Source organism: Aquarana catesbeiana, linkage group LG02, assembly GCF_042186555.1.
Source record: "Aquarana catesbeiana isolate 2022-GZ linkage group LG02, ASM4218655v1, whole genome shotgun sequence".
NCBI classification, from domain to species: domain Eukaryota; kingdom Metazoa; phylum Chordata; class Amphibia; order Anura; family Ranidae; genus Aquarana; species Aquarana catesbeiana.
This window is the reverse complement of record NC_133325.1, coordinates 262,121,607-262,193,695: the sequence shown is the minus strand read 5'-3', so window position 1 is coordinate 262,193,695 and position 72,089 is coordinate 262,121,607.

The window sequence follows — 72,089 nt, the reverse complement described above, 5'->3', positions numbered from 1 at the left end:
ATTTTGCAAATTAGTAATTTTTCTTCATATATTTTGGCCAAAATTTATACCGCTACATATCTTTGGTAAAATTAACCCAAATCGGTGGATATTATTTGGTCTTTGTGAAAGTTATAGAGTCCAAAAGCTATGGTGCGAATATCTGAAAATTGATCACACCTGAAGTACTGACGGCCTATCTAAATTCTTGAGACCCAACATTCCAGAAAAGTACAAATACCCCCCAAATGACCCCTTTTTGGAAAGAAGACATTCCAAGGTATTTAGAAAGATGCATGGTGAGTTTTTTGAAGTTGTCATTTTTTCCCACAATTCTTTGCAAAATCAAGGGTTTTTTTTTTTACTTTTTTTTTTTCCCACAAAATTGTCATATTAGCAGGTTATTTCTCACACACAGCATATGCATACCACAAATTACACCCCAAAACACATTCTGCTATTACTCCCGAGTAAGGCGATACCACATACAGAGGCCCAACATGCAGGGGAGCACCTTCAGGCGTTCTGGAGCACCCAGGCCAATTCTGACATTTCTCTCCTCCTGTAAAAATCATCATTTATTAGCTAGAAAATTACATAGAACCCCAAAACATTATATATATTTTTTTAGCAAAGACCCTAGAGAATACAATGGCGGTCGTTGCAACTTTTTATCTTGCACGGTATTTGCGCAGCAATTTTTTTAACGCTTTTTTTTGGAAAAAAAACTGTTTTGTGCTTTACAAAAACCAAAACAGTAAAGTTAGCCTAATGTTTTTGCATAATGTGAAAGATGAAGTTACGCCGAGTAAATAGATACCCAACATGTCACCTTTCAAAATTGCACGCGCTTGTGGAATGGCGCCAAACTTTGCTACTCAAAAATCCCCATAGGCGATGCTTTAAAATTTTTTACTGGTTACATGTTTTGAGTTACAGAGGAGGTCTAGGGCCAAAATTATTGCTCTCGCTCTACCGATCGCAGCGATACCTCACATGTGTGGTTTGAACACTGTTTTCATATGTGGGCGGGACTTACGTATGCATTCGCTTCTGCATGCGAGCACACAGGGACAGGGGCGCTTTAAATTTTTTTTTTTTTAATTTATTGTTCATTTTACTTTATTTATTTTAGTTTGATGCTTTTTTCCAAAAAAAAAAATTTTAGACCACTTTTATTCCTATTACAAGGAATATAAACATCCTTGTAATAGGAATATGGCATGACAGGTCCTCTTTACAGTGAGATATGGGGTCAATAAGACCCCACATCTCACCTCTAGGCTGGGAAGCGTGAAATAAAAAAAATAAAAAAACGATCTTGGCTTCGATCGTAGCGGTGAGTCGGTAGAAGCGCGGGAGGGGGGACATCCCCTCTCGCCTCCCGTAAGAACTATCAAGCAGTGGAACAGCTGCTATGATCATTCTCATGGTGTAGGGAATCGCCGGCTGAAAAAGCTGATATCTGAATGATGCCTGTAGCTGCAACCATCATTCAGATATCACTGCACAGGACATTGTATGACGGCCGGCGGGCGGGAAGTGGTTAAAACGCTTTTTTTTTTTTAACACAAAGTTGTCCATTTATACAATATTTCTACCACAAAACATGTACATACCAAAAATGACACCCCAAAATAGATTCTCCTGCTCCTCCTGAGTACGGCGATACCACATGTGTGAGACTTCCACAGCCTGGCCACATACAGAGGCCGAGTACAGCCGAGCATGGCTCAGCATGGCAGGGTATGGCGGGGTATTGCGGAGTATGGCGGGGTATTGCAGAGTATGATGGGGTATGGCGGGGTATTGCAGAGTATGGCGGGGTATGGCGGAGTATGGCGGAGTATGGCGGGGTATGGTGGAGTATGGCGGAGTATGGCGGGGTATTGCGGAGTATGGCGGGGGCATGGCAGAGTATGGCAGGGGCATGGCAGAGTATGGCGGGGGCATGGCAGAGTATGGCGGGGGCATTGCAGAGTATGGCGGGGGCATTGCAGAGTATTGTGGGGGCATTGCAGAGTATTGTGGGGGCATTGCAGAGTATTGCACAGCATTGCAGAGTATTGTGGGGGCATTGCAGAGTATTGTGGGGGAATTGCAGAGTATTGTGGGGGCATTGCAGAGTATTGCACAGCATTGCAGAGTATTGCACAGCATTGCAGAGTATTGTGGGGGCATTGCAGAGTATTGCACAGCATTGCAGAGTATTGTGGGGGTATTGCAGAGTATTGCACAGCATTGCAGAGTATTGTGGGGGCATTGCAGAGTATTGCACAGCATTGCAGAGTATTGTGGGGGCATTGCAGAGTATTGCACAGCATTGCAGAGTACTGTGGGGGCATTGCAGAGTATTGCACAGCATTGCAGAGTATTGTGGGGGTATGTGTTCGGGTGCGCTCCCCAGGGGAGAGGGGAATTCTGGGAGGACGTCATAGTACGTCCTCCCAGAGTTATCCAACCGCCCTGCAGCCGTCATTCGGCTATGGGCCGGTTGGTAAGTGGTTAATATTAGGGCACTTACCTGTCCAGGAATCCAGCAATGTCAGCACCCCAGCAGATGTTTCGGCTCTCGGGTGCTGCCGCCACCATTGCCTGTAAGGGAAACTGGCAGGGAAGCCTTACAGCAGCAGAGGGGGGTGGGTGGAGGAGGCAGACAAGAAGAGCTTCCCCTTTAGAGTAGAACTCCACTTTAAGAGAGGGGCAGTAAAAGCACAGCTCATCTACCCCTTAACTGCAGAAGTAAACAAAGGGTATACAGGTGTGCAGCTGAAGTGGTTCAGCAATATTAGTGGCTAGAAATATTTGAGGCTTGACTGACTTGCTCTGCTTTTATACCATATAACCTTTCCCTGATTTAATCAATTAGTTGGCGCACAACTGTAATGAATAAGCACCATCTTGCGCTTTCTGAAATATACCAGATGTTTTGTGTTGTCATTGTAATCACTGGTTTTAGAGTATTAGGTACACTAAAGGTACATGCACTCTGGGCATAAAAAATGCTGCTTGTAGGCGTTTTACGTTGTTCCTTTTTCAGCATGTAGAAGCAGCTCTATGTTAGCATACTGTATGTGTCCATTCATATTAACCACTTCAATACAGGGCACTTTCACCCCCTTTCTGCCCAGGCCAATTTTCAGCTTTTAGCGCCGTCACATTTGAATGACAATTACTCAGGCATGCAACACTGTACCTAAATGAAATTGTTATCATTTGTTTCACACAAATAGAGCTTTCTTTTGCTGGTATTTAATTCCCACTTGTTGTTTTTATTTTTTGCTAAATAAACGAAAAATGAACAAAAATTAAAAAAAAAAATGTTATCAGATTTTTTAAATAAATAATCTTTCTTCATAAATTTAGGCCAAATTGTATTCTGCTACACTTCTTTGGTGAAAATAACCCAAATCAGTGTATATTATTTAGTCTGTAGGAAAGCTATAGAGTCCACAAACTATAGTATATATATTATTATTATTATTATTATAATACGCAATTTATATAGTGCCAACAGTTTAGGCAGCGCTTTACAATGTATAGGGGGACAACACAATTACAGTACAGTTCAATAGAAAAGGTACAGGAGGGCCCTGCTCATAGAGCTTATATTCTAAAGGTAATAGCTGCAGAGAATGATTTGATGGGGGTGGCTCGGGGATAGTTGTTATGTGGGTGTGGGATAGGCTTCCCTGAATAAATTAGTTTTCAGGGATCTCCTAAAGGTGGACAGGGTAGGGGCTGATCGCACATACTGGGGCAGGAAGTTCCAGAGGATGGGAGAGGCTCTGGAGAAGTCCTGAAGGCGAGCATGGGAGGAGGTAACAAGGGAACTAGAGAGCAGGAGGTCCTGGGAGAAGCGAAGGGGACGATTTGGGCAATATCTGCAGATGAGGTTGGTGATGTAGATGGGGACGATGTTGGGAATGGCCTTGTATGTTATGGTTAGCATTTTGAATTTTACACGGTGGGGTAGGGGAAGCCAGTGAAGAGATTGGCAGAGAGGGGCAACAGTCACGGATTGATTAGTGAGGTGTATTAGTCTAGCAGCAGCATTCATAATAGACTGAAGGGGGGATAGCCTGCTTAAGGGTAGGCCATTAAGGAGAGAGTTGCAGTGGTCAAGGTGGGAAATAATTAAGGAGTGAATAAGCTGCTTTGTGGTGTCATTAGTCAGGAAGGGTCAAATTCTGGAGATGTTGCGGAGGGTAAGGCGGCAGGATTTAGCCAGTGATTGGATATAGGGGCTGAAGGAGAGGTCAGAGTCAAGGATTACACCCAGGACCCTGGCATGTGTGGAGGGACCACTGGTTGTGTTGTTGATATTACTGGTGAAGTCACAGGGGGGGGCAGTGAAGAAGGAAATATAACAAGCTCAGTTTTAGAAAGATTAAGTTTGAGGAAGTGGTGTGACATCCATACCAATATGTCATTCAGTAAGTTTGAGATCCGTGAGGAGATCGAGGGGGTGAGTTGAGGAGTGGAGAGATAGATCTGGGTGTCATCAGCATAGTGGTTTTATTGGAAGCCATGGGAGGTTATCAACTGGCCCAGGGAAGAGGTATAGAGTGAGAATAGGAGAGGCCCAAGGACGGAGCCTTGGGGTACCCCAGCAGAAAGAGGAAGGGGAGCAGAGGAGATGGAGTTGTAAGTGACATTGAAAGTGCGCTGAGATAGGTAGGAGGAGGACCAGGATAATGCAGAATCACGGAGGCCAAGGGAGTGTAATTTGCTGAGGAGGAGCAGGTGGTCAACTGTATCAAAGGCAGCAGAGAGGTCTAAATGTATGAGTATGGCATAGTGGCCATTGGTTTTAGCAGTTAGTAGGTCATTGGTGAGTTTTAGTAGGGCAGTTTCAGTAGAATGTTGTGGGCGGAAGCCAGACTGTAGGGGGTCGAGAAGATTGTTGTCCATGAGGTAGCGACTCATTTGGTCATGAACAAGGCTTTCGATGAGCTTGGAGGCAAATGGGAGCAGGGAGATGGCTCTTAAGTTATTCAAACAGGTGGGGTCTAGTGAGGGTTTTTTGAGTATGGGGGTAACCAGTGCATGATTGAGCGGGGAAGGAAAGGTGCCGGAGGCAAGGGAGAGGTTGAAGATGTGGGTTAGGGAGTTGAGGATAGAGTGGGAAGGTGGTCGCAGTAATCGAGAGGGGACAGGGTCCAGGGAACAGGTAGTGAGGTGGGCCATGGAGAGGAGTTTATCAATTTCATCTGTGGTAACTGGGCAAAGGAGAGTATTGAGTGTGGTGTTGGACCTGATATGTTGGGTGGGGAGGAATTTGAATGCTGAATATCTCCTTGCGAATTGTGTCGATTTTGTTCTTGAAGTGGTTGGCAATCTGTTGAGCAGTAAGCAAGTTGGTGGGTGGGGGCAGTGGGGGGGTGAAGTAAGGAATTAAGGGTAGAAAAGAGTTGACAAGGTTTGGATGAGAGGGTTTTGATGAGAGTGTTGTAATAAGTTTGTTTAGTAGTGTGGAGGCAGGAGTTGTATTTGAGAAGGGCAGATTTGTAGAGGGTAAAGTCTTTAGATTTACGCCATGCTCACTCAAGAGCACGACTGTGTCTCTTGAGACTTCTGGTGTCGTCTGTTTGCCAGGGTTGTGGCAGATGGGGCCTGGTTCTGCGTGTAGAAAGTGGAGCAAGTACGTCTAGGGAGGATGACAACGTGGTGTTGTAGATGGAAGTGGTTAGGTCTGGGCAGGACAGGGGTGCGATTTTGTCATAAAGGCCATCAGTAGCAGAGTGAAGAAGGGAAGGGTCGGCCTCCTGGATCCTGCGGGTAGTGTTTTGTGGGTTGGCAGCATGGGATGTAGGAGACAAGGAGAGTGTGAAGTGGATAAGGTTGTGATCAGAGAGAGGAAAGGGTATGTTAAAGAGATTGCAGGGAGTGCAGCGATGGGAGAATACGAGGTCGAGAGTGTTGCCGTTGGATTGAGTGGTGGTTTGTGTCCATTGTGTTAGGTTAAAAGAGGAGGTTAGGTTGAGTAGTTTAGAAGTGGTAGCAGTATTAACTTTGATTAGAATGTTAAAGTCACCTAGGATGATGGCAGGCACTTCGGATGAGAGAAAATAGGGTAGCCATGCAGAGAAGTCATCCAGAAAGCGTGACACTGATCCAGGAGGCCGAAAAATGACTGCGACCCTCAGACAAGCTGGAGAGAAAAGACGAATGCAGTGCATTTCAAAAGAGCAGGGGAAAAGAGAGGGAGGTGTGGGAAGTACCTGGAAGGTGCATTGTGGGGAGAGGAGAAGTCCGACACCACCTCCTTTACGTCCACTGGGTCTGGTGGAGTGAGTCCCAGAGGAGGCCACTGTGGGACAGGGCAGCTGGAGAGGTACTGTTGAATTCCTGGAGCCAGGTTTTGGTTATAGCAAATAGATCAAGGGATTTGGAGAGGAAAAGGTCATTGACAGAAACTAGTTTGTTGAAGACTGAGCAGGCATTCCAGAGGGCACATGAAAGAGGGGGGCTGACTTGTGGAATCAGGGGAATTGGGATGAGAAGGTTGAAGTTACGACTACTGTTGGAGGAGGTAGATGGCCAATCTTGGCATTGCAAATTGGGTGTGGGAGGGCCGGGGTTTGGTGCGATGTCCCTAGACATTAGGAGTAGTAGGAGGGTGAGGGTGGTAAGGCGCAAGTGGGATTTATAGGAGGGCAGATGCTGTGGTGAAATGGACGTGGTGATACTGTGTGGGCTTAGAATGAGCAGGAGGTGGTAAGTGGAGTAATATTGAGTGGGAAGAAGCGAGGGAGATATGTAAAGGTTGGGGGCTGGAGAGGGGGGATAAAGAAATTAGAGTTTGAGGAGAGAGGACGTTATAACAAAGATTAGTGTGAGCATGTTGGAGGGTGGGGACAGGCTAAGAAGGAAGGCTGAGGAAAGTTAGAAAATGAAGAGGAACTTCCTGCAAAATTGCTGTGGAACAATAATGTCTGTACTTACTTTTTTTTAGCAGTACCTTAGTCAAAGTGCGCGTGTACAAGTGCCAAACACTTGTTGCCGGCGTGACACTTTGTGCAGGGAGTGACCAGCCTAAACCCTCGCCAGCCATCCCAAGAAATCAACTACATTTATAGCGGGAAGGTGTGGGGTGAAGATTCAAAATTATTCAATTAGAAGCTGATAAAACCAGGCTTGTGGGGGGTGGGGTTTTACAACTGGCCTGGACAGATTGCAGTGCAAGAGTGGGCACCAGAATAAGGTTAAATGTTTGATCTTGTTCAGGGCAGCATAATTCAAAATAAGTGACACTTTCAAAAACAAACAAGTATAGACAGTAGTTTCAAATTCTTAGTAAGGCAGAATTAAAGCTCAGTTAGATATATATATATATATATATATATATATATATATATATATATCAGTTCAGTTTTATATATATATATATATGAAAATTGATCAGTCCTGATGTACTAATGGCCTTTCTCATTTCTTGAAAATGCCAGAACAGTACAAATATCCCCCAAATGACCTCTTTTTTTGGATGGTGTTAACCCCGTCATTGAGGCGCGCTGGACATCCTCAGCTCAGCTCGGCTCCCCTGGTCTCCCCATTGGCTTCCTCTCTATCAGCAAAGCTCCATCTGGTGGATTCCCTGGGCCCCAAGCTTGGCCTAGGTGGGCCCCATGTCCTCCGGCAACCCACGGCACCACCATCTCCTGGACATGGCCTGTCCTTGCCTTCAGCCAGCAGCCATCAAGTGCTTCACCTCCAGACCGGGTTCCCATCCCTCCAGCATGGATATTGGCGCCCTTCCATGCTCCACCAATGAGCCCTCCTGGATGGTGTTAACCCCTCCATGCCTGTAGACTTCCAGTGGTATCATTGGCCTTTATTCTTTTACCTTTTAATTGTTCTTCTATGACTTTGCATTTTCAATTGTTTATTCATGACTCTGCTATTGGTGCAATAAACTATTGTTTTTTATGGTCCCACTGACTGCTTATATAAATTTTTTGGATCCAGTCCATAGAGCGCTGCCTATCAGTTTCCTTTGTTCATGTTACATTTTTCCAATGTGTTTTCAGCTGCACTGGTTCTGGTCCACTATATTTCTTGGATTGCCAAATTACATCTCAGTTATTGTAGCGCTAAAGGACCTATGTGTTTTTCTTTATAGTGAAAAATGAGCAGAAGGAAATGTTTTGGGAAAAAACGCTTGTAAAAGCAAATGTCCATAAAAATGCTCATAAACTATTGTGCAATATGAGCCACTATAAGCATATTTGTGCAGCTTTTTCTGCCAGAGGCTCTGGCATTTTTTTTGCCCCTAGTGTGCATTGTCCCTTAAACATGAAGTAAACATGACCAAATTAATTGAACAATTAAAAAGCACATAAAACTTTGTGACCTCATTTAGAAAGGACCAAAACACAGCATCACCTGCCAGTAACAGTGATGTGATGGTTAATCTACAATGCATAGGCCTCTTTTCTCCCCAAAATTGTATTTCCTTTGTTTGATTACATTTTAAAATGTGCAATGTGAGCTTAAATTATTTTTTACAATATGAAATCTTCATTGCATTTTTATTGACTTTCCATTATGATACAAATACAAATAATAGACTTTATTGGCTTTTTCAATTGTTTCTGTATTCCTCCTGCTTTCAGTAAGTCTATTATTTTTCATAGATTTATGAGACTGCTTCTTGTGTAATAGAAAATATATGTCAATGTAAATGTGTATGTGTATTTGGCGGCGCAAATAAAACCATGTCTAGGATAAAAGATGCCATGGTTGTAATGTATTGTTTGTTTGCATGAGTGAAATGTGAACAGATGGTATCATTACTACATTTTTAACAAGATATTCATCATATTGTTCAGCTAAAAACAAGGCACTTTTTAGATCTTGCAGTCCTCTGCAGTAATTAGAGAACAGCATATGCAATATTTGCAGCTACAAATATACAACTAAAGCAAACATAATTAAATATTACTTCAATTTGTCATCAGGATAGTCAATTCTTACGTTTGTAACCTCAAGCAGAAAAATTAGCACTTGTCAGCGCACATTTTAACAAAATTACCTCCTAACCAGCAGAGGCCTAAATGCTTTGCTTGTACTTCCGACATGCATGTACATAGCCTCACTATAGCTCTGCTTGCTGCTGCCTTCACTTAAAAGTCTACACATAACACGGTGCATATTTCAACTGTAGGTTATAGAATAATGGCATTCTGCAAAAGATGACAAAAATCCAACATCTAACTGCAGAACTTAATAAAGTACTCCCACATGCTTATTGAAGGAAATTTAAGCAGAGATAGGCGGAAGGTACCTTAAAGGGGTTGTAAAGGCAGAAGATTTTTTATCTTAATGCATTCTATGTATTAGGATAAAAAGCCTGTGCCGCAGCCCCCTCAGCCCCCCTAACACTTACCTGTGGTCTCTGTCTGTCCTGCAATGTCCACCAGTGTCTCAGCCATCCAGATTCTCCTTCCTGATTGGCTGAGACACAGCAGCTGCACCATTGGCTCCCACTGATGTCAGTCAAAGTCAGCTAGCCAATCAGGGGAAAGAGGGGGTGGGGGCGGGTCGGGGCTCCGTGTCTGAATGGACACAGGGAGCTGTGACTCGGCTCGGGTGCCCCCATAGCAAGCTGCTTGCTGTGGAGACACTGAACAGGAGGGAGGACCCAGGAGAGCCGAAGAGAGACAAGAGAACAGGAAGATCTGGGCTGCTCTATGCAAACCCACTGCAACAGAGCAGGTAAGTATAACATGTTTGTTATTTTTATAGGAAAAAAAAACAAGACTTTACATCACTTTACCAGTAACAAAGGATTTCCCAGAATGGGATCTGCACATTTTTGTTCCTGGCTATCTACCATATTCCTAAAAATGACAGAGTGTACCATAATCGATTCTTAAAAATAATCTGTAATCATGAAAAGGCACTTGCCTGCTGAGTCTTTACAAAGTAAAATTACAATGTAATGCAGGAGTCTTATTTCTGTAATGCCCAATATTAAATAATTATCTGCAATACCCAGAGCTCTACAGTGGCAAATATGAAATTTACTGCTACATCATCCACAGTTTAATGCCTAACTGAAGTCAATGAAATAAATAGTCAGATAAACATTGTATTGACAACCCCCCATTTTTATAATCTTACCTCCAATTTTTGTACAGCAGTTGCATGTGGCTACCTATGACCGTGCAATCCAAAAGACACTAGACTTTTACTTAGTGCACTTGGTAATCTAACAGACCCGGCTAGGATCACTGGGGAGATTTACTAAAACTGGAGAGTGCAAAATCGTGTCAGCTCTGCATAGAAACTAGGGATGAGCTTGATGTTCGGGTCGAATATGAGTTTGACTCGAACATCGGGTGTTCGCCCGTTCTCCAAAGAACAAACATTATGGGGCGTTCGCGGGAAATTCGAGTACCCGCGGAACGCCCCATAATGCACTGCGAGGTCGCAGTGCATTGCTGTATGATGATTCACCAAAGCATGCACCTGACCTGCATGCTTTGGCCAATCCCAGCGCCCTCTGCTAAGAGAGCCATAATTGGCCAAAGGCAGGGTGCCTTTGGCCAATCATGGCTCAGGGGGACTAAGTCTACGCCCCACATTATATAAGGCTGCCTACAGGGCGGCCCTCTGTAGTGTTGTTGGCATGGACGGAGAGATAGCGTGGTTTAGATTAAGCAGACAGGTTATTCAGTTAGTGGTAGTGTAATATATATAGATATATATATATATCTATATATATCTATATATAGATATAGATATGTATAGATATATATATATATCTATATCTATATATAGATATATGTATACTCTGCATCCAGTGTACCCTATATCTACAGTTCTTTCCGTGGTGTACTATTTCTAATATACTTCAGGCGGTGTATTAATATATATATATATATATATATATATATATATATACACACACACACACACACACACACAGAGTCTAATATATATATATATATATAGATATATAGATATAGATAAAGATATCTATATCTATATATATTCTGCATCCAGTGTAGCCTATGTCTACAGTGCATTCCGTGGTGTACTGTTTCTACTACACTTCTGGTGGTGTACACAATACAGTGCAGCCGTATTGCAGTTGCTACTACACTTCTGATGGTGTACACAGTACAAAATACAGTGCAGCTGTAGTGCAGTTGCTACTACTTTTCTGGTGGTGTACACAGTACACAATACAGTGTAGTGTTGCAAAGCAGAATATACATCATGTCCGTAAGGCCACCAAGGAGAGGCAGATGCTCACAGGCCACTAAAAGAGGGCAAGCAGCCTCTGTGTCTACAGTCAACAGTACTGGTCGTGGACATGGTGGATCCTCTGCAGGTGGCCATGGGGCACGCTTGACCTTTTTTTCTGCTGCTGGGGCAGGGGCAGAAAAATTGGGCCTTTGGTGGTGGTGCCACAACACTGTAACCCCTCACAGATACTCTTGTTGGGCACAGGAATGGGCCCTGCTGTGAAATATTAGATCAAAAATTGTAATTACATGCCCCTGTTACACAGGGACAGAAAAATTGGGCCTTAGGCAGTGGTGGTGGTGGCCTAAACCAAAAATATTGTTGGAAGCTAGCATTATCAAGATTGGGGATGTAGCAATAACTCTCGTTGGAGCTACTGGTTTAAAGCGGGCTGTTACCTTCACTCTCTCCACCTCTGTTTCACCGCCACCGGGTCTATGGGTTCCGTTGAGTTTACCTCTGGATGATGTAGGCACCAAACACTTGAGTATGTTTTCCAGTGCTTTAATGAACAAGTAATAAAGGAAGTAGCAGGAAAGAGGCAGAAGGAAAGTCGCAGGGAAGCTCAAATACCTTTCTTTAGTATTCTTTAGAACATTATTAGGAATTGAACACTTGTAGTTAAATGCACTCCCCTTGTGGGATTCAAATTTTGCCCGCCTAGATAGGCCTCTCTCACTTGCCTAGCAGCCAGTACATAGCACAAACAAAAGTCTCTACCACAGACTTGTTTGGAACAAAACCTGTACGATCCTCTGCCACAGGATGTAATGGTTTACGATGAGTATCAGACACAGCACTTGAACCTTTAAGCCAACCCGGCAGTACTATGCAGCAAGATTACTTCAGGATACGTCCTCCAACTGAGTCACCAGGCCCCTCTCCAGACCAGCACTCTGCATGATCCTTCCATGACGGGTCCTCCCCTGGGATCTCCTCAGTTGTCCAGCTTCTTCACTCAGGATAGACAGCCCAGGACCATTCCTCTGCCGCTGTGGTAGGCCCCAGACAGGCTTCTGGGCCCACCCACACGCCGCAGCGACATGGGCCTCCGGAACGGAGGACCACAAGGTGGTATTCCTAATGCATACCTGTCAGCCAGGAGGGCCAGCAGGTGGCTGAAAACGAACCCCTAAACATGGCGTCTGTCCCATAAATACCCTCTCCCAGAATGCAACTCAGAGGACCACCTCCACCGAGTTGTCTCCGGGACAGAGGAGCACTCATACGCTTCGACACGTTGCCTTTCCAACACCGGCCCATGGTGACAACGACACCCACCGGCACAGTGTGGAATCACATGCAACTCAGCCAAGCTGGAACAGAGGCAAACTTAACTTCACCTAACAAGTAACCCACTAGATTTACCTATCAGCAGTAGATTAAAAATCTACCAGCGCTACATACTCCCCCCACTATAATAGACGTTGTCCTCAACGTCTGTCGAAAAAAAATAACTCCAAAGCCTGAGAGCAGGTATTTGAGCTTAAAACTTGGATTAAAGTAAAGAAAAAAGGAAGACAGTAGAGAGACATTACAATTTCAACATTTTTTTTCAATATGTTCACATCCGTAAACAAAACCACATTAAGACTGTTGCAACCTCACTATATATCTAGCTGAAAAGCCTAACAGCTTGATAGGAGGTCCACTTGCTCCTAAAAAGAAACAAAGTTAAACACACACACGAGATATATACAGTTTAGGAGCAAAGTTTCATTCCGAAAGGAAGAATGAAACTCTCTTCCCATAATCTTTCTTATGTTCCCACTAAGGAACCAACTAAAATAACTTGAGGAGTCCATCCCTATATATATTTAGGTATGTCATATCTTTTAAACGAAGGAAATCCGGCTAGCAAAAAAACACCCGGGCCTTGGATTTAGAAACACAGAGCTGAACACCAAATCTTGACCACAAAGATCTCTGAACACTGACACTATCTATCTACACACCCCACAGTTCTTTATCCATAATCACCAGTAAAACCGAGGATCTGGCAATGTCAGTGTCTTTCCCAGTTTATCCACTGTAGTAATAAAGTACACCACGTCATCTTTTCCTGGTCTTCAAATGACCACTTTGTCAGCATGAATGTGCCGACCATAGTTCCAGTGTAGAAAACATCCACTGAAGCGTTCATTCATAGCGACAGAATATCCAGTTTTCCGGAAAGGCTTAGGCACAGACAAATAGTCCCAAACAGCTTCACTGTACCAAAGCTCCTGGTTGGCTTCAATCTCCTGCATAATGTCCTGGGTAACATATGGGAACTCCAAACCATATTCCGTGGCCACTGACTTGTTAAGCATTCTCTGTAAATGTGCAAGTTTAGGCAACAATCTATTTTTCCCCAAACCAGGGGGCACACAAGAGTTCAATGACTTGCTCACCATAGACCCGACGGGTGTCGGCAACAAAGTAGTAACTTTAGGCAATGTCTCCTTGACAGTACTGTGTGGCTCCACGCAAGGTGACGTTCTCCCAGAATCCAGGGCTGTCCATTCTGAGAAAGTTAAGGCAGAAGCAACGTCTTCACCCTGAGCCCATAACAGTTCCTGTGACACTGTCTCTAATAAATCATCATCACCGGAGAGATCCGACATGGAATCTATCTCCAAATCTCTCAACTCTTCTGCCGGCAAATATTTACACAAAGTCCCAGATACATTCCCCTCTGATCTCTCACCCGTTCCTGATGTGGACTTCTCCGGTTGGGGCAATCTCTGGGGTAGGCCTCGACCACGGCCGCGGGAAGCCTTTACATATCCCACCTTCCTCTGGACAGGTACAACGGGGATAGGCGTAGTGGATGCGGAAATCAAAGTAATGTCCGCTGATGAGTTAGTTACCGCAGTATCTCTCTCAGGAACACTTTTGGTGACAACAGGCGAAATCACGGCCTGCCGTTCTTTTTCAGCAGTAGTAGCAGCTTCTACTGTGGCAATACCTGTAGCCCAGTCCATAAGATAAGCACGGAGCGACATGGTAGGTTGCTCCACCACAAACAAATATTCTCCACATTGCGGGCAGCGGACAAATGAACGGAGATGTATGACCAGTCCTTCACGCCTGTAGCAAAGCATGCCCAGTCCTTCAATATCTCCGACTGTATAAAGAACAAACCTCCCCTGCGGTTTCAGATGAATGCCGGTATCTGTAAGCAAGGTTCTGGTCAGCATAGCACCCGCAGTGGTGCTGGTAGGGAACATCTTAGGTCCCACAGTTGGCTGCATCACCGAAAAAGACATGGCCACACTCTGATCTTCTCAGCATGATCACAAGGCCTCTCTTCTTCTCTGGCGCCAACACACACACACGCGTCCCACGTGGTATCAAGTAGGCTAGGCTCCTCCCACTTGTTCCTCTGATCACGTAGCTCTCGGGCCTTCACTGGCGCCCGTCACCTACACAGTCAGAAATAAAGTCCTGCAACTTAATTAACTTAACCTCTTCTTCTCCTGAGAAATTGACAAAGTCCAGCTTTCACCGTAAACTCCCGGTGAAACACTTCTCTAGGATGCGGGAAGTTGATGGCCAACAAATCCCGGACGACGCCCCCACATGTAGCAATAAATCTCGGTGGAGCTGCTGGTTTAAAGCAGGCTGTTACCTTCACTCTCGCCACCTCTGTTTCACCGGCACCAGGTCTAGGGTCCCATTGAGTTTTTACCTCTGGATGATGTAGGTACCAAACACTTGAGTATGTTTTCCAATGCTTTAATGAACAAGTAATAAAGGAAGTAGCAGGAAATAGGCAGAAGGAAAGTTGCAGGGAAGCTCAAATACCTTTCTTTAGTATTCTTTAGAACATTATTAGGAATTGAACACTTGTAGTTGAATGCACTTCCCTTGTGGGATTCAATCTTTGCCCGCCTGGATAGGCCTCTCTCACTTGCCTAGCAGCCAGTACGTAGCATGAACAAAAGTCTCTGCCACAGACTTGTTTGGAACAAAACCCATATGATCCTCTGCCACAGGATGTAATGGTTTACGATGAGTATCGGACACAGCACTTGAACCTTTAAGCCAACCTGGCAGTACTATGCAGTAAGATTACTTCAGGATATGTCCTCCAACTGAGTCACCAGGCCCCTCTCCAGACCAGCACTCTGCATGATCCTTCCATGATGGGTCCTCCCCTGGGATCTCCTCAGTTGTCCAGCTTCTTCACTCAGGATAGACAGCCCAGGACCATTCCTCTGCCGCTGTGGTAGGCCCCAGACAGGCCTCTGGGCCCACCCACACGCCGCAGCGACGTGGGCCTCCGGAACGGAAGACCACGAGGTGGTATTCCTAATGCATACCTGTCGGCCAGGAGGGCCAGCAGGTGGCTGAAAACAAACCCCTAAACATGGCGTCTGTCCCATAAATACCATCTCCCAGAATGCAACTCGGAGGACCACCTCCACCGAGTTGTCTCCGGGATAGAGGAGCACTCATACGCTTCGACACGTTGCCTTTCCAACACCGGCCCATGGTGACAACGACACCCACCGGCGCAGTGTGGAATCACACACAACTCAGCCAAGCTGGAACAGAGGCAAACATAACTTCACCTAACAAGTAACCCACTAGATTTACCTATCAGCAGTAGATTAAAAATCTACCAGCGCTACAGGGAGGAATAGGATAGTCACTCAGCATAGGCAGTCTTCAAGGGATCCCACATCCATAGAAAAATCAATCAGTTACAGCAGCATCATGTGCTTGACAGCTGCTGATCCAAGACTGATTCATTTTTATGAATGTGAGCCTATCAATGGAGTCTGTGGGCAGACGCACTCTATGATCCATTACAAACCCTCCAGCAGCACTGAATGTGCGTTCAGAAAGAACGCTGGATGCAGGACAGGCCAGTAGCTCAATTGCATATTGAGCAAGTTCAGGCCAGTGGTCCATCCTCAAGACCCAGTAACCCAGTGGATGGTCTGTTGGAAAGGTCTCCAAGTCTGCTCTTGCCCCTAGATATTCCTGCATCATGTAATGCAGATGCTGGCGATGGTTGTTTGTACTGATCAGACCTTCGCACTGAGGACTGAAAAAATGTCTAAAGGCATCGGTCAGCCGGCCACCTTCTTCACCACTCTTCCTCTGACTGAATGAAGCCTCAGCAACACGTTGTCCAGCACCATCCTCCCAGGGTCTGGAAATGCGTTGCACAAACCTTTCTTCAAGGCCTCCTGAAGAGGTTTCATTCTCTGCTCCCTCTGGGAAGGCAGGATGAGTTCTGCAACCTTACCCTTGTAACGTGGCTCAAGAAGGGTTGAGAACCAGTGATGGTCCCTCTCCTTGATACCACAAATTCTAGGGTCCTTTCACAGGCTTCGCAGAATCAGGGAGGCCATGCAGCGTAAGTTTGCAGAGGTATTAGATTCTGAGTCCTCTGGGTCACTGAGGATCACATGATCCATAATAACCTCCTCCCAGCCACGTACAACTCCTTGGGTTTCTGGGGACTGAAAATCATCCCTTGAAGACTGCTGCTGAGTGTTATCCTCCACGTCCATGCTGATACAATCCTCCTCCTCCTCTTCTTCCTGTGTGTTTGGCGGGCCCGCAGGAATACTATCTGGATAAAGGGGGGACTTGAGAGGTAAGGAAGTCCTCTTCCTCCCGCTGTTCTGCCTCAAGTGCCCTGTCTTTGATTCCATGAAGCGTGTGCTCCAACAGGAAGACTAGAGGGACAGTGTCACTGATGCATGCATTGTCGATGCTCACCATCCTTGTGGCCTCCTCAAATGGTGACAGGACAGTGCACGCATCCTTGATCAGTAGCCACTGGCATGGGTACAAGAAGACAAGCTCCCCTGACCCTGTCCTGGTGCCATATTCACACAGGTACTCATTGAAGGCCTTTGCTGCATGTGCAGCTGCTGCAACTTTGCCAACGTTGATTTCCACCTGGTGGACATGTCACAAATGAGGTGGTTGGTGGGCAGGTTGCATTCCCTTTGAATGTCAGCCAGCCGAGCACTGGCATTGTATGACTGGCGGAAATGACCACAGACTTTTCTGGCCTGCTTCAGGAGATCCTGTAAGCCTGGGTACCTGCTCAAGAACCACTGCACCACCAAATTCAGGATGTGTGCCAAACATGGGACATGGGTCAAGTGTCCCTGTCGGAGGGCGGAGAGAAGGTTGGTGCCATTGTCACATACAACCATTCCTGGCTTACTCTGGTGTGGCATCAACCACCTCTGAGCCTGCCCCTGCAGAGCTGACAGAATCTTGCGTAGGCCCTTGAACGCTTACGGAGCACTGCTGGTTCAGAGGACAAATCTGCAGAAGAGGCCATAGAGGAAGAAGAAGAGGAGGGGGGTGGAGGAGAGAGCTGTGGCAGAATCACCACTAGCATTTTGGAGGCATGGTGGCAGAACAAGCTCCAACGATACTGAACCCTATGCTGCATCCTTCCCAGCTGCCAGCAGAGTTACCCAGTGCGACTTGAAGGAAAGGTATCGTCCCTGCTCATGCCTGCTAGACCATGAGTCACCGGTAATATGCACCATACTGCTGACTGCGCCTGTCCAACGAGGCCAAAACATTGCCTTCCACATGCTGGTAGAGAGCCGGAATGGCCTTCCGTGAATAGAAATGCCATTTTGGAACCTGCCACTGAGGTACAGCACATTCCACAAATTCACGAAAGGGGGCAGAGTCTACCAGCTGAAAAGGCAGCAGTTGCAGTGCTTGCAATTTGGCCAAGCTAGCATTCAGACGCTGAGCATGTGGATGGCTGGGACTGAATTTCTTTTTATGGTTTAGCAACTGGGGTAGGGAAATTTGCCTGCTAAAATCAGATGGTGGTGTACTGATAGCAGACTGGCTGCAAGTATTTGGGGCACTTATTGCTATATCTTCATTCCTCTCAGTGCAGGTTTTTGAGAGGACTGGAGGTATAGTGGGATTGGAGATCCCAGACGAGGAGCAAGGAGAAGTCTGCCTTTTTCTTTGATGTGGGTCTTTTAAGTGCTGTTGCCAACGGACTGCATGGCAGGTCGTCATATGTCTGGTCAAGCATGTGATGCTGAAACGGCTGATGTTCTGGCCATGCTTGATCTGCTTCAGCCATAGGTTGCAAACAGCAACGGGGGGATTTGCTGCACACGTGTCAAAAAAGGCCCACACCAGGGAACTTTTCAAAATCAGCGGGGAGTCAGCAGTGCCCTGCACCTGCGGAGCTCTGCAGTGTGATGCAGTAGGGTGGCTGCCCTTAAGTTGCACCATAGAGGACATCCTGCCTCAATGGTGTTGTGCCCCCTCCTCCACCTCTTAGGCACCCAAGTACAGTCTGTGACCTCATCATCCCCTCCCTCCTTGTCACTGGAACAAACTTTGCAGTATGCTGCAGCTGGGGGAACATGACTCCAGCCTTCTTGGGCAACCCTCTATCTAGGCTCATGTTACTCCCTTCCTCAATCTGGTAACAAACATCAGAGCCTTCAAATTGCTGCGCATCCTCCAGCAGCATGTACCCGTCACTGTGGAAGGAGTGACTGTGGACAAGGAGCCAGTGAAATAGGCCGCTTTGGCAGCTGCGTTGGAAGGCAAACTACTCTGAGTCTGGGGGACAGAGGATGAGGAGGATGAGGATGGCTTTGTTATCCACTAAACCAACTCTTCTGCATGTTCTGGCTCAATAACACGGCCAGCAGCAGAAAAAAGGACAAGCGCGCCCCACGGCCACCTGCAGAGGTTACACCATGTCCGTGATCAGCACTGTTGACTGTAGACACAGAGGCTGCTTGCCCTCTTTTAGTGGCCTCAGCCTGTGAGCGTCTGCCTCTCCTTGGTGGCCTTCCGGATATGGTGTATATTTTGTTGTGAAACACCACACTTCACTGTATTGTGTTTGTGTGCTGTGTACACCACCAGAAGTGTAGTAGCAACTGCACTATGGCTGCACTGTATTGTAATTACAATTTTTGATCAAATATTTTACAGCAGGGCCCGTTTCTGCACCCACCAAGAGTAACTGTGAGGGCTTACAGTGTTGTGCCACCACCACCACCACAGGCCAAATTTTTCTGCCCCTGTTTAACAGGGGCATGTAATTACAATTTTTTAAATAATATTTAACAGCTGGGCCTGTTCCTGCACCCAACAAGAGTAACTGTGAGGGGTTACAGTGTTCTGGCACCACCAACACCTAAGGCCCAATTTTCTGAAGAGTATATAGGACAGGCCGTATATATACTTCTGTTCAGAGTATATAGTGCCTGGGGGCCCCCCACGCATTTTTTTTTTAAATTTGGGTGCAGGGTTCCCCTTTATATCCATACCAGACCCAAAAAGCCTGGTAAAGGGCTGGGGGGGAACCCATGCCGTTTTTCTCAATGATTTTCATCTATATTGCCGGGACCTGACAATACATTACAACCACAAGCAGTGTTAAATGGCTTTTTTTCCTTTAGAAATGTCATTTTGCTGTGGTATTGTTCTAAACATGGGAAAACTGCGCCACTTTACAGGCATACTATAGACACCCCCCCCCCAAGCATGATATTTAAAGGAATATTTCATTTTAAGTGTTTCACTTTAACCATTCTTAAAATCACTGCTCCCGAAAAAACGCCTGTTTTTAAAACTCTATTTTGCCTTGATACATGCCCCCTGGGGCAGGACCCAGTCCCCAAACACTTTTTATGGCAATAACTTGCATATAAGCCTTTAAAATTAGCACTTTTGATTTTTCACATTCGTATCCCATAGACTTTATGCACTTTAAACTTTTTGCATGTTCGCATGTTCTGCTGCAAACCGAACCTGGGGGGTGTTCGGCTCATCCCTAACAGAAACCAATCAGCATCCAGGTGTTATTGCCAAAGCTTAATTGAACCAGTTGAAGTTAGAAGCTGATTTGGCTACCATAGAAGAGCTGCACCAGATTCGGAGTGTTCTAGTTTTAGTAAATCAACCACACTCTCTCAGTAAGCTGTAAACTGCAAGTGCTGGGGTAAGAATTGTAACCAATAGTTTACTTTATTTATTTTTTTTATTTATTTCAGGTACTTGTATAGCGCCGTCAATTTACGCAGCACTTTACATATACATTGTACATTCACATCAGTCCCTACCCTCAAGGAGCTTACAATCTAAGGTCCCTAACTCACATTCATACATACTAGGGACAATTTAGACAGGATCCAATTAACCTACCAGCATGTCTTTGGAGTTTAGAATGTTTATTGTATGCAACAGGGGAGATTTACTACATAGTTACATAGTAGGCGAGGTTGAAAAAAGACACAAGTCCATCAAGTCCAACCTATGTGTGATTATGTGTCAGTATTACATTGTATATCCCTGTATGTTGCGTTCATTTAGGTGCTTATCTAATAGTTTCTTGAAACTATCGATGCTCCCCGCTGACACCACCGCCTGTGGAAAGGAATTCCCCATCCTTGCCGCTTTTATGCCCCATACACACGGTCGGACATTGATCGGACATTCCGACAACAAAATCCTAGGATTTTTTCCGACGGATGTTGGCTGAAACTTGTCTTGCATACACACGGTCACACAAAGTTGTCGGAAAATCCGATCGTTCTGAACATGGTGACGTAAAACACGTACGTCCGGACTATAAACGGGGCAGTAGCCAATAGCTTTCATCTCTTTATTTATTCTGAGCATGCGTGGCACTTTGTGCGTCGGATTTGTGTACACACGATCGGAAATTCCGACAACGGACTTTGTTGTCGGAAAATTTTATAGCAAGTTCTCAAACTTTGTGTGTCGGAAAATCCGATGGAAAATGTGTGATGGAGCCTACACACGGTCGGAATTTCTGACAACAAGGTCCTATCACACATTTTCCGTTGGAAAATCCGACCGTGTGTAAGGGGCATTACAGTAAAGAACCCTCTACGTAGTTTAAGGTTAAACCTCTTTTCTTCTAATTTTAATGAGTGGCCATGAGTCTTGTTGAACTCTCTTCTGCGAAAAAGTTTTATTTCTATTGTAGGGTCACCAGTACGGTATTTGTATATTGAAATCATATCCCCTCTCAAGCGTCTCTTCTCCAGAGAGAATAAGTTCAGTGCTCGCAACCTTTCCTCAGAACTAAGATCCTCCAGACCCTTTATTAGCTTTGTTGCCCTTCTTTGTACTCGCTCCATTTCCAGTACATCCTTCCTGAGGACTGGTGCCCAGAACTGGACAGCATACTCTAGGTGCGGCCGGACCAGAGTCTTGTAGAGTGGGAGAATTATCATTTTATCTCTGAAGTTGATCCCCTTTTTAATGTATGCCAATATTCTGTTTGCTTTGTTAGCAGCAGCTTGGGATTGCATGCCATTGCTGAGCCTATCATCTACTAGGACCCCCAGGTCCTTTTCCATCCTAGATTCCCCCAGAGGTTCTCCGCTCAGTGTATAAATTGCATTCATATTTTTGCCACCCAAATGCATTATTTTACATTTTTCTACATTGAACCTCACCTGCCATGTAGTTGCCCACCCCATTAATTTGTTCCGATCTTTTTGCAAGGTTTCCACATCCTGCGGAGAAGTTATTGCCCTGCTTAGCTTAGTATCATCTGCAAATACAGAGATTGAACTGTTTATCCCATCCTCCAGAACGTTTAAGAACAAATTGAACAGGATTGGTCCCAGCACAAAACTCTGGGGAACCCCACTACCCACCCCTGACCATTCCGAGTACTCCCCATTTATCACTACCCTCTGAACTCGCCCTTGTAGCCAGTTTTCAATCCATGTACTCACCCTATGGTCCATGCCAACAGACCTTATTTTGTACAGTAAACGTTTATGGGGAACTGTGTCAAATGCTTTTGCAAAATCCAGATACACCACGTCTACGGGTCTTCCTTTATCTAGATGGCAACTCACCTCCTCATAGAAGGTTAGTAGATTGGTTTGGCAAGATCGATTCTTCGTGAATCCATGCTGATTACTGCTAATGATGCCGTTCTCATTACTAAAATCTTGTATATAGTCCCTTATCATCCCCTCCAAGAGTTTACATACTATTGATGTTAGGCTAACTGGTCTGTAATTCCCAGGGATGTATTTTGGGCCCTTTTTAAATATTGGTGCTACATTGGCTTTTTTCCAATCAGCAGGTACCATTCCAGTCAGTAGACTGTCTGTAAAAATTAGGAACAACGGTCTGGCAATCACTTGACTGAGTTCCCTAAGTACCCTCGGATGCAAGCCATCAGGTCCCGGTGATTTATTAATGTTAAGTTTCTCAAGTCTAATTTTAATTCTGTCCTCTGTTAACCATGGAGGTGCTTCCTGTGTTGTGTCATGAGGATAAACACTGCAGTTTTGGTTACTGAAGCCCCCCGATTCACTCGTGAAGACTGAGGAGAAGAATAAATTCAATACCTTCACCATCTCCCCAACCTTTGTAACCAGATGTCCTTCCTCATTCTTCATGGGGCCAATATGGTCAGTCCTCTCTTTTTTACTGTTTACATACTTAAAGAATTTCTTGGGATTTTTTTGCTCTCCTCCGCTATGTGTCTTTCATGTTCTATCTTAGCCGTCCTAATTGCACCCTTACATTTCTTGTTGCATTCTTTATAAAGTCTGAATGCTGAGGATGATCCCTCAACCTTGTATTTTTTGAAGGCCTTCTCCTTTGCTTTTATATGCATTTTTACATTGGAGTTAAGCCATCCAGGACTTTTGTTCGCCCTTTTAAATTTATTACCCAATGGGATACATTGGCTAATGCCCTTATTTAATATACTCTTAAAGCAAACCCATTTCTCCTCCGTATTCTTTGTTCCTAATATTTTATCCCAATTTATGCCTTTTAGCAAGGTTTGTAGTTTAGGGAAGTTGGCTCTTTTGAAATTCAGTGTCTTTGTATTCCCTTTAAGTTTCCTATTTGTGTGATTTATACTGAAACTAATTGACCTGTGATCGCTGTTAGCTAAATTGCCCCGTATTTCCACATCCGTGATCATGTCTGTATTGTTGGTAATCAGTAGATCCAGTAATATTTTATTTCTAGTTGGTGCGTCTACCATCTGACCCATAAAATTGTCCTGCAAGACATTAACCACTTCCCGCCCGCCCTATAGCGGATTGACGTTCGGGAAGTGGTTCCGTTATCCTGACTAGGCGTTATATGACATCCAGCAGGATAACATGCCGCCGCGCGCCCCTGGGGCGCGCATCGCGGCGATCGGTGGAGCGGTGTGTCAGGCTACACTGATCTTGGTAAAGAGCCTCCGGCGGAGGCTCTTTACCACATGATCAACCGTGTCCAATCACAGCTGATCACGCTGTCAATGGGAAGAGCCGTTGATCGGCTTTTCATCACTCGCGTCTGACAGACGCGAGTAGAGGAGAGCCGATCGGCGGTTCTCCTGACAGGGGGGTCTGCGCTGATTATTTATCAGCGCAGCCCCCCCTCAGATCACCACACTAGACCACCAGGGATCGCCACTAGGACCACCAGGGAAGGGGCATCATGTGGATGGCCAGGTATGTACCCCATGGCCATCCACATGTGCCCAATCTGTGCCAATCAGTGCCCACAAATGGGCACTGATTGGCACCATTATGTTACAGATCTGCCCAGCAATGCCCCCAATATGTTTTATCAGTGCCACCTGTCATTGCCCATCAGTGCCACCTGTCAGTGCCCATCTGTGCTCACCTATCAGTGCCCATCAGTGCCACACATCAGTGCCACCCATATGTACCCATCAGTGCCACCCATATGTACCCATCAGTGCCACCTACGAGTGCCCATCAGTGCCGCCTATGAGTGCCCATTGGTGCCACCTATGAGTGCCCATCAGTGCCGCATACCAGTGCCACCTATCAGTGCCCATCAGTGCCACCTATCAGTGCCCATCAGTGACGCCTATCAGTGCCACCTCATCGGTGCCCATCAGTGCCGCCGTATCAGTGCCCGTCAGTGCTGCCATATCAGTGCCCATCATTGAAGGAGAAAACGTACTTATTTACAAAAAATTTTAACAGAAACAAAGAAAAACTTGTTTTTTTTTCGAAATTAAAACCGCAGAGGTGATCAAATACCACCAAAAGAAAGCTCTATTTGTGGGAACAAAATGATAAAAAATTTGTTTGGGTACAGTGTAGCATGACTGCGCAATTGTCATTCAAATTGCGACAGCGCTGAAAGCTGAAAATTGGCCTGGGCGGGAAGGCGTCTAAGTGCCTGGTATTGAAGTGGTTAAGGAACTGGCGAGCCTTAAATGAATGCGCGGTTCCCTCCGCCCAGTCTATGTCTGGATAATTAAAATCCCCCATTATGATAACACTTCCCATCCTTGCTGCTAATCCAAATTGTGATAGGAGATCTGTCTCCCCTTCCTCTCTCAGGTTAGGGGGCCTATAGCACACTCCCAGTATTATTTTCCCCTTAGCTTCATCCCTTTGGAGCTCTACCCATAAGGATTCCACCTCCTCCCTAGCTCCCTCAGTGATGTCATCTCTCACATTCACTTGTACATTATTCTTGATATATAGGCATACCCCTCCCCCTTTTTTACTCTCTCTATCCTTGCGGTAAAGGGTATACCCTTGAATGTTTGCCAGCCAATCATGAGAGCTGTTGAACCAGGTCTCTGAAATTCCCACAAAATCCAAATCCTCCTCGTACAACAGTATCTCTAATTCACCCATCTTGTCCGCCATGTTCCTGGCATTGGTGAACACGCCACATAGTCTAGACCGGTCGCATATTGTCCTCGTATTGGGTATTTCGAGATTGCAACTAGGACTTGCTACTATACTTACCTTGTGTTTTTGTACTTTGGTCAACCGACCACTAATGCCCTCAATACTACCCTCTGGAATATCTTCCACGCTGACTATCTCTACCTCTGGACCCTCCCCCCCATCGCCTAGTTTAAAAACCCCTCTAACTTTTTGGCCATCTTCATTCCCAGCAGATCTGCACCCTCCTCATTTAGGTGCAGTCCGTCCCTTCTATAGTACCAGTTATCGACTGAGAAGTCGGCCCAGTCCTCCAGGAACCCAAACCCCTCCTTACTACACCAGCTCTTCAGCCACTTGTTTACTTCCCTAATCTCCCTCTGCCTTTCTGGTTTGGCTCGATGTACCGGTAGTATTCCTGAGAATACTACCTTGGAGGTCCTTTTCCTCAATTTAGCTCCTAAGTCCCTAAAATCGTTTTTTAGGACACTCCATCTGCCTCTGACTTTGTCATTGGTGCCAACGTGCACCATGACAGCTGGGTCTTCCCCAGCCCCTCCCAGTAATCTGTCCACAAGATCCGTGATGTGCCGAACCCGAGCGCCTGGTAGACAACATACTGTTCGGCGCTTCAGGTCTTGGTTACAGATTGCCCTCTCTGTCCTTCTAAGAATTGAGTACCCTACCACTAGAATCTGTCTTTCCTTACTAAAACTGTTGCACACAGAATCTGGTGCAGCTGTGCATAATAACCAATCAGTTTCTAACTTCAACTTGTTTAATTAAGCTTTGATAACAAAACCTAGAAACTGATTGGTTACTATGCACAGCTGCACCAGATTGTGTTTGCTCTAGTTTTAGTAAATCCCCCCAATGTGTTAAGAGAAAAAACACAGAGGGTTTATTACAACTTTAACATTTTTGGTGTTCTGTATGAGACAGCAAATCTTCACTTTTTTGAGGTCTGTGTTAAATGTTAAGCTTAGTGTGAGGTTAGGTGTTAGTAGGGATGAGCTTCGAGTTCGAGTCGAACTCATGTTCAACTCGAACATCGGCTGTTTGTCAGTTCGCCGAACAGCGAACAATTTGGGGTGTTCGCGGCAAATTCGAAAGCCGCAGAACACCCTTTAAAAGTCTATGGGAGAAATCAAAAGTGATAATTTTAAAGGCTTATATGCATGGTATTGTCATAAAAAGTGTTTGGGGACCTGGGTCCTGCCCCAGGGGACATGGATCAATGCAAAAAAAAGTTTTAAAAACGGCCGTTTTTTCGGGAGCAGTGATTGTAATAATGCTTAAAGTGAAACAATAAAAGTGTAATATTCCTTTAAATTTTGTACCTGGGGATGTCTATAGTATGCCTGTAAAGGGGCACATGTTTCCCATGTTTAGAACAGTCTGACAGCAAAATGACATTTCAAAGGAAAAAAAGTCATTTAAAACTACTCGCGGCTATTAATGAATTGCCGGTCCGACAATACACATAAAAGTTAATTGATAAAAACGGCATGGGAATTCCCCACAGGGGAACCCCGAACCAAAATTAAAAAAAAAAAAAGGCCTTGGGGGCCCCCCTAAATTCTATACCAGGCCCTTCAGGTCTGGTATGGATATTAAGGGGAACCCCGGCCAAATTTTTTTTTTTAAATGGCGTGGGTCCCCCTCAAAATCTATACCAGATGCCTAAATTAAAAAAAAAATTGGCGTGGGGTCCCCCCAAAAATCCATACCAGACCCTTATCCGAGCACGTAACCTGGCAGGCCGCAGGAAAAGAGGGGGGGACGAGAGAGCGCCCCCCTCCTGAACCGTAGCCCCACAAAACACCTTGTACCCATGTTGATGGGGACAAGGGCCTCATCCCCACAACCCTTGCCCGGTGGTTGTGGGGGTCTGCAGGCGGGGGGCTTATCGGAATCTGGAAGCCCCCTTTAACAAGGGGACCCCCAGATCCCAGCCTCCCCACTGTGTGAAATGGTAAGGGGGTACAAAAGTACTCCTACCATTTCACAAAAAACTGTCAAGAATGTTAAAAATGACAAGAGACAGTTTTTGACAATTTCTTTATTTAAATGCTTCTTCTTCCTTCTATCTTCTATCCTCCTTCGGTTTCTTCCTCCATCTTCTTCTTCTTCTGGTTCTTCCTCCGGTGTTCTCGTCCGGCATCTTCTCCGCGGCGTCTTCTCTTCATCTTCTTCTCCGGGCCGATCCGCATCCATGATGGCATGGAGGGAGGCTCCCGCTGTGTGACGCTTCTCCTCTTCTGACAGTTCTTAAATAATGGAGGGCGGGGCAAACCGGTGACCCCGCCCCCCTCTGATGCACGGGGACTTGATAGGGACTTCCCTGTGGCATTCCCCCCGTGATGTCAGAGGGGACGGGGTCACCGCCCCCTCTGACACACAGCGGGAGCCTCCCTACATGCCATCATGGATGTGCAGCGGCCCGGAGAAGAAGATGAAGAGAAGAAGACGCCGTGGAGGAGATGCCGGACGAGAACACCGGAGGAAGAACCAAAAGAAGAAGAAGATGGAGGAAGAAACCGAAGGAAGATAGAAGATAGAAGAAAGAAGAAGAAGAAGAAGAAGAATTGTCAAAAACTGTCTCTTGTCATTTTTAACATTTTTGACAGTTTTTTTGTGAAATGGTAGGGGTACCCCCTTACCATTTCACACAGGGGGGAGGCCGGGATCTGGGGGTCCCCTTGTTAAAGGGGGCTTCCAGATTCCGATAAGCCCCCCGCCCGCAGACCCCCACAAGCACCGGGCAAGGGTTGTGGGGATGAGGCCCTTGTCCCCATCAACATGGGGACAAGGTGTTTTGGGGGGCTACCCCAAAGCACCCTCCCAATGCTGAGGCCATGTGGCCTGGTACGGTTCAGGAGGGGGGGCGCTCTCTCATCCCCCCCTCTTTTCATGCGGCCTGCCAAGTTGCGTGCTCGGATAAGGGTCTGGTATGGATTTTTGGGGGGACCCCGCGCCAATCTTTTTTTTAAATTTGGCGCGGGGTTCCCCTTAAAATCCATACCAGACCTGAAGGGTCTGGTATAGATATCCATACCAGACCTGAAGGGCCTGGTATGGAATTTAGGGGGACCCCCACGTCATTTTTTTTTAAATTTTGGTTCGGGGTTCCCCTGAGGGGAATTCCCATGCCGTTTTTAACAATGAACTTTTATGTGTATTGTCGGACCGGCAATTCATGAATAGCCACGAGTAGTTTTAAATGACTTTTTTCCTTTGAAATGTCATTTTGCTTTCAGGCTGTTCTAAACATAGGAAACATGCGCCCCTTCACAGGCATACTATAGACACCCCCCAGGTATGAAATTTAAAGGTATATTACACTTTTATTGTTTCACTTCAAGCATTATTAAAATCACTGCTCCCGAAAAAACGTCCGTTTTTAAAACTTTTTTTTGCATTGATCCATGTCCCCTGGGGCAGGACCCAGGTCCCCAAACACTTTTAATGACAATAACTTGCATATAAGCCTTTAAAATGAGCACTTTTGATTATTCATGTTCGTGTCCCATAGACTTTAACGGTGTTCGCGTGTTCGAGCGAATTTTTTGCCTGTTCGCAAGTTCTGGTGCGAACCGAACAGGGGGGTGTTCGGCTCATCCCTAGGTGTTAGTATGGTTATGTTTCAGGATTAGGAGTGAGATTAAATGTTTTTTGGGGGAAAGATTGAAATTTGGGGGAAGGTTATGTTCTAGGGGGTAGGTTAGAAGGCAGATGCTTCTGTGCCATATTTTCCTTAGTTGTTTTCTACACTGAAAGGCTCTACAGCAATGACTATCATTTATGTACTAAACACTGCCTGTATACAGCACAATCCATTCATATTTTTAATGACATTTTAATTTCATATTGAAATAATTATAATCAGATAATTTAAAATATAATTCTAGGCAAACAGCCTAGTTAATGGATTTGTGATTCTGCCCAGGCAATCTTGTGTTTAACACACTTCAGCAACACTGCACAGACAGACAGGTAACAGATACTTTAGAAATGCAGCTTCCTTATAGTATTGATAGTATATCAAGTCATTTGTCTGATTTTAAACCACTTTAAATGTTGGGCCAAATATTTTAGCCAAAAGATTCATAATTTTGTATGATGAATATAAGAATGCATTCAAACATACAGTATATATTTTAAAACATAAATACATGGAAATTAATTCTCAGAATGACAAATTTTCATTTGTCTAAATATGTGGATTCAGATTTGCAGAGAATCATGAAATTCAAGGCCATCAGGATTTATGATTACCAGCAAATCAGAAAAAAAACCCTGCAATGTGCAAAGTACTTATTCAGGCGAATGTAAAATGTGTGACTTATTGAAAAATAAGGGGTCCACCATATCTGTTCACCTTTGATAAAAATACAAAGTTCAAAACATATTGAGCATATGTTATGACGGACACTGGAGATTACTTTGCTAATTAAAAAATAGGGATACAAATTGTTATTTTTATTGAGTGAACTAATTAAATATACTCACGGGAGTAATTTTGGATCTTGGAAGTGTTACTTGAAATTCCACTGACAATTCATTAGCCTTTTGGCTAATTAAAAAAGACATTTTCACAAAATAAGATTCCACACTCAATTTTATCACAAAAAAAGTACAAGCAAAATACACTTGAGTCCTAAAGGACAAAAGTTAATGCTGTATTTTCATATCTAATTCTCCTAAGTCATTACATTCTCATTAACAATTAGCCCCTTAAGTAATTCAACTGTAAAATAAAGGGGTAAATGACTAACAGTGACATACATTCATCATAGATGTTTGTGCTATATTTTGTTTAGATTTTAGGTTTAGGATGAAACTGTTTTAAACTGATATGATTTGCAAAGGACATGGGAAGTTGAGCACTGCCATGAGAGAGAGACATTCACCGATGCAAATAAAAGATTTTCAAAAATACTGTTTAGCAGGGAGATGTTTTTTTTCATCCAGCTTAAGAGACAACATTGAAAAAAAAAATCTTTTAAATACCATGCTTGGGGGATGCCTTTAAGTAGCGTATGCTGATACAGAACAGTATGATGTATTTCTTTAAAAGAGACACAAAAAAAAGGAAGAGGGGGGGGGGAAAGGGCATGGAGGGCCTGTTAAAATTTCAACTAGGCCCTTTATGCAGGCATGCAGCGTGGGTGGCCAGGGAGTGTGCACCCCCTATCCTTCTTGAACCACACCAGGCTATACAGTATGCCTTTTAACACTGGGGGGGGGGGGGTACCCTGCAAGCCTCCTTGTGCCAGTGTTGAGGAACAAGGGTCTCTTCCCCATATCCACTCCCCAGGAGGATGGGTTGTGGGGGCCTTAAGGAGGCCATAAAGCTGTAGTAAGATAAACACAGGGTTAGGGATCCTGGCTAACATCATTTGGTCATGGCAAAATATAGTCAATGACATCACAGAGCATCGCTGTTCCTGTATTTACATTACCACATCACCTGGGATCTGCCATTTAATAACAGAAAATTCAAAGTGTGGCGCTATTTGTTCTGTGCATAAAACACAAAAATCTATGTGAACAAGGAGAATGTGGATGGTGGATGGTGTTTTTGGTGTGCAGCAACAGTGAATAGCAGTGTCCTGCCTGGAAGCCTCTTGCTAGGGGAATGTACCTGCAACAGAAACTAAGGACTGTTTAACTGCAATAACAGTTCTGGACTTTGCAAGTTGGTTTATCAGGAGTCACTTTGCCTACAAGAAAAAAGTGGGTGAAAGTATCTGAAGCCAGTTATATACTCCGTGCTGACCATTTCCTCCCCCTCGTTTTGTGTGATGATGACATCTGACCAGATAACACATCTAGACCTGTTGGTCATCAAGCTTTTTTGACCTGTATGGCATATGCTATTTCAAGCCACTACTTCTGGTAAGCCTCCATAATTCCTGGTGATGGTCCTGGCACTGTTTTCAACCTTCCGTGCACCTCTGGTTTTCCATGGTCCATTTATCTACCAGGCTGCCGGGTCTAAATAATCTTTCTACACGTACAAGAAAACACCTGTTCATTATCGCCTATGCACTGCTATCATAGACTTTTTTTGCTTTTCATATTTTATCCATTGGGATATGGACTTTTATACAATATTGTCTTTGATGTTTATTTGAATTGAACACATATATGTATCATTTTTTTGTTCACCAGTCACTGTCACGTGCTCACGTGGCATCTTCCTTGTTCACATTGTAATGTTTTGATGTCACTTATTGCTTAAGATTTTTGTGTTTTATGCACAGAACAAATAGCGCCACACTTTGAATTTTCTGTTGTTATTTTTGATCCTGAGTCTACGGGTGTGTTGGCTGCTACCTTGGTTTACTTTTAGCGCAGCGCTGTACTTAATCTTTTTAATTTTTTCACAGATCTGCCATTTAATGACAGGAGTGAAGAGGGAAAGCCCTGTTGGGTTGTGGTGGTGGGGGACAAAACATAATTGGGAAGGCTAGTCATTGTGATTGACAACAGATTCACATCGATTCAATTTTTTTTTTTACATTATCTCTGTAACTTTTTCAAGGTGCATGTTTATTAACATATGACTTTTTTGGGGGGAATAAGTAATTTGCATCTCTGCATTTATTCCCCTGGAGGGGGTCAAATATCTGGGGTATTTTAAAGAGGTCTTCCAGATTTCTGTAAGTCCACCTTAAACATTTTTGAGGAACAGATGTGGGGAAGAGATCCTGGATAAAGATCAAGTTAGATTATTAAGGGTAAGCCTACAATTTAATGCTTACTGTTCCTTTAAAAAGAAAAAGAAGAAAAAGTGGGGTACCTCCTTAACTGCTTTAGCCCCAGAAGATTTTACCCCCTTCCTAACCAGAGCACTTTTTGCGATTTGGCACTGCGTTGCTTTAACTGACAATTGCGCGGTCGTGTGACGTTGCACCCAAACAAAATTGACGTCCTTTTTTTCCCACAAATAGAGCTTTCTTTGGCGGTATTTGATCACCTCTGCAGTTTTTATTTTTTGCGCTATAAACAAAAAAAGAGCGTCAGTTTTGAAAAAACGCACTATTATTTACTTTTTGCTATAATAAATATCCCCAAAAATATATAAAGAAACTATTTTTTCCTCAGTTTAGGCCAATATGTATTCTTCTAATATTTTTGGTAAAAAAAAAAATCACAATAAGCGTATATTGATTGGTTTGCGCAAAAGTTATGGCGTATACAAAATAGGGGATAGTTTTATGGCATTTTAATTTTTTTTCTATTAGTAATGGCGGTGATCTGTGATTTTTATCAAGACTGCGACATTATGGCGGACACGTTGGACACTTTTGACATTATTTTGGGACCATTGTCATATATACAACGATCAGTGCTATAAAAATGCACTGATTACTGTGTAAATGACACTGGCAGTGAAGGGGTTAACCACTAGGGGGCGATGAAGGGGTTAATTGTGTCCTAGTGAGTGATTCTAACTGTGGGGGGATGGGCTACTAGTCACATGACAGCGATCACTGCTCCCTGTCATAACAGGGAGCGGGGATCTCTGTCATGACACAAGCTTCCCTATTCTGAGGCTCTGTGACACGATCGCAGGGAGACCGGTGAACATCAAGTCTGCAGCTCCCGCGGGCACGGTCATGCTGTACCTGCACACGCACCTGCTATCCCCGGCTCTTAAAGGGGACATACAGGTACGCTCATTTGCCCAGCGCTGCCATTGTGCCGACGTATATAGGCGTGCAGCGGTTGGCAAGTGGTTAATTAAAACCTTCAGGTGACCAGGAAAGAGATTTTAAGGAGCATGCATTCCCCCTTCCTGTACCATACCACACATGCCTTTCAGTGTTGGGGTAGGTCTCATGCAAAAGGGAATGGTGAAGCCTTCCCTTTTGCATGTCATCTTGTCCCAGTGTTGAGGACAAGTTTCTCTTCACTACAGCCTATTGTGAAAGTAATTTTAAATTCTGTATAAAACTATTAATTTTTTTTATGCTTTGCTTATGTATTGCACACTGCACAGGTCACTAATAGGGACGAGCCCACAGTTTGAGTCAATCATAAGTTCGACTCGAACATCAGGTGTTTGTTTGTTCTAAAACGAACCAAACGTATGGGGCGTTTGCGGGAAATTCCATTGTCACAGAACGACCCATAATGCACTGCGAGATCGCAGTGCATTGCTGTATGATGATTGGCCAAGCATGCACCTGACCTGCATGCTTTGGCCAATCACAGCACGCTCTGCCGAGAGAGCCATAATTGGCCAAAGGCAAGGTGCTTTTGGCCAGTCACGGCTCAGAGGGACTATGTCCACACCCCACACTATATAAGGCTGCTTACATAGCGGCCGTATAAAGTGTGTAGACGGAGATAGATTGGGCTAGATTAGGCAGGCAGGTTAGTTAGTGGCAGTGTATTTGATATATATAGTATCTCACAAAAGTGAGTTCACCCCTCATATTTTTATAAATGTTTTATTTTATCTTTTCATGTGACAACACTGAAAAAATGACACTTTGCTACAATGTAAAGTAGTGAGTGTACAGCTTATATAACAGTGTCAATTTTCTTTCCTCTCAAAATAACAACACACAGCCATTAATGTCTAAAGCACTGGTAACAAAAGTGAGTACACCCCTAAGTGAAAATGTCCAAATTGGGCCCAAAGTGTCAATATTTTGTGCTGCCACCATTATTTTCCAGCGCTGCCTTAACCCTCTTGAGCATGGCGTTCACAAGAGCTTCACAGGTTGCCACTAGAGTGCTCTTCCACTCCTCCATGACGACATCATGGAGCTGGTGCATGTTACAGACCTTGCGCTCCTCCACCTTCCGTTTGAGGATGCCCCACAGATGCTCAATAGGGTTTAGGTCTGGAGACATGCTTGGTCAGTCCATCACCTTTGCCCTCAGCTTCTTTAGCAAGGCAGTGATCGTCCTGGAGGTGTGTTTGGGGTGGTTATCATGTCGGAATACTGCCATGCGGCCCAGTCTCCAAAAGGAGGGGATCATGCTCTGCTTCAGTATGTGACAGTACATGTTGGTATTCATGGTTCCCTCAATGAACTGTAGCTTCCCGGTGCCGGCAGCACTCATGCAGCCCCAAACCATGACACTCCCACTAGGGATGAGCTTCGTGTTCGAGTCGAGCGCATGTTAGACTCGAACATCGTGTTCGGCCGTTCGCCGAATTACAAATGTTATGGGCCGTTCGCGCCAAATTCGAGTGGCACGTCACGGCCCATAATTCCCTGCGGCATCGCAGTGCATTGCTGGCTGATGATTGGCCAAGCATGCACTATGACCCGCATGCTTGGCCAATGACAGCGCCGTGTGTACAGAGAGCCGTAATTGGCCAAAGCCAGGGAGGCTTTGGCCAATTATGGCTCAGGGGATTTAGTACACGCCCCACACTATATAAGGCCGCCTGTGTGGCGGCCTTGTGTAGGGTATTGTGGCGTAGAGAGATAGATAGAGAGACAGGATAGAGAGACAGTGTCATTTGATTTAAGTTAGATAGAGTAGGCCGAGTCAGTTAGCTGCACTTACAGTATATTGTGTATATATATATATATATATATATATACGCATCCCAGGTGTTGTATATATATATATATATATATATATATATATATATATACACACACACACACACATATATATATATATATATATATATATATATATATATATATACATATATATATATATACACATATACACACATATATATATATATATATATATATATATATATATATATATATATATATATACACATATATACACACACTGTATTCAGTTTAGCTAGATCCGTTCCTATTATTCTCTTCCTAATATACTGACAGGCAGGCAGGTGTTTTTAGAGTATTTCCAGTTAGTGTACTGTGTACCCTGCACAGTTGCACCTACAGTATAGCTACCTGAAGACAAGTGCTTGTGTGCTTCTTCTGATCCTATTAATAGCACAGGCAGGCTATTTCCAGTTAGTGTATTGTGTACCCTGCACAGTTACACCTACAGTATAGCTACCTGAAGACAAGTGCAGGTGTTCTCATACTAATATTACTACAGGCAGGCAGTTGATTCTGCTAGATGCAGTATTACAAAATAGTTTTTTTTATTTGTTTTGATAGAAAGTAGTTTACAGGTTCAGATAGTACAAATGCATCCATAAATAAATCTATTTTACAAAATATAAAAGAAAGTACAATAGCCCAACGGGGGCCAACTGTTATAGTTATACATCATATTTACCAAATTCCTCAACGGAGGAATGAAGTATACCACTGGTCACATAAGGGTAATGAGTGTGGACCTCGTAGGGCACCACAACCTAAAATCACAATGCTATATACAGCAGGGATATTTCCATGAACACAACATCCACACCATACATGCACCCATCTATACTCATTCACACAAAAAGGCAAACCTTGTCCCACCCCGCCTCCACCACACCGTCCCTCCAGGTACACAAACGACCCACCATCCAAAGGTTACAGCCTCCCCTAGACGTCAAACTGCTAGATGCAGTATAATCGGTATATATATACATCCCAGTTTTGTGCAGCTACATCCTACTTTTTTCGGCAGCTGGCCGTGTTGAGCCGAAACATGCGGAAGACTTGGTCAAGTGGATGACCAAGCCATCCTCATCCTCTCTCACCCAGGCTCGGGGTACTTTGTCTGGCAAAGCAGCTGCCAACGCAGCCACTTTCTTCGGCTCAATGGCATCAGTCACTCCTTCCCTAGCCCCACCATGTCCTCCTGAGGGGTCCCCCGAACTGTTTGACCACAGTGTTTGGTACATGCTCCAGGAGGATGCCCAGCATTTTGAAGGCTCCGATGATGGTACTCAGCTAGAGGTAGTGAGTAACGTGAGCCCAGACAGAGGGGGTGCCCAAGAAGGACAGCAATCTGGCAGCCATGTTTGCCCTGCTGCAGATACTGCAAGGTTTGCTCCAGTGATGAGGAGGGAGGGGATGATGAGGTCACTGACTCCACGTGGGTGCCTAATAGGAGAGAGGAGGAGGAGGCACATCAGCAATGAGGCAGGATGCCCTCCATGGGCCAGCTTAAGGGCAGCACACTGACTGCATCACACCGCAGAGCTCCGCATGTGCAGGGCGCTGCTGTGCGTTATTCCAAAAGTTCTTTGGTGTGGGCCTTTTTTGAGATGCGTGCATCAGATCGCACCGCTGCTATTTGCAACATATGTCTCAAGCGTATCTCGCGTGGCCAAAACATCTCCCGCTTGGGCACCACATGCTTGACCAGACATATGTTGACCTGCCATGCAGTTTTGCTAGCACTTCAACTGCTACCTTTTCAGTTGATAGACTCTGCCCCCTTCCGTGAGTTTGTGGAATGTGCAGTTCCTCAGTGGCAGGTTCCCAAACGCCACTTTTTCTCACGAAAGGCGATTCCGGCTCTCTACCGGCATGTGGAAGGCAATGTCTTGGCCTCGCTGGACAGGGCGGTCAGCGGTAAGGTGCATATTACCGCTGACTCATGGTTCAGCAGGCATGGACAGGGACGTTATCTAAGTTTCACAGCGCATTGGGTGACTCTGCTGGCAGCTGGGAAGGATGCAGGACAAGGTGCAGTAGTGCTGGAGGTTGTTCCGCCACCACGCCTCCAAAATGCTACTACTGGTGATTCTGATACACCTCTCTCCTCCACCCCCTCCTCTTCTTCTTCCTCCATGGCCTCTTCCTGTGCTTTGTCCTCGGAACCAGCGGTGCTCCATAGGCGTTCAAGGGGCTACGCAAGTACGCAGGCCAAAAGATGCCATGCGGTGCTTGAGCTGGTGTGCTTGGGGGACAGGAGCCACACTGGTGCAGAGATTCTGTCAGCTCTGCAGGGGCAGGTTCAGAGGTGGTTGACGTCATGCCAGCTTAAGCCGGGAATGGTGGTTTGCGACAATGGCACCAACTTCCTCTATGCCCTCCGACAGGGACAACTGACCCATGTGCCCTGTTTGGCTCACGTCCTTAACTTGGTGGTGCAGCGGTTCTTGGGCAGGTACCCGGGCTTACAGGGTGTCCTGAGGCAGGCCAGGAAAGTCTGTGTGCATTTCCGCCGGTCGTATAATGCCAGTGCTCGGCTGGCTGACCTCCAAAAGGAATTTAACCTGCCCAAGAACCGCCTAATCTGTGACATGCCCACCAGGTGGAACTGAACGTTCGCAATGCTGCAGAGGCTGCACACGCAGCAGAGGGCCATCAAGGAGTACCTGTGTGACTATGGCACCAGGACAGAGTCAGGGGAGCTTGTTTTTTTTTCCCCAAGCCAGTGGGCCATGATCATGGATGCATGCACTGTCCTGTCACTATTTGAGGAGGCCACGAGGATGGTGAGCAGTGACAGTGCATGCATCAGTGACACTGTCCCCCTTGTCCACCTGTTGGAGCACATGCTGCGTGGAATAATGGACAGGACACTTGAGGCAGAACAGAGGCAGGAAGAGGAGGACTTTCTTAGCTCTCAAGGCCCCCTTTATCCAGACAGTGTTCCTGCGTGCCCGCCGATCACACAGGAAGAGCAGAGGAGGAGGAGGAGAAGGAGAATTGTGTCAGCATGGAGGTGGAGCCTGGCACTCAGCATCAGTCTTTAAGGGATCATTTACAGTCCCAAGAAACCCATAGACTTGTATGGGGCTGGGAGGAGGTGGCTGTGGATCATGTCATCCTTAGTGACCCAGAGGACTCCGGACCAAATGCCTCAGCAAACCTACCCTGCATAGCCTCCCTGATCCTGCAAAGCCTGCAGAAAGATCCTCGTATTCGTGGTATTAAGGAGAGGGATCGTTACTGGCAGGCAACCCTCCTTGATCCACGTTACAAGGGTAAGGTTGCGGACCTTATCTTGCCATCACAGAGGGAGCAGAAGATGAAACATCTTTGGGAGGCCTTGCAGAAAGGTCTGTGCAACGCGTTCCCAGAGACTGGGAGGTTACAAACTCCTGTTTCTGGACAACGTGTTGCTGAGGCTTCGGTCAGTCAAAGAAGGAGCGGTGGAGAAGGTGGCTGCCTGACCGATGCGTTTAGACAATTTTTTAGTCCGCAGCCCCAAGGTATGATCGGTTCCAGCAACCATTGCCAGGGTCTGTTTTACATGGTGCAGGAATACCTAGTGGCAAAATCTGACTTGGACACCTTTCCCATCGAAAATCCTCTGGGTTACTGGGTCTTGAGGATGGATCACTGGCCAGAGTTTGCACAGTATGTAATTGAGCTACTGGCCTGTCCTGCATCCGGTGTTCTTTTGGAACACACGTTCATTGCTGCTGGAGGCTTTGTAACCGATCACAGGGTGCGCCTGTCCACCGACTCGGTCGATCAACTGACCTTCATAAAAATGAATCAGTCTTGGATCACCACCAGATACCAAGCACCTGATGCTGATGTAACCGAATAATTTTTTTTGAAATGTCAGATTCCTTCAAGACTCCCTATGCTGATGCTGAGTGACTATCCTGTTATGCTGAGTGACTATCCTCTTTCTCCTCAATGATCATGCTGATAGCTTGTAAGAATATTTTTGGTTCTGGGCGCCGCCACCAGTGGCTAAGGCTCATTTTTTCTGCCCCTATTTAGGGGCGTGTAATTACAATTTTTGATGCAATACTCTGCAGCAGGGCTCGTTCCTGCGCACCAACTAGAGTATCTGTGAAAGGTTACAGTGTTGTGGCACCAGTGCCTAAGGCCCAATTTTTCAGCCCCTGTTTAACAGGGGCGTGTAATTACAATTTTTGATGCAATACTTGGCAGCAGGGCTCGTTCCTGCGCTCCAACTAAAGTATTTGTGAGGGGTTGCAGTGTTGTGGCACCGGTGCCTAAGGGCCCAATTTTTCTGCCCCTGTTCAACAGGGACATGTAATTACAATTCTTGATCTAATATTTCACAGCAGGGCCCGTTCCAGCACCCACCAAGAGTAACTGTGAGGACTTACAGTGTTGTGGCACCAGCACCACCACCACCAAAGGCCCATTTTTTCTGACCCTGTTCAACAGGGGCATGTAATTACAATTCTTGATCTAATATTTCACAGCAGGGCCCTGTGAGGACTTACAGTGTTGACACCAACACCTAAGGCCCCAATTTCTGCAGAGTATATAGGGCAGGCCCCTACTTTCAAACATCCAACTTACAAACGACTCCTACTTGCAAACAGAAGGAGACAACAGGAAGTGAGATGGAATCTACCCCTAGGAAGGGAAATTCTCTCCTGTAAGAGTTAATATGGGAAAAACGTTTCTCCTTTCCACTGATGCTTTATCACCAATCCTTGTTTCACTAAACACCCCAAATTTTCAAAAAACATTTGTCATTGGGACAGAAAGTGAGGTAAATCTTCTGGAGCAAAGAGGAGCACAGACAGCAAAACAAATGTCACAGGGGTGATAACCCTTCCCTATGTTTTGCAAAAAGCTTAAAATAGATTTTTTGGCTGGAGCTAAACACTTTAAAAATGTACCAGTTCAAAATTACAAACAGACTCTACTTAACAACAAACCTACAGTCCCTGTCTTGTCTGCACCGCCTGTATACTGCTGTTCAGAGGGCCTGGGGCCCCACGCCTTATCTTTTTTTTAATTTGGGTGTGTGGTTCCCCTTAATATCCATACAAGACCCAAAGGGCCTGGTAAAGGACTGGGGGGGGTACCCATGCCGTTTGTCTCACTGATTTTCATCCATATTAACGGGACTGGACATTACATTAAAGCCGTAAGCAGTTTTAAATGACTTTTATTACTTTAAAAATGTCATTTTGTGCAGGGACTGTTCTAAGCACGGGAAACATGCGCCACTTTACAGGCATACCATAGACACCCCCCAGGTACGATATTTAAAGGAATATTTCACTTTAAGCATCATTAAAATCACTACTCCCGAAAAAACTGCCGTTTTTAAAACTTTTTTTTGCATTGATACATGTCCCCTGGGGCAGGAACCGGGTCCCCAAACCCTTTTTAGGACAATACCATGCAAATTAGCCTTTAAAATTAGCACTTTTGATTTCAAACGTTCGAGTCCCATAGACTTCAATGGGGTTCGTTCGAAGTTTTTGTCCGTTCGCAGGTTCTGGTGTGAACCGAACCGGGGGGTGTTAGGCTCATCCCTAACTCCCACCACCATGCTTGACTGTAGGCAAGACTTGGTCTCATCAGACCACAGGACATGGTTCCAGTAATCCATGTCCTTAGTCTGCTCGTCTTCAGCAAAAGAACCTGAGACCTTGTAACAACGAGTCACATGACAACGTGGAGGGAAAATGGCTAATTGGGCCCGATTTGGACATTTTCACTTAGGGGTGTGCTTACTTTGTTGCCAGCGGTTTAGACATTAATGGCTGTGTGTTGAGTTATTTTGAGGGGACAGCAAATTTACACTGTTATACAAGCTGTACATTCACTACTTTACATTGTAGTATAATGTAATTTCTTCAATGTTGCCACATGAAAAGATGCAATGAAATATTTACAAAACTGTGAGGGTTGTACTCACTTTTGTGACATACTGTATACATATATATATATATATATATATATATATATATATACACACACACACACACGCATATACTCTGCATTTATCGTAGACTATATATTCAGTGTATACTCTATATTCAGTCAGTGCAGGCAGTGTATTTGATTATATATATATTATATATATATATATATATACATACATACATACATACATACACACATACATACATACACACACACACACACACACTCTGCATTTAGTGTAGACTAGATATTCAGTCAATGGAGGCAGTGTCGTTTATATAACACAGTGTATTGAAGTGGTTAAGGGGAACCATGCACTAAAATGTAAAACAAAAACAAAAAAATGACGTGGGGGTTTACGCCACCAGGTGGCCCCACCCTTGCCTATTTAACAGCTGTCAAAGTGAAAAGATGGCAGACAGTGGGACGCCTCCCATAGAGGCAGAGTTTTTCCTTTTTTTTAATGAGAACACAAAAACTTTTATTTCACATCAACTGTGTTTACTCTTTTTAAATCATAATGGCAACATAAGCTACCCAAATGACCCTGATCAAAAGTCTACATACCCCAGTTATTAATACCTTGTATTGCCCCCTTTAACATCAATGATAGCTTGAAGTCTTTTGTGGTATTTGTGGATGAGGCTCTTTGTCTTCTCAGATGGTAAAGCTGCCCGCTGCCCATTCCTCTTGGCAAAAAGCCTCCAGTTCCTGGAAATTCTTGGGCTGTTTTGCATGAACTGCACGTTTGAGATCTCCTCAGAGTGTATCAATGATATTGAGGTCAGGAGACTGAGATGGCCACTCCAGAACCTTCACTTTATTCTGCTGTAGCCAATGACGTGTCGACTTTGCCTTGTGTTTTGGATCATTGTCATGTTGGAATGTCCAAGTACGTCCCATGCGCAGCTTCCTGGCTGATGAATGCAAATGTTCCTGCAGTATTTTTTTATACCATAGTGCATTCTTCTTGCCATCAATTTTGACCAAATTTCCTGTGCCTTTGTAGCTCACACATCCCCAAAACATCAGCGATCTACCTCAGTAGGAATGCTGTACCTTTCATCATAGGCCTTGTTGACTCCTCTCCAAATGTAGCATTTATGGTTGTGGCCAAAAAGCTCAATTTTGGTCTCACCACTCCAACTGACTTTGTGCCAGAAGGTTTGAGGTTTGTCTCTGTGCTGTTTGGCATATTGTAAGCAAAAAACTTTGTGGCATTTGCGTAGTAATGGCTATTTTTCTGGCGACTCGACCATGCAGCCCATCTTTCTTCAAGTGCCTCCCTATTGTACATATTGAAACAGCCACACCACATGTTTTCAGAGAGTCCTGTATTTCAGCTGAAGTTATTTGTGGGTTTTTCTTTGCATCCCAAACAATTTTCCTGGCAGTTGTGGCTGAAATTTTAGTTAGTCTACCTGATCGTGGTTTGGTTTCAACAGAACCCCTCATTTTCCACTTCTTAACCACTTGCCGACCATTCACCACAGTTGTACTGCGTCAGAATGGCACGGCTGGGCGAAAAGACATTATATAACGTCGCTTTGCCCTGTGGCCACTAGAGGGCGCGTGCGGAGCCGATGCGAGTGCTCAGCGGCAGCGATCACCGCCGGGCTCCCACGATCGCTCAGGGCACTCGGAGAACCGGGATCTGTGTGTGGAAACACACAGTTTACGGTTCTCTGAGGGGAGAACAGACAGATCGTCTGTTCATACAGATTATGAACAGCGATCTGTCATCTCCCCTGCACAGTCCCCTCCCCCTTCAGTTAGAACACACACTAGGACACACTCAACCCATTCACTGCCCCCTAGTGGTTAACCCCTTCACTGCCAGTGACATTTTTACAGTAATCAATGCTTTTTTATAGCACTGATCGCTGTAAAAATGCCAATGGTCCCAAAAATGTGTCAAAATTGTCCAACATGTGCGCCATAATGTCGCAGTCCTGATAAAAATCGCAGATCGCCGCCATTACTAGTAAAAAAAAAAAATATAAAAAAAAATGCCATAAAACTATGCCCTATTTTGTAGACGCTATAACTTTTGTGTATGTAGAAGAATACATATCAGCCTAAACTGAGGAAAAAATCATTTTTTTATATATTTTTGGGGGATATTTATTCTAGCAAAAAGTAAAAAATAATGCGTTTTTTTCATATTTCGCTATTTTTTGTTTATAGCGCAAAAAATAAAAACCGCAGAGATGATTAAATACCACCAAAAGAAATCTCTATTTGTGGGGAAAAAGGGACGTCAATTTTGTTTGGGTGCAACGTTGCACGACTGTGGAATTGTCAGTTAAAGTAATGCAGTGCTGAATCGCAAACAGTGCTCTGGTCAGGAAGGGGTAAAATCTTTTTGGGCTGAAGCGGGTAATTCGAGTTTGAACACTGCTGATTGGCATTTCGATTCCTTGGATATCTTTTTATATCCCTTTCCTGTTTTATACAGTACAACTACCTTTTCCCACAGATCCTTTGACAATTCTTTTGCTTTCCCCATGACTCAGGATCCAGAAATGTCAGTGCAGCATTGGATGAAAGATACAAATGTCTGTCAGGAGCTCAGAAACTCATTGACCTTTTATACACACACACACTAATCACAAGCAAACAGATCAATTTGTGTGCATGTTATCAGGCCAAAATCACCAGGATATGTAAACTTTTGATCAGGGTTATTTGGGTAGTTTCTGTTGCCATTATGATTTAAAAGGAGTAAACACAATTGATTCATAATAAATGGCTTCAGCCAAACACAAACCATGAGAGGAAGAAAAGTTTTCGTGTTATCATTCATATTCTCGGAAAAATGGCCAATAAATCATAAATTCTGCCAGGGTATGTAAACTTATGAGCACAAATGTATATACTCTGCATTCAGTGTAACCTATATATATAGTGCATTCGGTGGTGTATACTTTCTAATACTGTGTACACCGCCTGAAGTGTATTAGAAAGTATACTCCACCAAATGCACTATATATATATATATAGGCTACACTGAATGCAGTGTGTGTTTGTGTGTGTGTGTGTGTGTGTGTGTGTGTGTGTGTGTGTGTGTGTGTATTTTAATACACCGCCTGACATGTTTTAGAAACTGTACACACTGTATTAGATACTTTGTACACCTCCTGAAGTGTATCTAATACAGTATGTACAGTTTCTACTACACTTCTGGTGTTGTACACAGTATACAATACAGTGCAGTCGTTGTACAGTATGTAATACAATGCAGGCAGTGTACACAGTATCTAATACAGTGTGTACAGTTTCTAATACACGTCAAGCGGTGTACACAGTATATAATACAGTGTAGTGTGGTGTTGCAAAACAAAAAATACATCATGTCCGGAAGGCCACCAAGGAGAGGCAGACGCTCACAGACCAATAAAAAGAGGGCAAGCAGCCTCTGTGCCTACAGTCAACAGTGGTGGTTGTGGACATGCTGCTTCCTCTGCAGGTGGCCGTGGGGCATGCTTTTCCTTTTTTTTCTGTTGCTAGCCATGTTATTGAGCCACAACATGCAGAAGAGTTGGTGGAGTGGATAACGAAGCCGTCTTCATCCTCCTCATCCTCTGTCACCCAAACTCAGAGTAGTTTGCCTTCCAACGCAGCTGCCAAAGCTGCTTATTCCACTGGCTCCTTGTCCACAGTCACTCCTTCCGTAGCCCCACCATCATGCACGGAGGAGTCCCCAGAATTATTTGACCACAGTGTCGGTTACATGCTGCTGGAGGATGTGCAGTGATCTGAAGGCTCCAATGTTGGTTCACAGGTTGTGGAAGGGAGTAACTTGAAAGACCCACATCAAAGAAAAAGGCAGACTTCTCCTTGCTGCTCATCTGGGATCTCAAACCCTACTATACTTCCAGTCCTCAAAAACCTGCACTGAGAGGAATGAAGGTATAGCAATAGGTGCCCCAAGTCCTTGCAGTCAATCTGCTAGCAGTACACCAGCAATTGATTTAACAGGCAAATTTCCCTACCCCAGTTGCTGAACCATAAAAAGAAATTCTGTCCCAGCTATCCACATGCTCAGCATCTAAATGCTAGCTTGGCCAAATTGCTAGCACTGCAACTGCTGCGTTTTCAGCTGGTAGACTCTGTCCCCTTTCGTGAATTTGTGGAATGTGCTGTACCACAGTGGCAGGTTCCAAAATGCCATTTCTTTTCACGGAAGGCCATTCTGGCTCTCTACCGGCATGTGGAAGGCTTGGTTGGACAGGGCAGTCAGCAGTAAGGTTCATATTACCACTGACTCATGGTCCAGCAGGCATGGGCAGTGACGTTACCTTTCCTTCATGGTGCACTGGGTAACTGCTGAGAGCTGGGAAGGATGCAGGATAGGGTTTAGTGTTGTTGGAGCTTGTCTCGCCACCACACCTCCAAAAAGCTAGTGGTGATTCTGCCACAGCTCTCTCCTCCACCCCCTCATCTTCTTCTTCCCTTCATGACCTCTTCTGCAGATTTGTCCTCTGAAACAGCTGTGCTCTGTAAGCGTTCGAGAGGCTACACAAGCAGTCAGGCTAAAAGATGCCATGCGGTGCTTGAGTTGGTCTGCCTAGGGGGCAGGAGCTACACTTGGGCAGAGATTCTATCAACTCTGCAGGGGCAGGCTCAGAGGTGGTTGACGCCAGCTTCAGCCAGGAATGGTTGTATGCGACAATGGTACCAACCTTCTCTCCGCCCTCCGACAGGGACACTTGACCCAAGTTTGGCACACATCCTGAATTTGGTGGTGCAGCGGTTCTTGACCAGATACCCACGTTTACAAGATCTCCTGAGGCAGGCCAGAAGGCTGTGGTCATTTCCACTGGTCATGCAATGCCAGTGCTCGGCTGGCTGACATTCAAAGGGAATGCAACCTGCCCACCAACCGCCTCATTTGTGACATGCCCACGAGGTGGAACTCAACGTTGGCAATGCTGCAATGGCTGCACATAGCAGAGGGGATATCAAAAAATTCTGCGCGGCCAAACAAAAGATAAAAATAAGCAGCTAACACAACCAATGAAATGTGGGTATGTAACAACAGGCAAAACAAAATGTGTAGCGCTAGAAGTTCAACATAAACAAAAATGTCCAACTGATGATTCCAGGTATCACAGAAAACTCAAACAGTCCTCCATGTATATGAAGCTCATGAATAAACAGATACTATTCCGGTGACTTCGTGCAAAGAGTGTATCATATGTGTGACATCAAAGGTGATCATAGAGAGGAAGCACCACCACCAACATTAGGAAGGCTTACCAGATGGTGTTGACCCAAAAGAGCATACGCCCAACTGGGTCAAATCAGGCTTGGATGGTGGGTGATGATGGTCGTTCCAAAGGAATGATGGAAATGAAAATTCGGAAGCCGACCAGTAGCTAGTGGATCCCTTCACTTTTCTCCTAAAATATGTTGCAATCAATGTGCTTAGATCTCTCTCACGGTCATCATTGTAACAGAATTAGTCCTTCCCCAAGTCTAGGTAATAGAGCAGTCAATGTTTTTATGTTGGTAGAAGTGTTAGTCACTCTGCACAATTGTTGGAAATCCAAATTTCTAGAGTTGTCCCCAGAACAAGAAGTGAGGCTTCTGTTTCGGAGACAACTGTCTTTTTTGTAGAGATAGAGTGTGAAGCATTCAAACTTCTGTCAGCTATCTACGTATATCTGTTGATGGGGTGGTTAGGAGAAAAGTGAAGGGACCCACTAGCTACTGGTCGGCTTCCGAATTTTCATTTCCATCATTCCTTTGGAATGACCATCATCACCCACCACCCAAGCCTGATTTGACCCAGTTGGGCGTATGCTCTTTTGGGTCAACGCCATCTGGTAAGCCTTCCTAATGTTGGTGGTGGTGCTTCCCCTCTATGATCACCTTTGATGTCATATTTAACAGCAGGGCCCATTCCTGCACCCAAGAGTAACTGTGAGGGGTTACAGTGTTCTGGCACCACCAACACCTAAGGCCCAATTTTTCTGCAGAGTATATAGTGCAATCTGTATAGTATATATACTGCTGTTCAGAGTATATAGTGCCTGGGGGACCCCCCATGCCATTTTTTTTTTACATTTTGGTGCAGGGTTCCCCTTAATATCAATACCAGACCTAAAGGGCCTGGTATGGATTTTGGGGGAGGGTGGGCATTAACGCCATTTTTGTTTGGTATTTTTGGCACGGGCTACCCCTTAATATTCATACCAGACCCAAAGGGCCTGGTAATGGACTGGGGGGAACCCATGCCGTTTTTTTTCAATGATTTTTATCTACTTTGCCGGGATCCGATACAGCCGCAAGCAGGTTTAAATTACTTTTTCCTTTAGAAATGTCATTTTGCTGTGGTACGGTTATAAACATGGGACAGATGCGCTACTTTACAGGCAGACTGAGTTCCCCCAGGCACGATATTTAAAGGAATATTTTATTTTTATTGTTTTACTTTAAGGCATTATTAAAATCACTGCTCCTGAAAAAAATTGACATTTTTAAAACGTTTTTGTTGCATTGATACATGTCCCCTGGGGCAGGACCCAGGTCCCCAAACACTTTTTATGGCAATAACTTGCATACAAGCCTTTAAAATGAGCACCCTTAATTTTTTATGTTCGCATCCCATAGACTTTAACGGTGTTTGCACAAATTTTTTGTCCGTTCGCATGTTCTGCTGCAAACCGAACCGGGGGGGGGGTTCAGCTCATCCCTATTTGGGATATGTCTCTACTGACATTGCACATCTAGACTTTGCCCTATTTGCCCACTCTTCTTCACAGAACTGCTCTACTTCAGTTAAATTTGACAGTGACCATTTGTGGGCTGCAGTCTTCAAGTCATTCTACAGATTTTCAATGAGGTTTAAGTCTGGGCTCTGACTAGGCCATGCAAGGACATTCACCTCTTTTTCCATCAACCACTGTGTGGTTATTTTTGCTGTGCACTTTGGGTCATTGTCATGTTGGAAGGTAAACCTTCTTCCCATTGACAACTTTCTGTCAGAGTGCAGCAGACTTTCCTCAGGAAATTGACGATATTTTGTGATTCTTTTCTTTACCCACTGCAGACCATGTCATCAGTCAAAAGCAGTTAGGCTGCCTTGGTAAATGGGCATTGGATATCACCAGGGTTCACCACAATTGCTCTATAATATACCGCTTCTTGTTTAAGCTGTTATCAAAGATGTTACCAAAAGCTGAACATCTTTCAGGGACTATAACTTGATAGAACATAATGCCCAAGTCAGGTCTTTATGAGTATGCACTTCTGTGTGGATATGCTTTCCGGATGGCCAGAAGTTTAGACAATGGCAAATGCTGCTGCAAAGGCCACAGGAAAAAAGTGTTATCAGAAGTAGTTTGTAAGTACAGAGTCCCAGAAACTAGAGTGTACAAGAGGAAATCACTTTATAGGAGAGATCTTACAAGAAGTTTTGAGATATTTTTGCAATCCCTACTGTCCACACTGTAGTGGAAAAAAATTAAAAACTTAATAGAATACAGAAAAAATAAAGGAGCTAAGGTGATGTCAGAAACTAGAAAACTATGGCCCGAATGTCTTCTAATATTTATATTAAGTTATAATAGCCCTTAAAGAGGAAGTAAACCGTCAGGCATATATTGTACCAATAGGTAAGCCTATAAAAAAAGGCTTACTTATAGGTACTGTAAATATCTCCTAAAACGTGCTCCGTTTAGGAGATATTCACTGTATACTGCGCCGATTACGTCATCGGTGCATGTGCTCTGAAGGAACGGCCTCCCGTGCCATTTCTTCAGAAGCCTGTGCTGTGACTGGTGGCTCCTGCACACATGTCACACAGCCGGAGTCCGCAGACTCCGAAAAGATGGGCGAAGATGGATGCGGCCTCCACCGGGGATGACGAGGGCTTCGTTTGCAGGTAAGTTTAACATAATGTGCTAGTATGCAATGCATACTAGCACACTATGCATTTACTTTGCAGTTATAAAAAAAAAAGAAAAAAAAAAAACAGCATTTACTTTAATCTTTAGGGGGAGGATTGTTAAGCGATATATATTTTGGAGACAGAGCACAATGTCTATTTAATGTACAGTTGACAAACCATGAATGAAAAGTCACCAGGATTCACATCAGACACTGAAAACGTTTCTAAATTAAAGTAGCTCTGTATTTGGTTTGTTTTTCTCTCTAGGAATCACAGCCTGGGATAATGATCCCCCTTTCTGCCTCAGTCTTTCATAATAGATTACCGATTTTATTTTTACATATTTATTTAAGAATTATAGAATCCAACGTTCCCTAGTGTCTCCCGTGTCCACTGTGGGGGACTATCTTCGGGTGCCTCCAACTGTGCGGTTTTCAAGCTCCATTGGTCTTTCCAGGTAAGCATTGCATAAACCTATGGATTAGCAAATGATATGCTAACTGTATGCTATATAACTATCATTAATTCCCTTTCATTATATTACGCATTTGTTATGGCTGTTTGATTATGAAACTATATTTATAACTTATCTGGTAGATGACAATGACTAATTCATCCTGAGGAAGTGGCCTTTGCCACAAAATATATAGAGGACCTTGTCAAGCTCTACATTCTGGTGCCCCTTGTGTCCACTCAGGGTTTATAGACCTGTTTGAATATTGTGAACAACAATGCACGGCTGTAACAATTGAGTGTACACAATTTCTTTGTATTATTGTCCCCTTCTCAATTTTATTCATGTTTTCTATTCTATAATATCAAGTCAATAGCACCTTTAGAAATATATTTACCTAGAAAAATGGTGATGTGTTTAATGCTTATTTTACCGCTGCATATACATTAACCGGAGCAGTAGTTCAGCCATGTTAAAGTCATATTGTCTTTTATTTGCCTTCCATTTTATGTATAATTGTCTGTGTTTAACTATGCCGTTAAGTTAGCATGTTTGTAATTAAGCTACAACACCATTCCGGCCACAGGGTCTGACTTTACAACCAATTGCTCTGTAAATATTTTTATCAATCCTTTGTCTTTATCTACTTGCCGACTGCTCATAGTACTTGTTAGGGATGAGCCGGACACCCCCGGTTCGGTTTGAACCAGAACATGCGAACAGACAAAAAATTTGTGTGAACATGCAAACACCATTAAAGTTTATGGGACACGAACGTGAAAAATCAAAAGTGTTCATTTTAAAAGCTATATGCGAGTTATTGCCCTAAAAAGTGTTTGGGGACCCAGGTACTGCCCCAGGGGACATGTACCAATGCAAAAAAAAAGTTTTTAAAAACGGCCGTTTTTTCAGGAGCAGTAGTTTTAAGAATGCTTAAAGTGAAACAATAAAAATGAAATATTCCTTTAAATAGCGTGCCGGGGGGGGGGGTCCCCTTAGTCTGCCTGTAAAGTGGCACCTCTTTCTCCTGTGTTTTACTGTGCCGCAGCAAAACTACATTTCTTAAAGAGAAAATGCAATTCAAAATTGCTTGCAGCTGTAATGTAATGATAAAAATCAATGAAAAAAAAATTGATGTGGGTCCCTTTCCCCTCCAGTCCATACCAGTCCCTTCACTCGAGCCCCGGAGGATTTGGCTGCTCAATGACCAGAGCACTTTTTACAATTTGGCACTGCGCTGCTTTAACTGGTAATTGTGCGGTCATGCAATGCTGTACCCAAACGAAATTTGCGTCCTTTTTTCCCCACAACTAGAGCTTTCTTTTGATGGTATTTGATTGCCTCTGCAATTTTTATTTTTTGCGATATAAATGGAAAAAGACTGAAAATTTTGAAAAAAAAATGATATTTTCTACTTTTTGCTATAAAAAAAATCCAGTAAACTCAATTTTAGCCATACATTTAGGCCAAAATGTATTCAGCCACATGTCTTTGGTAAAAAAAAAAAAATGTCAATAAGCATATATTTACTGGTTTGCGCAAAAGTTATAGCGTCTGCAAACTAGGGTACATTTTCTGGAATATACGCAGCTTTTAGTTTATGACTGCCCATCTCATTTCTTGAGGTGCTAAAATGGCAGGGCAGTACAACCCCCCCCCATGACCCTATTTTGGAAAGTAGACATCCCATGGAAATTGCTGAGAGGCATGTTGAGCCCATTGAATATTTCATTTTCACAAGTGATTGAAAAACGACAAAAAAAAAATTACACAAAGTTGTCACTAAATGATATATTGCTCAAACATGCCATATAGGGATGAGCCGAACACCCCCCCGGTTCGGTTCGCACCAGAACCTGCGAACGGACCGAAAATTCGCACGAACGTTAGAACCCCATTGATGTCTATGGGACTCGAACGTTCGAAATCAAAAGTGCTCATTTTAAAGGCTAATTTGCATGGTATTATCCTAAAAAGGGTTTGGGGACCCGGGTCCTGCCCCAGGGGACATGTATCAATGCAAAAAAAAACTTTTAAAAACGTCTGTTTTTTCGGGAGCAGTGATTTTAATGATGCTTAAAGTAAAAAAAAAAAAGTGAAATATTCCTTTAAATATCGTACCTGGGGTGTGTCTATAGTATGCCTGTAAAGTGGCGCGTGTTTCCCGTGTTTAGAACAGTCCCTGCACAAAATGTCATTTTTAAAGGAAAAAATCTCATTTAAAACTGCTTGCGGGTTTAATGTAATGTCGGGTCCTGGCAATATGGATGAAAATCAGTGAGACAAACGGCATGGGTACTTGTATGGATATTAAGGGGAACCCCGCACCCAAATTAAAATAAGGAAAGGTGTGGGGCCACCAGGCCCTATATACTCTGAACAGCAGTATACAGGCGGTGCAAACAAGACAGGGACTGTAGGTTTGTTGTTAAGTAGAATCTGTTTGTAATTTTGAACTGGTACATTTTTAATGTGTTTAGCTCCAGCCAAAAAAATTTTTTTGGAAAACATAGGGAAGGTTTATCACCCCTGTGACATTTGTTTTGCTGTCTGTCCTCCTCTTCAGAAGATTTCACCTCACTTTTTGTCCCAATGACAAATGTTTTTTGAAAATTTGGGTTTTTTTGTGGAACAAGGATTGGAAAGCATAAGTGGAAAGGAGAAATGTTTTTCCCATATTAACTCTTACAGGAGAGAATTTCCTTTCCTAGGGGTAGATTTCATCTCACTTCCTGTTGTCTCCTTTCGTTTGCAAGTAGGAGTCGTTTGTAAGTTAGATGTTTGAAAGTAGGGGCCTGCCCTATATACTCAGCAGAAATTTGGGCCTTAGGTGTTGTTGTGGCCACAACACTGTAAGCCCTCACAGGGCCCTGCTGTGAAATATTAGATCAAGAATTGTAATTACATGCCCCTGTTGAGCAGGGGCAGAAAAATTGGGCCTTTGGTGCTGGTGCCACAACACTGTAAGTCCTCACTCGCTCTTGGTGGGCGCAGAAATGGGCCCTGCTGTGAAATATTAGATCAAGAATTGTAATTACATGCCCCTGTTGAACAAAGGCAGAAAAATTGGGCCTTTGGTGGTGGTGGTGCTGGTGCCACAACACTGCAACCCCTCACAGATACTCTAGTTGGAACGCAGAAACGAGCCCTGCTGCAAAGTATTGCATCAAAAATTGTAATTACACGCCCCTGTTAAACAGGGGCTGAAAAATTGGGCCTTAGGCACTGGTGCTGGTGCCACAACACTGCAACCGCTCACAGACACTCTAGTTGGAACGCAGAAACGAGCCCTGCTGCAAAGTATTGCATCAAAAATTGTAATTACACGCTCCTGTTAAACAGGGGCTGAAAAATTGGGCCTTAGGCACTGGTGGTGGAGCCCAGAACCAAAAATGTTCTTACAAGCTATCAGCGTGATCATTGAGGAGGAAGAGGATAATTACTCAGGGATAGTCACTCAGCATCAGCATAAGCAAGTCTTTGAAGGGATCTGAAAAAAATTCGGTCCGGAGTCCTCTGGGTCACTAAGGACAACATGGTCCGCAGCCACCTCTTTCCAGCCACGTACAAGTCCATGTGTTTCTTGGGACTGATCCCTTAAAGACTGTTGCTGATACTGCGTGCCAGGCTCCACCTCCTTACTGTCTGGACAAAGGGGGCCTTGAGAGCTAAGGAAGTCCTCCTCTTCCTGCCTCTGTTCTGCCTCAAGTGCCCTGTCCATTATTCCACACAGCATGTGCTCCAACAGGTGGACAGTGTCACTGATGCATGCACTGTCACTGCTCACCATCCTCGTAGCCTCCTCAAATGGTGACAGGACAGTGCATGCATCCCTGATCATGGCCCACTGGCGTGGGGAAAAAAAAACAAGCTCCCCTGACCCTGTCCTGGTGTCATAGTCACACAGGTACTCATTGATGGCCCTCTGCTGCATGTGCAGCCGCTGCAGCATGGCCAACGTTGAGTTCCACCTGGTGGGCATGTCACAGATTAGGTGGTTCTTGGGCAGGTTAAACTTCTTTTGGAGGTCCGCCAGCCGAGCACTGGCATTATATGACCGGCGGAAATGCACACAGACTTTCCTGGCCTGCCTCAGGACATCCTGTAAGCCCGGGTACCTGCCCAAGAACCGCTGCACCACCAAGTTAAGGACGTGAGCCAAACAGGGCACATGGGTCATTTGTCCCTGTCGGAGGGCAGAGAGGAGGTTGGTGCCATTGTCACAAACCACCATTCCTGCCTTAAGTTGGCGTGGCGTCAACCACCTCTGAACCTGCCCCTGCAGAGCTGACAGAACCTCTGCCCCAGTGTGGCTCCTGTCCCCCAAGCACACCAGCTCAAGCACCGCATGGCATCTTTTGGCCTGCGTACTTGCGTAGCCCCTTGAACGGCTACGGAGCACTGCTGGTTCCGAGGACAAAGCACAGGAAGAGGCCATGGAGGAAGAAGAAGAGGAGGGGGTGGAGGAGAGAGGTGTGTCACAATCATTAGTAGTGGCATTTTGGAGGCGTGGTGGCGGAACAACCTCCAACACTACTGCATCTTGTCCTGCATCCTTCCCAGCTGCCAGCAGAGTCACCCAATGCGCAGTGAAACTTAGGTAACGTCCCTGTCCATGCCTACTGGACCATGAGTCAGCGGTAATATGCACCTTACCGCTGACCGCCCTGTCCAGCGAGGCATGGACATTGCCTTCCACATGCCGGTAGAGAGCTGGAAACGCCTTGCGCGAGAAAAAGTGGCATTTGGGTACCTGCCACTGAGGAACTGCACATTCCACAAACTCACGGAAGGGGGCCGAGTCTACCAACTGAAAAGGCAGCAGTTGAAGTGCTAGCAATTTTGCCAAGCTAGCATTCAACTGCTGGGCATGTGGATGGCTGGGAGCGAACTTCTTTAGGCGGTGCAGCAGCTGGGGCAGGGAAATTTGCCTGGTACAATCTGACATCGGTGTACCGAAAGCAGATTGCCCACAAGTACTTGGCTGTGACACACCTAATTCTACACCTTCATTCCTCTCAGTGCAGGTCTCAGAGAGGACTGAAGGTATAGTGGGGTTGGAGATCTCACCTGATGAGGAGCGAGGAGAGGTCCTCTTTGTTCTTTGGTGTGGGTCTGTTAGATACGCTTGCCAACGAACTGCATGGCAGGTCAACATATGTCTGGTCAAGCATGTGGTACCCAAGCGGGAGATGTTTTGGCCACGCGAGATACGCTTGAGACATATGTTGCAAATAGCAGTGGTGCGATCTGATGCACTCGTCTCAAAAAAGGCCCACACCAAAGAACTTTTTGAATAACGCCCAGAGACTGCAGCGCCCTGCACATGTGGAGCTTTGGGGTGTGATGCAGTCAATGTGCTGCCCTTAGACTGGCCCCTGGAGGGCATTCTGCCTCGTTGGTGATGTGCCGCCTCCTCATCCTCCTCTCTCCTATCAGGCACCCATGTTGAGTCAGTGACCTCATCATCCCCTCCCTCCTCATCACTGGAGCAAACCTGGCAGTATGCTGCAGCAGGGGGCGCATGACTGCCAGATTGCTGTCCTTCTTGGGCACCCCCTCTGTCCGTGCTCATGTTACTGCCTTCATCGAGCTCAGTATCATCATCAGAGCCTTCCAAACGCTGGGCATCCTCCTGGAGCATGTACCCAACACTGTGGTCAAACAGTTCGAGGGACTCCTCGGGAGGACATGGTGGGGCTAGGGAAGGAGTCACTGATGACATTGAGCCGAGGGAAGAGGCCGCTGCTTTGCCAGACAAAGTACCCTGAGCATGGGTGAGAGAGGATGAGGAGGATGAGGACGGCTTGGTCATCCACTTGACCAAGTCTTCCGCATGTTGCGACTCAACACGGCCAGCTGCCGAAAAAAAGGCCAAGCGTGTCCCACGGCCACGTGCTGATGAGGATGCACCGTCCCCACGACCAGCACTAGACACAGAGCCTGCTTGCCCTCTCTTATTGGCTTGTGACTGTCTGCCTCTCCTTCTTGGCCTTCCAGACATACTAATGGCCTGTAGCTGCACTAAGCTGGGATATGGATATATATATATATATATATATATATATATATATATATACTGATACTGCAGCTAGCAAAATCAACTGCCTGCCTGTAGTATGAGAACACCACCAACGTTCTACAGGTAGCTTTAGCTGAACACTGTGCAGAGGACACACCACACTAACTTGTAGTTTTAGCTGAACACTGTGAGCAGGACGCACTGCACTAACTTGTAGCTTTAGATGAACACTGTGCAGAGCTCGCAAAAAAATAACTTGTAGGTTTAGCTGAACACTGAGGAGGACGCACTGCACTAACTTGTAGCTTTAGATGAACACTGTGCAGAGTTCTCACTACACTAACTTGTAGTTTTAGCTGAACACTGTGAGCAGGACGCACTGCACTAACTTGTAGTTTTAGCTGAACACTGTGAGCAGGATGCACTGCACTAACTTGTAGTTTTAGCTGAACACTGTGAGGAGGACGCACCGCACTAACTTGTAGTTTTAGCTGAACACTGCGAGCAGGACGCACTGCACTAACTTGTAGCTTTAGATGAACACTGTGCAGAGCTCGCAAAAAATAACTTGTAGGTTTAGCTGAACACTGTGAGCATGACGCATTGCACTAACTTGTAGCTTTAGATTAACACTGTGCAGAGGTCTCACTACACTAACTTGTAGTTTTAGCTGAACACTGTGAGCAGGACGCACTGCACTAACTTGTAGCTTTAGATGAACACTGTGCAGAGGTCTCACTACACTAACTTGTAGTTTTAGCTGTGACATGAGTAACATGAGCACGGACAGAGGGGGTGCCCAAGAAGGACAGCAACACTGTGAGCAGGACGCACTGCACTAACTTGTAGTTTTAGCTGAACACTGAGCAGGACGCACCACACTAACTTGTAGTTTTAGCTGAACACTGTGAGCAGGACGCACTGCACTAACTTGTAGCTTTAGATGAACACTGTGCAGAGTTCTCACTACACTAACTTGTAGGTTTAGCTGAACACTGTGAGCAGGACGCACTGCACTAACTTGTAGCTTTAGATGAACACTGTGCAGAGGTCTCACTACAATAACTTGTAGTTTTAGCTGAACACTGTGAGCAGGACGCATTGCTCTAACGTGTAGTTTTAGCTGAACACTGTGAGGAGGACGCACCACACTAACTTGTAGTTTTAGCTGAACACTGTGAGCAGGACGCACTGCACTAACTTCTAGCTTTAGATGAACACTGTGCAGAGCTCGCAAAAAAATAAGTTGTAGGTTTAGCTGAACACTGTGAGGAGGACGCACTGCACTAACTTGTAGTTTTAGCCGAACACTGTGAGGAGGACGCACCACACTAACTTGTAGTTTTAGCTGAACACTGTGAGCAGGACGCACTGCACTAACTTGTAGCTTTAGATGAACAGTGTGCAGAGTTCTCACTACACTAACTTGTAGGTTTAGCTGAACACTGTGAGCAGGACGCACTGCACTAACTTGTAGCTTTAGATGAACACTGTGCAGAGGTCTCACTACACTAACTTGTAGTTTTAGCTGAACACTGTGAGCAGGACGCACTGCACTAACTTGTAGTTTTAGCTGAACACTGTGAGGAGGACGCACCACACTAACTTGTAGTTTTAGCTGAACACTGGGAGCAGGATGCACTACACTAACTTGTAGTTTTAGCTGAACACTGTGAGGAGGACGCACCACACTAACTTGTAGTTTTAGCTGAACATGGGAGCAGGACGCACTGCACTAACTGTAAATAGTCTAGCTGCCTGACTGTGGTACTAATAGGATCAAAAGAACACCAGCAATTTTCTTCAGGTAGCTGTAAATACTGTAACAAGACAAGCCTGCCTGTCAGTAAGAAGATAACAGGAACGGATCTAGCTAAACTGAATACAGTGTATATATATACAACACCTGGGATGCATATATATACACAATACACTGTAAGTGCAGCTAACTCACTGATTGTCCTGCCTAATCTATCTAACTCAAATGAAATGACACTGTCTCTCTCTCTATCTATCTCTCTTTCAACGCCAGAACACACACTACACAGGGCCGCCGTGCAGGCGGCCTTATATAGTGTGGGGCGTGTTCTAAACCCCCTGAGCCATAATTGGCCAAAGCCACCCTGGCTTTGGCCAATTACAGCTCTCTCTACCGACGGCGCTGTGATTGGCCAAGCATGCGGGTCATAGTGCATGCTTGGCCAATCATCAGCCAGCAATGCACTGCGATGCCGCAGTGAATTATGGGCCGTGACGCGCCACACGAATTTGGCGCGAACGGCCCATAACGTTCGGAATTCGGCGAACGACCGAACAGCCAATCTTCGAACACGAAGCTCATCCCTAATGCCATACACCCCAAAATACATTCTGATGCTTCTCATGAGTACGGGGATGCCACATGTGTGAGACTTTTTGGGAGCCTAGCCGTGTACAGGACCCCGAAATCCAAACACCGCCTTCAGGCTTTCTAAGGGCGTATAATGGTGATTTCACTTCCTCACTACCTATCACAGTTTCGGAGGCCATGAAATGTCAAGATAGCACAACCCCCCCCCCCCCCCAAATGACCCCATTTTGGAAAGAAGACACTTCAAGCTATTTGCTGAAAGGCATGTTGAGTATTTTGCAGATCTCACTTTTTGTCACAAAGTTTTGAAAATTGAAAAAAGAAAAAAACATTTTTCTTTTCTTTCTTCATTTTCAAAAAATAAATGAGAGCTGCAAAATACTCGCCCTGCCTCTTAGCAAATACCTTGGGGTGTCTAATTTCCAAAATGTTGTCATTTGGGGAGGTTTTGTGCCATCTTGACATTTCAGAGCCTCCGAAACTGATAGGTAGTGAGGAAGTGAAATCACCATTTTTTGCCCTTAGAAAGCTTGAAGGCAGTGCTTAGTTTTCGGGTTCCTGTACACCAGTGGTCATCAACCCTGTCCTCAGGGCCCACTAACAGGCCAGGTTTGCAAGATAACTGAAATACATATCACAGGTGATATCATTTGCTGCTCAGTGATTGCACTATTCTAGTCTGCATCTCCCCAAGGTAATACATAAAACCTGGCCTGTTAGTGGGCCCTGAGGACAGGGTTGATGACCACTGCTGTACACGGCTAGGCTCCCAAAAAGTCTCACACATGTGGTATCCCCGTACTCAGGAGAAGCAGCAGAATGTATCTTGGGGTGTAAGTCCACATATGCCCATGGCATGTTTGAGCAATATCATTTAATGACAACTTTGTGCAAAAAAAAAAGAAAAAAAAAGTTTGTAATTTTCCCGAAAATTGTGGCAAAATATAAAATATTCCATGGACTCAACCTGCCTATCAGCAAATAGCTTGGGGTATCTACTTTCCAAAAAGCGGTCATTTGGGGGGGAGGGGGGATGAACTGTCCTGGCATTTTATGCACAACATTTAGAAGCTTATGTCACACATCACCCACTCTTCTAACCACTTAAGACAAAGTCCTTTCTAACACTTTTTGTTTACATTAAAAACATTTTTTTGCTAGAAAATTAACTTTGAACTCCCAAACATTATATTTTTTTTAAAGCAAAGGTGCTACAGATTAAAATGGTGGGTGTTGCAACTTTTTTTTATCTCACAGTATTTGCTCAGCGATTTTTCAAACGCATTTTTTTGGGGGAAAAAAACACTTTAATTTTAATGCACTAAAAACAAACTATATTGCCCAAATGTTTGATGAAATTAAAAAAATGATCTTATGCCGAGTACATGGATGCCAAACACGACATGCTTTAAAATTGCGCACAAAACACGCAGCAGCAACTACATACATTTTTAAAAGCCTTTAAAAACCTTTACAGGTTACCACTTTAGATTTACAGGAGGTCTACTGCTAAAATTACTGCCCTCGATCTGACCTTCATAGTGCTACCTCGCATGCATGGTGCAATTGCTGTTTACATGACACCAGACCGATGCTTGCGGTGGCCTTTGCGTGTAATACTTCATATTCCCATCGCACACTTTCCTGGATGAGCTCACGAAATATGGGTGCTGCAGCAACAACCAGCTGGATACTGGTTCAAGTCAAAATGAAAATATTTGCCAGCACACCATGGAACAGCGTAGATAGCATCCAAACGTGTAATTTATTGCATGATCACAACACAAGGAGAGTACAACATTTCGGAATCACGCAGGACTCCTTCGTCAGGCATGGGAAGGGGTCCTGCGTGACTCCGAAACGTTGCACTCTCCTTGTGTTGTGATCATGCAATAAATTACACGTTTGGACGCTATCTATGCCGTTCCATGGTGTGCCGGCAAATATTTTCATTTGGCCTTTGCGTGTAAGCACGGGGGGACAGGGGTGCTTTTTTAAAAAATTTTAAAATTATTTATTTTGCTTTTTTGTTTTAATTTTAAACTGTTCCTTTCATTTTTTTATCATTTTTATTGTTATCTCAGGAAATGTAAATATCCCCTATGATAGCAATAGGTAGTGACAGGTACTCTTATACCTGTCACTATATCTGGCAAAACCTAAGTCGTAAAATGCTCGTAGCTTCCGGGTTTCTTAGGCCATAGAGATTATTGGAGCCATTCTGGTATCTGATCAGCTCTATGGTCAGCTGGCAGAACCACCGGCTGCATTCTCGGGTTTCCTGTTAGGACAGGAGAGCCCGAGAAAACCATGGAAGACGGTGGTAGGGGTGGACGTTCCCTCCCACTGCTTGTAAAAGCAGGCTAGAGGCTAATTAGCCGCTAGGATTGCTTTTACATGAAAGCCGACCACTGGCTGAAAAGAATGATACCAAGATGATCATTCTGGTATAACCACTCAAAGTCCAGCAACGTACTGATACCAGTACGTTGCTGGTCCTTGTTGGGCATATATTGTAATGTTCTTTTTTTTCCATGCAGCCTGTGGACTTAACGAAAAAAAAAAGATTGATCGGTGGGTATGCCCACCATTAGAATACCGCCCTTCATCCACCCACTTCTAATGATGAGCATACATGCACCATTTTCTTTTAACTGTGGTGGTGAAATTACCTCCTACAGCTCTGGAGTCGCTGATTTACGTATCGTGGGAGCAAGTGCTGCTGCTGTCAAGATAAATAAATCAGTGCTGCAGCTGAATGACGTACCTGCTAAGCAAATGATGGTTAACAATAAAACAAAGTAACATTACAGTACAACAGTAAGACTTACCGTACCTGCAAAGCAAATACAATAAAACAGTCAAAATAATACATTACAGTTCTAAAATACAGTAACAAAAGAGAAAGAACAATAGAGCAGACAATAGAGAGCAAACGTAAGAGGGAGAACAATAGAGAGAAGAAAAATAAAACTATTTATTTTTTTTGTGTGTTTTTTATTTGCACTTTTATATAAACTGTAAATGTTCCAGATTAGGGTCTCTCAAAATGTGATGGCCATCTCATCTTTCGAGACCCTGTCTAGGTGTGGCCCAGGACTGTGCAATGCTGTACCCTACGCGAATACTCCACTAGTGTGTGCTAGCATTCGAAACGGTCAAACAATGCATAGACCAATTTGGTCAGGACAGGAGGGACAATAAAAGTGGGTGTCACACCTATATGCGCGCTTTCTACAGACAAGACATCTTCTTTGGGGGTTTGTTTGGGTAGGGGTACCAGAGAAGACATGCGGAAAATGCCTCTCATGCAGCCAGCTCACTGCATTTGGATTGGGAAGTTGGGCCACAGCACCGTCTGGAAACAGAAGGGCTGTGATGATCTCTTCCTGGAATTTAAGGAAGGATCCAGTTCATCCTGAAGTTTTGTATAGCACATATTTCAATTGGCTCTGTTGAATGCTTAAGTATACAGACACTTTTTTGTACCAGTGTCTGGCCTTACGGGCAATTAAGTATGGCGCCAACAACTGGTCGCTGAGTTTCACCCCTCCCATATTAAGGTTATATTCGTGGACACAGAGGGGTTTCTCTACAACACCAGTCGCCGTAGGAATTTGGACCGTCGTGTCTGCGTGAAGGGAGGACAGAACAAAAACATTCTTATTATCCCTCCACTTCACAGCGAGCAAATTATTACATCTCAAGCAGGCTCTCTCCCACAGCCTAAGATGGGAATCTACAAGCCGATGGGATAAGCCCCGGCGATTAGATCACACTGTGCCACATGCGCCAATTCTGTGATCAAACAAGTGACTAAAAAGTGGCACACTTGTGTAATAATTGTCCACATACAAGTGGTACCCCTTTCTGAATAAGGTTGACACCAAGTCCCACACAATCTTACCAGCGCTTTTTATATAGTCTGGGCAGTTCTCCAGCTCTACGTAACTATCTCTTCCCTCCTAAACCATAAAACTATATGTATAGCCTGTGGCCCTGTCACAGAGCTTATACATCTTGACCCCACATCTGGCACACTTGCTGGGAAGATACTGTTTAAATGACAAACAGCCATAAAACCTAATCAGGGACTCATGAACGCAGACAACTTGATCGGGAGTAAACAAGGCTGCAAACTGTTGGCTGAAGTGGTTTACGAGAGGCCGAATTTTGTAGAGCCGATCAAATTCAGGGTCACCCCAAGTACAACAGAGTTTATTATGATTGAAGTGCATGAACTGCAAGATCTGCTCATATCGTGTCCTGGTCATGGAGCCGCAACTCACTCTTTTTAGTTATGCCGATGAGGAGGTATAGGCCCAGGAAGGTCTTAAATTCAGAAACTGTAATTGGTTTCCATTCTCTGGCAAGGGTCAGCTGGGGATTAGTGGTGATGAATTGACCAGCATATAAATTGTTTGGTCCACTATAGAGATCTTCCGTGAAAAACAGCGACTAAAAATCAAGTGACGTAAAATCAACTGTTTCCACTTGAATTCCAGGTTGGCCAGTGAATGAGGGAAGTAAGGGTGCTGCAGAAGTGGCAGGCTCCCAATTAGGATTGGCGAATGCAGCAGGAAGGGCGCTATGGGCTTGATGGGCCTGTCTTTGTCTTCTTGGTGACTGCAGGGCTCTACTCATGCTAGCCACCTCGCCAGCTTGAACTGCACTTATGGGACTCGCCACATCACCATGTGATACTGCAGAGCTGGATGTACTAGGCCGCTGGTGCTTGCCAGTTCACCGGGATGAGCGGCACTAGTACTGGCTCTCTGCTCCATATGAGAGCCCTGTGGTTCTTGCACCTCAACGACAGCAGAAGAATGGGATCTGGTACGCCTGACCTTGGCAGGGACCACAACTCCATCATCAGAGCTATCTGTCAGGGTGCCGCTGCTGTCTACTGGTTGGTATTCTGAGCCTGAATCTGACAGATGAGTGACTTCCTCTTCACTATCTGTCATGCTTAGAAACATGTAGGCCTCCTCACTAGTGTACCTTCAATTTGCCATTTTGGTTTCTAAATTTACTGGTACACTAGTGAGACTCACAGGGAAAAAAAGCTGACTGTCAGCGACTAATTCAAATGCTACCAAAAAAACAGCGTTCACAGGGATCAGGCCTGACTCTGTGAACACTGCAGTTATGTGTGTTGTGTTTTTGTAAGTGACAGTGATCAATTGATACTGCACTTGGGTGGGCTGGGCTGGGCAGAGGGGCTAAACGCAGGTGCTAGCAGGTATCTGGGCTGGTCCCGCTAATATAGTTCTGATCAAATCAGATATTGACCTGTTCAGACACTATACTACTAAGGGAGGTGTATGGTGCTTGCATGGATGTTAGCACTACTGGCACTAATCTGACACTGCCTGGGGCAACGCAGACCCTATCTGACACTAAAACCTAATTGATATCACCAGCCGGGTGATCAGGGGGTTAAACCTTTATTCAGGTAAAATACGGCGGGTGCCCTGACGCTATAAAAAAAATAAACTAGCTAACCAGCGTCACCTGTGACACTTATACAGTGATCACTGGTGACAGGGGATGATCAAGGGGTTAAACATTTATTAAGGGGGGTTAAGGGGGTCCCTAGACCTATCTGGGCCTAATACTAATTACCCTAATGCTGATTTTTGTCACTGACACCAGTACAGCGATAAAAAAAAAAAAAAAATCCGAATGCTGCACTGAGTGACACAGTGACAGGGGTGAAGGGGTTAACTGGGGTGGGGTGATCAGGGGGTGGCAAGTGTATCTACGTGGACTGGTGTTACTGTGAGATGTCTCCTCTCCTTGGTCTGGAACGGAAAAAAGACCAACACGAGGAGAGATGACATCAATTTCCCTGCTGTGTTTACACTTACACATGCAGGGGAAGGATCTCATTCACCAGGAGCGATCACCGGGTCCAGGCCAGATTTAATTGGCCTGGGCCTGGGGATTGATCGGTTCTGGATGGAATCCGATCGTCGCGGGCAACGTAACATGACGGCAATTCGCCTGCCCGTGCCTGGTCAGGAAGCGGTTAACGAAATTTTCCGAATAATTTGAAAATTCAAAAATTTGGAAATTTTAAAATTCAAAAATAAAAATGAAAATCTGAAAATTCAAAAGAATGAAAATCTGAAATAATAACTATTAAATTATAGGTATTGTAATTTCCTTTTATTATTATTATTATTATTTATTATTAATTTGTTCCATTCCATTTGTTTAGATGCGGCATTCGTTATTTTGGATAATTTGTAACTTCAGATAAATTTGTATTCGTTACGTTCACAAACAGCCAAATTTGAAAGGAAATTCCAATACCTATAATTAAAAAGTTAGTTATTATTAGTTATTTTTTCAAATTATACTGATTTCTTTTTTTCGGATTTTCAAATTTCCGAAAGTTTGAAAATTTGAAATGCCTATATTTGAAAATCTGAACTACGAGTTTCCAAAAAAAGCAAAAAAACAAATGAAACGAAGACGAACAAATTTTTTGTCAGTACACATGTCTATGATCAAATATGATCTGTATCAACCATAGTAGAACATAGTTACAGATTCTCATAATTGTAATCTGAAATAATTGTATTTTGTATATATTTTCTAGATTTGTTTGGTCACATTTAAAATGTATATTTACTTTTCTTAGGTATATATAATATACTGCACATAAATATTTACATTTTTTCATAGAAATTGTATTAGGTTTAACTTCTCCTTCACACGCTTTCCAGATTATCCTTACCTATTTTGCTGAAAATATGGTTTACAGAGCTCAGTAGCACAAACTCAAATTTACAAACATACCAGAATTTATGCAGTGACTTATCTCTTTCCCTCCTGCTGTGTTCATACTATTGAAGGGAGAGCAATAGGCAAATGGCTCCTACTACAATTATAAAACAGTTTAAAAATACTAGTTTCCCTAAAGGACTTACGGAGCAAAGAAGAAATAGTTTTCAATGAAAAGGACAAACTCTCACATATCAAAATCTAGAAAAGCAATTTTGTGAGTCATTAGGGTGAAAAACAAATGAAACTCCCCGATTGTAAAAGGGTAACTGTGCATGTATGAGGGTCCAAAGTTTATATCATAGTCCAGAGCCTTGTATCTACTGTCATTCTGGGAGTTTTGTACAGTAAAAACAAAGTACTATACACAGCGTTTAAAGCTGGACCTTTGGCTTTCTGTTTCACTTTGAATCCCGCATGTTTCCAGATGGCTAGTTTTTAAAATAAAACAAAAGTAGCCAGCTGCCATCTGACATCTATACAAAAAAGTAGACTTTTACAAATGGAGATTTTTTTTTTTTTTTTTTTTAAGTAAGGATGAAGGTTATTGAGAAACACAAAAGTCACTTAAAGTAAATTAGTCCATCTATCTTTTATTTCTCATGAAGGCAAGATGTCTTTTGGGGTTAGAATTTGACAAGTGCTATAAAACATAACCTTGAATGAGACAGTGTATTAGCACACGACAGTCTTATTCTATGCATGTGGGCACATGAATGTTTAAATTCCAAGAACCCAGACAAAAGAAAGAGCTGGAAGGTGAAAAAAACACATACACAATTATTTCAGCATAACCAGGACACATAATTTAATGGAAAAGCTAAACAATAATTCACTCTACCAAATTAAATAAATTCCCTCATTAAAATGAGGATTAAAATGTTTTCAATTTAGACCCCCAAATATACAGATATAGTTATATATAGTTCTAACTAATTTACTTGAGATGTCAAGGTATAGTAGGGTACTTGCATGGCATTGCCTGAAAAAATGGCCTTTCTTAATTAAAAACGTATTGACAACAAGGACAGAGAGTTAAAAAAGCAAGATACAGACAATAGGTACATCTTTAAATACTTCAGCTCTCAGACCTTTATACTCCTTATAAACCAGAGTCATTTTTGCTATGGTTATGTTTATTTGGCAATACCTTCATTACCTCATTACTTAAGATAACAAATACAGTATTACCTGTATGGATACCAATGCTTTCATTTGATGATATTGTCTTGAAAAAATTTTTTAATGCAATCCATAGTAGAAAAAAAAACTAAAAACAAATAAAACATCAATGCCAGTTTAAAAATAAAAGTGTTACTGTAGCTAAAAACAATACATTTATTTTATGTGTCCTATTGACACTAACATTATGATTTTGGTACAAAACATTGCAAAGATATTTACAAATGAATTAAAGGCTTTTTTTTGTGTTTTTTAATGTGGCAAAAAAAATTGCAGGAAAATAATAGCTAGGAGAAGTGGAGGAGGCCTTAATTAGGGATGAATAGGGTGAACTAAAAAGGTTAATAAGGCTTTAAATAGGAACAGTTTAAAAAATGAGGGGTTGCCTTTACCTTGAATTTGCAGATGAATGAAACAGAATGAATACAAAATATCTCACTATCCCTAGTTAAGGATTTCCAGTGATATGATTTGCAGATTTACAAACTTTTGCAATAAACATATATAATAGACAATAGCGCACCTAAAAAAGTAGTCTAGGGCATATTTTGCTGGGACCGAAAGCCATGCAGCATGACGATCTGATGATCGTCATTCTTACCTAGGTACAAAAATACTATGAAGTGACAAAAAAAAAAAAATTCAGATGTGAGAGGACAGTGAGGGTGAAGGCAGGGGGAAGCAAAATGTGTGTATTATTTATCAACAGATCTACACATGAATTAAAATTTAGCAGCAGAATTTAGCAGTATTTGCATTTGACTTGGTACTATTTTTGTTTTGCAGCCTATACACGGCAGAGGTTAGATTGGAGGTTGAAAAAGCACAGGATGCCAATCAGTTGGATTAACAATGTGCTGCAAGCACAGGTTGGGGCTAGGGGAAAAAAAACCTGTAGGGGTTCCTGAACTGCAGCAGAAAAAAAAAAAAAACAGGTCTCCTCCCTGCCAGAAAGGGCTGTTTGGTGTGGTAGAGTTGTGCAAATCGTAGCACTGGCTGGACAGAAACACAAAACCATTGATAGCTAAAAAGCTGCCTTAAAAAAATGTTTAAATAAAAGTGCAGCGCTAGGGCAAAAAGTGCAATTCATGCAAATCACACAACACGTGATATACATTCATCCAAAAATGGTATAATAAAGTGCAATAAATGGTACAGTTTGAAATGAAATAAATCATAACTTGTGTGCAATGTAATATTTACAAGTGCAAAGGAAAAGAAAAAGAAAAAAAAGTTCATATGCAGCTGATTTTCATCAGAAGGAAAAATAGGAAAAAAAAAAATAGTATTTTTATAACAGCTTACATGTAAAATCCTTTTCTTTGAAGTACATCACGGGACACAGAGCCATAGTAGTTACTATGTGGGTTATAGGCCACCTTCAGGTGATGGACACTGGCACGCCCAAAATTAAAAAGTGCACTTCCTATATAACCCCTCCCACTGGTGGGAGTACCTCAGTTTTGTAGCAAAGCAATACACGTGTATACCAAGAAGGGAGGGAACTCTGTGTCTCGTGATGTACTTCAAAGAAAAGGATTTTACAGGTAAGCTGTTACAAAAATCCTATTTTCTTATCATACATCATGGGACACAGAGCCATAGTAGCATAGTAGTTACTATGTGGGATGTCCCATAGCAATGCCAACTGAAAGGAGGGAGACACAACAAAAGTAGGGCACCAAGAGATTAGAGGACTCATACTGCAACCTGCAGTACACTGCGCCCAAAGGCGATGTCCTCATGCCTTTTACATCTACTTGATAGAATCTGGTAAAATGTATGGCCTGAAGACCAAGTTGCGGCCTTGCAGATTTAAGCCATGGAGGCTTGGTGATGCACTGCCCAAGAACTACTAACAGCCCTGTTGGAGTGCACTTTAATATGAAAAGGAGGAACTTTCCTCTAAAAACCATTTAGAAACAGTAGATTTCAATGCTGCTTGTCCTCTTTTGGCAACACAAACAAAAACCTTTGTTTATGAATCTAAGCGGTCACTTTCAATAGACCCTGACCGCTCTCACCACATCAAGAAAATGTAGTGACCCTTCTTCCACAGAAACGAAGTTCTGGAAAAAAAATGAAAACAGAACAATATCCTGGTTTAAATGAAAACCCGATACTACCTTCGGTACGAATTCAGGATGAGGCCGCAATACAGCCTCATCCTTATGAGCAACCAATACGGCTCCTTACAAGAAAGAGCAGCCAACACTGATACTCTTCATGTAGAAGATATGGCAACCAAGAAAATCATTTTTGCCCCGTCAAGAGGACCAAGGGAATATCTCGTACTGGCTCTGAAAAAAAAGCTGCTTTTATAAGCCGACAGGACTAAAATTAAGTCCCAAGGGTTCGGGGGTGACCAAACTAGAGGATTAATCTGTGTTAACCCCTGAATAAAGTTACAAAACAGAGAGAGAGAGAAGCAAGTGGTTGATGAAAAGACCGACCAATAAGGCCGACATCTGGCCATCGATAGGATAAGAATTGAAGCTGGCCTTGAGTACTATCTGTAGGAATTCAAGGATCCTACCTATGACATATTTCCTGGGGTGCCAACCCCTGGTTTTATACCAGGAGACATATACCTTCCAGATTCTTGACTCTGGAGGCCGGCTTCCTAGCATTTACCAAAGTAGAACCACTGAGGCTAATCACCCACGATCTTTCAGAATGTGGGTCTCAATAGCCAAACTGCTAAATGTCATGTTTGTAAGGTAGGAAGGAATACCAGACCTTGTGAGAGAAGGTCTGGCCATAGTGGTAGGGTCCAAGGGTCCCCCACCGCCATCTTTACGGTCTCGGCAAACCAAGATCTTCTGGGCTACACCGGGGCCACAAGAATCACCTCCTTCCCTCATTGCTTGATCCTGCGAAGAAAGCGCGGAAGCAGCAGAACAGGAGGGAACACATAGATCAGTAAAAAAAAAAAAAACTGATCCCACAGAAAAAAATCAAGGCATCTGGTTCGTATGCCATCGGATCCCTTGTCCTTGACACAAAGTTCCACATCCGGAACTTCCTATCTTCTAGTATATCAACAGAAACACATCGGGTGAAAGGACCATTCTCCCAGGAACGACTCAAGTAGTCTGCCTGTCAATTCCTATTCCTGGAATGAAAATTGTAAATAGGCAAGGAATGTTGTTTTCTGCCAAGATAGAATATGATTCACCTCTTCCTGGGCCGCACGACTTCTCATGCCCCCTTGGTGAATGATAAAAGCCACAGCTGTGGCACTGTCTGATTGGATCCTGATAGGAAAAGTCTGTAGTTTAAGCATCCAGGCCTCGAGGACCAGGCGTACTGCCCGAATCTTTAGAATATTGATGGACAAGGTCATCACTGATTTGGACCATTTCCTTAGGACAGATGCTTCTTCCAGGACTGCTCCTTAGCCCAGAAGGCTGGCGTCTGTTGTTACCACCTTCCAGGTAACTTGTAGAAAGGATTCCTCTTTTTGAAGATTCTTGGATAATAACCACCAATTGGGGCTCTGACACACATTGGGGGATAAATACATTAGGAAGCCCAGAGCTTGGGCCTTCTTGTTCCCAGTTGACAGGATACTGTTTTGCAGCAGTCTTAAATGAAACTGCGCATAAGGAACAGCCTTGAAGAAGCCACCATCTTTCCCAACAAATTCATGCAAAGCCGAATAGAAGGATTCTTCTTTGACTTGAGTAACTTAATCAGTTCCCTTATGGAACTGATCCTTTCCTGAGGAAAAAACATCCTCTTCTGAGCTGTATTAATGATCGGTCCCAAGTACTGCAATCTCCTTGATGGATTTATGGAGGATTTCTCTAGTCTGAGAATCCAACCTAGGTATTCCAGGTAGCTAACTGCGGTGACCAAAGTTTGGATTAAGCAGGCTACCGAACTGATCTATGAAGAGAAGATCTAAATAAGCTAGTACTGTTATACTTTGAGCCATTACCCTGGCTAGAGGAGGAGCCAGGACCTTTGTAAACACTCGAGGTGGAGTAGCTAGACCGAAAGACAGAGCTACAAACTGAAAATGAAGATTTTCTACCTTGAAGCCTACATTTCTGGTGAGCGGGGGAAAAAATGGCACATGGAGAAAAACATCCTTGACGTCGATTGGTGCCAGAAGTTCTCCCCCTTGTAGGACGGAGAATACTGATCGGATTGACTCCATGCGAAAAGAATGGATATTCAAACCCGGTCTAGATCTTTGAGATCTAAAATGGGTCTGACATCCCCGTACGGTTTTGGAACCGTAAAAAAAGGTTTGAAAAACCCTAATCCTTGCTCTACCAAGGGGACCACCGATATCACTCTTTGAGACAAGAGATGATGATCCAAGCTAGAAAGAGAGACTTCCTTTCACTGGATTTCTGGGAATGTTTTGATCTGAGAAAATGAGGAGATGGGAACTCTGACATTGTTCCTGCCAGACCCTTGAAAGCTGTAGAAGCCCCCCCCCCCCCACACTCGAGCAAGCGGAGGCGCCATTTCATAAGGCTTTAGTATTTTGTTTTGTGGGTTACCTCCCCCAGGTCCTCTTTTGACCCTGGGACTGACCCTGAGGTTTACCTCTTGAATCCTGACGGTGAAGCCCGTCGTGACTACCTGGAGGCAGATGCCCCTGGCACTGGAGAAGAAGCACATTTAAAAGAAAAATACTTAAACTTCTTAACCGGAAAAAAAGGGAACGTTTCCCATTAGAAATCTTTGGATATACTTATCCAGATTGTCTCCAAATAACCGTTCGCCATAAAAAGGGAAACTGGCCAAGAACTTTTTGTATGGCGCTTCAGCTGACCATCTTTCAACCATAGCATTCTATGCACATGTACCAGCCTTAGCCATGAGGTCTGAAGAATAGAATCTTTCATAGCGTCAACTGTAAAACAGAACGCTTCTGATATGCCGGACAAAACCTGGGCCTGCTAATCAGGAATAACCTTGGAGTACCTCTATAAAACTGGTCCCCATGCAGGTACTAACCAGGACTGACCATACTTAGTAGGGATGAGCCGAACACCCCCCTGTTCGGTTCGCACAAGAACATGCGAACAGGAAAAATGTTCGCTCGAACATGCGAACACCGTTAAAGTCTATGGGACACGAACATGAATAATCAAAAGTGCTAATTTTAAAGGCTTATATGCAAGTTATTGTCATAAAAAGTGTTTGGGGACCTGGGTCCTGCCCCAGGGGACATGGATCAATGCAAAAAAAAGTTTTAAAAACGGCCGTTTTTTCAGGAGCAGTGATTTTAATAATGCTTAAAGTCAAACAATAAAAGTGTAATATCCCTTTAAATTTCGTACCTGGGGGGTGTCTATAGTATGCCTGTAAAGGGGCGCATGTTTCCCGTGTTTAGAACAGTCTGACAGCAAAATGACATTTGGAAGGAAAAAACACATTTAAAACTACCCGCGGCTATTGCATTGCCGACAATACACATAGAAGTTCATTGATAAAAACGGCATGGGAATTCCCCCCAGGGAAACCCCGAACCAAAATTAAAAAAAAAAAAAATGACGTGGGGGGTCCCCCTAAATTCCATACCAGGCCCTTCAGGTCTGGTATGGATATTAAGGGGAACCCCGGCCAAAATTTAAAAAAAAAATGACGTGGGGTTCCCCCTAAATTCCATACCAGACCCTTCAGGTCTGGTATGGATTTTAAGGGGAACCCCGCGCCAAAAAAAAAAAAAAAAAAACGGCGTGGGGTCCCCCCAAAAATCCATACCAGACCCTTATCCGAGCACGCAACCTGGCAGGCCGCAGGAAAAGAGGGGGGGACGAGAGTGCGGCCCCCCCCCTCCTGAACCGTACCAGGCCACATGCCCTCAACATTGGGAGGGTGCTTTGGGGTAGCCCCCCAAAACACCTTGTCCCCATGTTGATGAGGACAAGGGCCTCATCCCCACAACCGTGGCCGGTGGTTGTGGGGGTCTGCGGGCGGGGGGCTTATCGGAATCTGGAAGCCCCCTTTAACAAGGGGACCCCCAGATCCCGGCCCCCCCCTGTGTGAAATGGTAAGGGGGTACTTACCCCTACCATTTCACTAAAAAACTGTCAAAATAGTTAAAAATGACAAGAGACAGTTTTTGACAATTCCTTTATTTAAATGCTTCTTCTATCTTCCTTCATCTTCTTCTTCTTCTGGTTCTTCTGACTCTTCTGGTTCTTCCTCCGGCGTTCTCGTCCAGCATCTTCTCCGCGGCATCTTCTATCTTCTTCTCCTCGGGCCGCTCCGCACCCATGGCATGAGGGGAGGCTCCCGCTCTTCTCTTCATCTTCTTCTTCATCCTCTTCTCTTCTTCATCTTCTTCATCTTCATCTTCTCTTCTTTTCTTCTCCGGGCCGCTCCGCATCCATGCATGGAGGGAGGCTCCCGCTGTGTGACGGCGTCTCCTCGTCTGACGGTTCTTAAATAACGGGGGGCGGGGCCACCCGGTGACCCCGCCCCCCTCTGACGCACGGTGACTTGACGGGACTTCCCTGTGACGTCACGGGGAATGCCACAGGGAAGTCCCGTCATGTCCCGTGCGTCAGAGGGGGGCGGGGTCACCGGGTGGCCCCGCCCCCCGTTATTTAAGAACCGTCAGACGAGGAGACGCCGTCACACAGCGGGAGCCTCCCTCCATGCATGGATGTGGAGCGGCCCGGAGAAGAAAAGAAGAGAAGATGAAGATGAAGAAGATGAAGAAGATGAAGAAGAGAAGAGGATGAAGAAGAAGATGAAGAGAAGAGCGGGAGCCTCCCCTCATGCCATGGGTGCGGAGCGGCCCGAGGAGAAGAAGATAGAAGACGCCGCGGAGAAGATGCTGGACGAGAACGCCGGAGGAAGAACCAGAAGAGCCAGAAGAACCAGAAGAAGAAGAAGATGAAGGAAGATAGAAGAAGCATTTAAATAAAGGAATTGTCAAAAACTGTCTCTTGTCATTTTTAACTATTTTGACAGTTTTTTAGTGAAATGGTAGGGGTAAGT